A 69872-nucleotide genomic window follows, 5' to 3' on the forward strand; every position below is an offset into this window, starting at 1 on the left:
TTTATTCCACACAACTACATCCCCATTTTCCCCTCCCCACCCCTCACTCCAGCCCTCAGCAGGCTTTGCCCCATGTCAGGGAATAGTCAGAACCTCAGTGTCAGAGCCTGGCTTATGAGACAGGAAGCGAATCTAGGCATAGGAAGGTGATTGGGTTTCCAAGGACACAAAAACGTCAGGGACTCTCATTCCAAATTCAAGTGTGTTCCTCAGTCCATTTGGCCAAATTCTTTCCCGGGCCCCCGCTAGATAAAATGCTATGGATAGTGCAGGGTCACAGACCCCAGCTGACTCACCAGGCCATAGAAATTTTGGTCTTCTCTCATTTTAAAACAAAGCAAACAATGCCACACACAGACAGTTAAATCACTTCTGCCCTTTCTCCTGCCTTTCCATGGCAAAGGAGCCACTAAGCTCTGGGTTATGTCCAGAAAGGTGCTTTCAAAACAAAATTCATATCGACACCCCTCAGAACCTGATGCTATCAGAAGCAAAACAGAAAACCCACCTCTGGTGGAGATAGCTGTTCCCCAAGGGCTCTACAGTGGGGGGGGGGGGGGAGCGCGAGCAGAGACAGCCGGCCTGTGAGCTCTGCCTTGGGCACTCTTCAGGGACACTCTGCACCCCGTGCCTGGGGACTTCAGCCTGCAAAAATTCTGCCCCTGGTATCCTTCCTCCGAAAGACCTACTCATCCTTCCCGCAGGGGAGAAAATGGTGTCGTTCTAACCCAGCCCCGGGAAGACAGATTTAGACAAGGGAGGAGCTGAGAAAGCGTGGCCAGGCCTGATTTAGACCAGGACTTCATTATCTTCTTTTCACAGACCAGGACAGATGGTATTCTCCTGCGTATCTACTGCCACGGACACACCCTGGATTATATGCTACTCCCAGGGCTCCAGCTGTGACCCACTTGTCTCTCTCAAAAAAAGAAAGCCTATCTGAACACAAGTGTTTGCGGGCGCAAGCCTACCTCTCTCATTTATTGACGTGTAAGTCACTGAATCCTTCACAGACGCCAGCAGCCTGGGTCTTCTTACTGAAAACTTGTTTACGACGCCCGTCCCGAGTGAGCCCCTCATCTCATTGACACAGGCGGATAACCCTAAACTTGAATGTGAAGCCTCCCCCTTGGAGACGTATCCTCTCCCGGGAGGCTTGGGGCAGGCAGGGTGCCCGCCTGCTTCCTCGTTCCCACCACACTCTGGAAAGTTGGGGCGCTCCGAACGCACTGGGGCAGGAGTGTGTGCGTACGTAGGGGGTTTGGGGAAAATCTGACACACAACCATCCTCTCACTGGCAGGGCCGCCAAGAGGGGGGCCACTCTGGCATTGTAGGGCCTGACAGGGACCAGCTGTAGGCAGGAAAGGGAACACCACAAGCCAGAGGAAGCTCGACCAGGAGGGGACTCTGTGCCGGTGACCAGTGGGGTAGGGCTGTGCCCTCGCCTGGCAGCCATTTTGTCAGGGTAGATCCTGTGAGGTGCCGTGGAGGGCAGCTGCTGATCTGGCTCTGTGACTTGTGGCCCTTGGACACGGTCTACACGGTGAGTCTAGGTTCACCTAAGCACACCTCTTAGTGCTCGCCCGACCTCCTGGAGTAACATACTGAGTTCCAGGGGCCGTCCAGCCACAGCGAGGCTGGGAAACTCACTGAGCAGCTTGGATGGGGTGCCCGCCTTCAGTGTGCCATCTTTGTCCTCTCTGTAGGCAAGACCCGTCCTGCTTCGGGGGTATTCTTGACTCAGAGGAGCTCTGGCAGGCAGGGGTGGGGAGGACTGTTTGCACAAACACGTGGTGTAAGACTCCAGACAAAACAAGATTTCTCCTCCAGTATCCAAGGCTCAAAGTCACCAAGAAAATTAGAGTTAAGTCACCTTCCACAAGAGACTTTCTTGGGCTGCCATCCATTCTTCCTGGATGGTGGCCTTTTCCCCAGGGCCTTGCTGTCTGGTTTAGGGTTTCGTGTGCCCCTCTGACAAGGCCCAGCACTGGGTTAGGGGTGAGTGGGAGGACAAGAGAAAGAGAGAGTCAGCGTTCCTTTCATTTCTCTTCGGGGTGCTGCGAGCTTGGGCAGTGGGATTTTCCAGGCTGCCGGTTCTTTAACCCTCACTGTCTAGTGAGGGAGAGAGCCACGGGCAGAGTTTAGATTAAAATCTGGAAGGATGGGTTCATCTATTAAGTTCCCAACCTGCCGTAGACCCAGGTCAACTCCAGGACGGCCAGAGTTCAAAGCTGCTTCCTTCCAACCTGGGTCACAAATGAACAGGTTCTGCTTTAGTGCAATTTCCCCCCAAAGGAAGCAGGGATCACATGTTCTGGCCCCAGGGCTGCGAGAACCTTCTGACCTCGAGGGCAAGGCAGACACTGAGCCTGACCTGCTGAGCAGCTCGTCACACTTTTCGGAACTGTGCCCCTTGGGTCCTTCCGGGGACAGGGTGCCTGCAGGCAAAGGGTGGGAGTTGAGGCTGTGGTTCCGCTGCGCGAGCTGCTGCACCTGCGACACTTCCACAGAGGAGCACAGGGGAAGGGAGGGTGGAGAGAGAATGCCATCAAAGACAAGAGCTAAGGGTCAGTGGTACTTAGGGGCTGCCGCAGACCTGCCCCAAAGACGGGGAGCTTCTGGTTCCCAACCAGAATTCACCCTTCGAAAACCACCTTCGCAAAGTGCTTCTTTAAGTGACACCACTTAATGGAAGGGTCCCTTGGCGTGACTGGCCCAGAGCCTGGAGCTCTCAGGTGGGCCCCCTCTGCCCTCCCCGTGATGTGAGCTACGTGGAGGAGAGGAGGGAGGCAGTGAACGCACATGCACACAGTGGAGTCTCACGACCCCAGGACAAGCGCAGCGGCACGTGGCAGAACGACAGGTGCCGTCACGGCAGTGGCTGCAGCCAGGGGCCAAGGGAAAAGTACAAAGTGCTGGAACACAGGGCCGGGGGCGGAGCCCTAAGGGATCTGAAAGACATTCAGCTTGCTGGTGTTCTTGAGCGTCTGGCGCCGATTGCAGAACCAGACGCGCACGACCTCCCGGTCGTAGTTGAGCTCCTTAGCAATCTCGGTGATCTCCTGGCCTGTGGGCAGCGGGTTCTTCTCGAAGTAGGCATTCAGAGCCTCTATGGCCTGGGGGGTGAAGGAGGTGCGGCGTTTGCGTTTCTTGGAGGGCTCACCTCCCACGAACTCCATCAGGTTCTGCTGCCCTTCCTGGTTCCGGAGTTCGGCTTCATTCAGCCACTTTTCCAGCACTGGCTTCAGCTTCTGGGCACTCTTGGGTGTGATATCCAGCTTCTCAAACCTGTGGGTGACCCAAGCCCGGGAAGGGACAGTGAGAATGCCTTACTCCCCACCCTGGGGTGTGAGTACTCTCCACGAGGGGTTGCCCCTCTGAGGACTGGTGGGACCGTACTAAATGGTCCCCTCACCGCCTCCATCGAGACCACCCTGGCTCAGCCAAGCCCAGACTCCGCAGACTATCCCGTAAGCCAGGTCACAAAAGGGAGACCATTCCCACAGCCTCAGTTCAGTGGCGCAACGATAACAGTGCAGCTGCTGTCTGAACAACTCTTCTAGAACGTTCACACCCAAATGAGTGAGGTCCTTTGAGGAGTTATCCTAAGAGGACTTCAGAGATGGCACATGGATGTCACAAGTGCCATCTCCTCCGATTTCGTCTCACAGTAGTGACACTGAGTCAGACCGCTCTTCCTGGCCGAGCCTGGATGCAACTACAGAACTGCCAGCATGACACCTGGTCTAGCGGTCACTCTTGTCTAATCTGGGAGCTGGCAGTCACCTTTCGGCCATCCCTGAGCCATGCACTCATTCCTGTTTGCAACGCTTTGCCCTCCTTCTATACTGGCATCAGAACCAGTGTGAACGCCGCACACAGAAAAATCAGCTACATGGCTTTATAGTCATGCCTTGGGAGGAGGGGGGATGGGAGCATAACAGTGGGGAGGGTGGGTTGAGGTGGACGGCTAAGTCAGAACGGAAGTTCCCACTTTTGTGACCAACGGCATAAGCTGTAGCCTTTCCCTGTAGGGTTCCTGAATGGATTAGGGTCTTAGGTTCCCCCCAACGAAAGACCACATACATGCTCAGGATTGAAGAACAAACTTGAGAGGGCCCTCAGACGGACTGGATCAGCCTCTGGCCACTCTAGGTGTTCCCGTCTACCCTTGGAACAACCTTCCTGGTCTGGAAGGAGGCAGGAGCAAGAGAGAATACGGAAAGGAGCCATGCACCTGGGTCCCAATGAGTGCTTAGTGCCATCAAATGCCTGAGCCGGCCTTGACCTTGTCCAGAACAGCCTTACTCACCGGCAGATGGCTGACTGGCTGTAGGCTGGGCCTTCCGTTGCAGTCAGAGCCTGGCCCACCTGAGTCTGTGTGAGGCCCAAGGACAGCCGCCGGATCTTAAAGTTCTTGGCAAACTCCCGGATCTCTTCCAAGTTGATTCCGTCCTCATCCAGACTTGGGGTATGCGGCTCTAGGTCAGAGGAAGGGACCAGGGGTGAGTGTGTAAGACGGATGATAGCCCTCCTTACCTAGCTTATTGGCCTGGCCTGGTGAAGCAGTGAGGGATGAAGACATTTGACAAAAGGCCCATATACCCTTAACACCTTCACCACCCCTGTTCCCAAAGCAAACAAAACTTGAGGAAAAGGGGCCTGGACTAACCTGTCTGGAAATAGGGGTCTCTTTGCTAGTTCTTCCAGCTCCAGTGGCTGACCCTCCCCCATTCTCCCCGCTCCTGGCCCCAAGCAGAGCTGAGCCACCCACATTCCTCAAATACTGGGTGAGAGACCAAATGAGAGACAGCCCATGGATTGGCTTCTTGAGGAAGTGGCCTCCACTGTCATCATGCCTAGAAGCCAGCTCAGCAGGAATGGGAATAAGAAAGCCAATGCCTGGTAGCGGGCCTTTGCCCTTCCCCTTTGGACGCTAGAAAGTTTATTAAGGAGAGCAGCATCTAAAGGGGCTGGGGAGTCCGAATACATGCCTCTCCTCTTCTCTACAACCTTTTTCAGGAGTCACTTACTGGATACCAACTGGCTGACAGTAGGGGTCTCAGAGCAGGTGATTGGAATGGGAGCAGAGGCAGATGGCTTGGCCGCCGGGGCTGGGCTGGTGATGACCACCGCTGGCTGCGGCACAGCTGGCGTGGGCTGGATGGGCTGGACCTGGGAGAAGAGAGCCAATGAGACGCTACTGCCCACCTGCCTGGCTCAGGGGGTGGGAGTCCCTGCACGGGCCACATGAAAATGGGCATGAAATCCTCACTCCCCCAGCACACTCCTACCCGTGCCCCATCACAAAGCAAGACTAGAAGCTACTTATTACACCCACCCAACGACAGTGACCTCTGAAGTAAGGACAGCAACATGCCCCACCAAGCTGGAGCCTCGCAGCCACCCGTGACACAGGCAGGTCAGAGGCTCGGAAAGGTTCAGTACAGTTGTTCAAAGCCCAACAGGTGTCCACCCTTGAGATAACTGCTCTCAAACCTTTTCCCTCAGAACAGAAACCTACACTTGATTCTAGAGGCTCCCAGGCCCCAAATGTCCATTAACAGGGAACTGGCAAATGACTCTGGGGACCTTTTTACAATGAGATTCTGTGCAGCTACTAAAAAGAATACAGTGGGGCGCCCGGGTGGTTTAGTCGGTTAAGTGTCCGTGATTTCAGCTCAGGTCATGATCTCACGGTCCGTGAGTTCGAGCCCCGCATCGGGCTCTGTGCTGACAGCTCAGGGCCTGCAGCCTGCTTCAGATTCTGTGTCTCCCTCTCTCTCTGCTCTTCTCTGCTCACGCACTGTCTCTCTTTCTCACGTATAATATTAAAAAAAAAAAAGTACGCAGTTAATCTCTTAATTAACCGACATGGAAGGAGCTCTGGGTCACAGTGCTAAGTGGAAGAAAAGATAAAGTGAAAACAATTTTTATAGAATAACTCCTATAAAAAAAACATATGAATTTCCAGGAAAAACAAAATCTTGAGACATATAAAGCAAGTTGTCTACATCAGCTATCTCTGGGGGTGGACTTGTAAGAGATTTTTGCTTTTTTCCATTACACATAATATTGGAATTTTTATAAAAAGTGTGTGTCAGGGCGCCTGAGTGGTTCAGTCAGTTAAGTGTCCGACTTCGGCTCAGGTCGTGATCTCAAGGCCCGTGAGTTCAAGCCCCACGTCGGGCTCTGTGCTGACAGCTCAGAGCCTGGAGCCTGCCTCGGATTGTGTCTTCCTCTCTCTGCCCCTTTCCTGCTTATGCTCTGTTTCTGAGCCTCTCAAAAATAAATACACATTAAAAAAAATTTAAGTGTGTATCATATTTATCATCAGGAGAAACTATAAATATATCAAATCAGTATTTTTGGTATGAATTTTTAAAGTAAAAACCCACAGCGTGGGGCTAGAACTCAAAACCCTGAGATCAAGAGTTGCATGCTCTACTTACTGACTGAACCAGCCAGGCACCCCAGGACGATTGTTTTTAAAAGCTTCCTGAGGGGCGCCTGGGTGGCTCAGTCGGTGGAGCGTTTGGCTCTTGGTTTGGGCTCAGGTCATGGTCTCGCAGTTTTGTGAGTTCGAGCCCCGCGGCCAGCTCCATGCTGGCAGTGTGGAGCCTGCTTGGGCTTCTCTCTCTCCCTCTCTCTCTCTTCCCCCTTCTCTCTGCCCCTCCCCCACGCGCACTGTCCCCGTCTCTCTCAAAATAAATAAATAAATGTTAAATAATAACAATAAAAAAACAACTTCCTGGAAAGTGCACATTTCTCTAGGATGGGTCCTATTCCCTGGATTCTACCCTTTGGTAGCTCTCAAGCCCAGTCCCTCTTCCTCCCCAGGGACTTAGCCTTAGTTCAGGGCTCCTGGTTTCTTGGTAGAACTGTTTCAGCTGCCTCCTAACAGGTGACAAGGACTCAAGTCTCGCCACAGTTCAGTTCTTGGCTCCACCTGGATAACAGGTAATTTAAAAAAAAATTTTTTTTTTTTTAACGTTTACTTATTTTTGAGACAGAGAGAGACAGAGCATGAACAGGGAGGGGCAGAGAGAGAGAGGGAGACACAGAATCTGAAAGGGGTTCCAGGCTCTGAGTGGTCAGCACAGAGCCTGACGCGGGGCTCGAACTCACGGACCGTGAGGTCATGACCTGAGCCGAAGTCGGACACTTAACCGACCGAGCCACCCAGACGCCCCGGTAATTTTTTTTTAATACGCATCTAATTAGCCACTTCCCTTCCATGACTCTCTGCTCCATAATAACAGTGATAAAATAAAAGCACCGTTTTTTTCCAGTGCTCCCTGTGTACCAGAGTGTTACCTGTCTTACGCGTGATATATCCATTAACGTTCATAACCTTCTGAGGTTGGTACTCTGATAATCTCCATTTTACAGATGAGGCTAGGAGGTTATTCACAAAGCCTGGAAGCGGCATGCTGCATTTGAGAGCCAAGGCCTCAACCTTGCCAGAGAACTTGCTAGAAATGCAAATTCTGGAGCGCCACTCCAGAACTTCTGAACAAGAAACTCCAAGGGTGGGGGGACGTGTGTGCATCGGGACTCTGCATTCCAGCTGTCCTTCAGGTGCTTCTGACACACAACTCTGGGAACCCCTGCTCTGACACCTTCTAATTCCTGCAATTACAGTAAAGGGGGGGACCCACTCTCCCGCCCATCTCATCCCTTTAGATTAGTGCCGCCTCCCTTCTCTACGAAGCTTTGCTGAATTCCCCAGTCGGTCCAGAACTCCCTTCTCGGGGTCCCTACAGCAGCTTGTCACGTCCCTGTCATAGTCTTTGTCACTCTGGCTTGCAACTGTCTCCAGCAGTGGGCCACCTAAGGCTAGGTAAGGCATCTTACTCGTCCCTAGATCTACAGCACCTGGAGTATACTAGGCACTCAAAAACTGCTCCTGGAATGAACAAATAAAGGAATAATCAAAGCCACAGTGCAAGTGAAGGGGTGAGGCGGAGGGGATGCCGAGTCACCTCCCTGGGCTTTCCTGGCAATCAGTTCACCCTGGAGCCGATCAAGGCTCAGTTTGCTTTGACTACCTCCCTGGCCCTTTCAGCATGGCACTGGCCTCTGAGGGCACATACACTTGTTTTGGGGGTGGGGGGTGGGGGGTGGGGGGGGAGTGCTCTGTCCCTGAACAGAGTATGTGGGGCCTTCTACTCTGGGATTTCCCCTCACTTTAGGGAGGTACTCTGTGTGCCAGGGGCTTCAGAAAATAGTCTTGTCCTGCCCTGCAGTCTTGAGGGAGGCACCCCCCCACCCCTGCCCTCATCCCAGCCCGGCCCTTGTACCTCACTCTTAGCAGGGGACTCAGGCGTGCTTGCCTTCCGGACAGCCACGGGCGGAGGCAGGGGGCTGCTGGCCAGGGTCGCGATCACCTGGCCCTGGGCATTCAACAACAGCTGGGGTGTCACAGCCTGGACCTGCAGGCTTTGGGCTGGTGCTGGGGCTGCCACACTAGCCGAGTTCACTACCCACGGAAGTGCTCCAATAACCTGGAGGAAACAAGGCAGGGACCCCAGGTGTGAGGCCAGTGTCCAGTTCTACCCCCAACCCAAATCCCCACGTGGGCAGGGGAAGGGACCGCAAATCGTTGAACCCTTCCGGACCTCAGTTCCCTCATCGATAAAGCTGTTTCCTTTATTCTATCCCCGGAGCTGAGGCGCAGGAAGAATAGGTCTGCATGTGATTCACACAGCCCTGGATGTGAAGCCCTGCCCTGCCCTGCCACATTTTATTGGGTGGCTTACTTTCTCTGAACCTCGGCCTTCTCCCCCCGGAAAAATGGGAATGAAAATCTCCACCTAACAGACCTGTACTCAAAATGAGGTGAGATAATGTGAGAGAGCACCTAACACAGAGCCTGGTCACAAAGTGGGTGCTCCACGAAGGAAAACCCCAGAGTAGAGTGAGCACCTATAGGCTGGGGTGGAGGTGAGGCCCCTGCCGGGGCTCAGCATCAGCAGAGAGCTGCCACACGAGAGATGAACGGCAGCGTGGCACCCTGTCCGAGTTTCTAGGACCCTCAGCCCAAGTCCCGCCCCCCCCCCCCTCCCCAGGCAGCCTCACCGCAGCCCTCAACCCTCAGCCCTGGCTTCGACCACTTGCCTGTCCCTGAGCGTTGGTGAGGATCTGACTGCTGATCCCTGGCATGCTGGGAATGGCGTTGGCAATGACCGGAGTGGTAGTGAGGGAGCCTAGGATCTGGGTCTGTCCCCCGAGGGAAGCAGCACTGATCTGTGGGTGGAGAAAGAGCCTTGCTCAGAGGCCACGGGGTGAAAAAGAGCCCAAGGCAGAGAGGAAAAGGCTGAGCGCTTTGGGGTGGGGAGATACGGATGCTGGGCAGGTGTGAATGTGGGCTGCAGGCCTATGTCCACCAGCTGAATAGCATCGAGGGCCAGGGGCTGCGGGGAAGGGGGAGGGGCACCACCACGGAAGAGTAACTCCAGCTAATCTTTCAGGCCAGGCCCAGGAGGACAGAAGGCCAGACTGGAGGGGCCGATGTGAATCTAGTCACATCCAACAGCTCCACTGCCCGAGCCGGGAGCCACACCGGACAGACACGGGCACGGGGCTGTGAGCCTCCAGCTCCACCTTAGTTACAGCTCACGAATTTGCAATCCCCAGACATCATCCCACCCTCCAAGGCCGGTCCAGTGGTTCAGGTTCTGGAGAATTTGCCCAGCCCTCTTGGCGGAGATTGTCTGCTCTTGTCTGGGATGGATGGGCTGGCAGATGCAAGGAGAAGGCCTCAGAGGGAGCCATCTCTGCGGATGTGTTGGAAAAGAGCCGTTTTCGGGGGGGCTGGTCCTCCACCTCCTTCCTCCCCTGTGGGAAGGGCCAGTTCCACCCTTGGCCCGAGATTCGGTCCATCCCTGGTCAGCCCTGGGTGAGGGCAGCAGCTTACAATTCCTGGACTCAGTGCGAAGCCTGCAGGCTGGACGGTGATCTGTGGGGGGGTGTCCACTGGCTTGGGGACGGGGGCAGTAGCGGTGGCAGCGGTGGGCTGCGGTAGAATGGCCGGCGTGGTCTGCAGCAGCGGCTGGGTCTGGAACAGCGTCTGGGGCTGGGCCGCTGGCCGGGGCTGCGTGGGCGAGGAGGCCTGTACCGGCGGGACAGCTTGTACGGGTGTCGGGAGAGCGGCGTTCAGCACGGCAGCTGCTACGGAGCAAGGCAGAGACAGAGGCGCTCAAATGCCTAGCCGCAGCCCAGAGCGGCTCCAATCCCAAGGGATCTGGCCCAAGAATGAGAGGGGGGTTGGGACAGCGGGGCAGAGGGGGCAGGCAGCCGTGATTCCCTTGATCCTTGCAGGGGCAGCGCATGGCAGCATCTCTCATCCCCCCCTCCCTCGGGCCTGCTGGAGACGCGTAGGTTCCAAAGCAGAAGCGGAATCTTCTTGCGGTGGTCCTTCTTAGGAGGCTGGTCGTGGGGCGAACTCTGGCGCGGTGGGGGGGGGAGGGGGGCAGTCTCGGTTGGCTGGAGTGAGAGAGGCCCGCTGGGCCGGCTCGGTGTCATGGCCTAGAGTCCCGAGGTGGTGCAGCAGCTCTGTGGCTGGGTGGCTGGGACACCGGATCCGGACTCCAGGGCTGTTGCCCCGGTGGGCCGCGTGTTCTGAGTCCAGCATGGCAAGCACACGTGCAGGGACAGTAGTGTAGGGTGGTGGGGGGCCTGGTGCAGTCCTGGGGAGAGTTGCCGTTACCTTGCAGACCGGCTAAAGGTGGCTTGAAAATTCCCCCCGTAGGAGAAGCAGCTGTCAGTCCTGGGAGGGCAGCCACGGTTGCTGTAGGAATTGTCCACACGGCCAGCCCCTGCTGACCAGCCACTTGACCTGCAATACTGATGGGGATAAGAAGAGGTTGAGTAACTGCCCCTGCTGGAACCATAACTCCTGTCAGAACTGTGGCTAAGTTTTCCTGAGTCAAGACCTGCAAAAGCAAACAAGATTTCAAAAAGAAAAGAAAAAATAAAAAATCAACATTGACAGCGCAAACACCAGGTCTCTCAGACCCAGTTGAGCACAAACAAAGCATTCTGAGGGCGGTGGGGAAAAGGCCGGTGAGGGTGGGGAAGAGACCAGCCCTAGCCGGAGGCCTGACCCCGAGGGGGTGCCTGGACCAGACTATCCTGCCTTCAGAGAAGCTGCCTGAACCGGAGACGGGGCCTGGCCCCACTCACGGGACAGCAGAGGGTGTGCGGCCTCCTCCACCACAGTCTGCTGCCTCCCAGGCCTTCCCTGGGCCCTGGCCCACACGACCAATGCTTTGTGGCCGTCAGGAAGCAGGGGGCGGGGGCTGGTGGAACCAGGAGATCAAGGGCCTACAGAGGCTTCTGGGAAGCTCTGACGGAGGATACCCCGCTGGATGCCTTGCAGATCTGTGCATGTAGCAAAAGGTCACAGGGAACTCAGCACAGCCGGGGACCCGGGAGGCAGCTTCTCGAGGCGCTGGGGCGGCCCCCTGGCTCTAAATGAGGACTCTGAACGATCCATTAACTCTTCCAGGCATCTCCTGGAGGGGCTAACAAGGCTATTCACTCATTTAGTCATTAGATAAACAGAGATGCCTGTGGCATGAAAGAGTTAACGTTATCTCCACAATCTTTGCTGGACCCAAGAATATTAGTTGGCAAAGACAGATCTAATCTTCCCAGTGGGCCTGATCTGGGGTAGGGGAGAGGCCAGGGGTGCCCAGGAAGGGATTCCCTCCTTCAAGCCACAGCCCCTTCCCTGTTCTGCCCCGAGAAATCCCCAGATCCCATGGCCACCCCACACTGGCTGTCCCATGCTTTGCTCCCGCCCAGGGCCCTCTGTTCAGCTCCCCGGGGGGCCCTTACCTGGGGGGCAGCTTGTACAGCCAGTGGCGTCAGGGTCTGCGATGCCTGAGGCTGGCTTGGGGCTTGGCTGAAGGTGGCAACCGCAGGGGCAGGGCTCGGAGGGATCCCCGGGAGAGACTTCACTTCATGTGGCATTGAGAGAAAGGACAAGGAGTGAGCCCGGTGTGAGTGGAGGGGTCACTGGAGTAGAACATCTGGTTGCAGTTTGGAGTGCTAAATTCTCAGGCCTACATTGTTTTTCTGCATAACCCAAGGCCAATCACCAGCCTTCCCTGGCCCAGGAGGCAGCTTCCCAAATGCTACCGGTAGTGAGAATGGAAGGATGGGGGACCCTGTGCCAGACCTGAAAGGTGGGCTACCCTCTTCCCACATCTAGTTGAAGAAGATGCAGGCCTATGCACAGTTGCCTATCAAGTCTCCCATTTCCTGGCTCCAGAGGACATGGTGACCTATCACATAATCAGGAAAGGGGCCCTAAGCAAACGTGAGTCAGGGAAGGAAGGAGCTAGAATTGATGGGAGCAACTTCCCTTGACTCATCCAGCAATTGAATCATTGTTACACCACCTGCAGGTGACTTTGTGGATGCAGGTGCTAGCTTGGGGAAGGGGCAAAGATTCCTGTCGGGTGAGGTCCTTGAAGTGACAGTCCCTGAAAACTGGACAGGTCTTTGCCACACTCCAGAACACAGGGGCATTCCAGGCCAGGCAGCTTTTCTCTGCCAGGGCCTGCGGTCCGAAGTCCAGCTGAGAAGCCTCACTGAGCTTCCAAAAGAACTTCTTTCCCGTGAAAGGGTGCTTTTCACCCAGCTGATAGCTTCCTCTTGCTACCTTGATTTAGTCCGGTATTGGAGAACCCCACCAGGAAACCTCTTCAAAGCCACACAACAATGAGGAGAAGGGTTATTATTTAATACACAGTAAAACTTGAAAAGGAATCTACATATTGGGTGATGGACGTTAGACCAGATTGGTGGCCTCTTAATATTGGCTGGGTGTAGATTTCCAGGCCCTAATCTAAGCCTACTTAATTGGATGTCTGGGAATGGAGGTCAGTAACCTCTCCTCTCTCTCTTTTTCCTTTTAAACCCACTTGTGATACATCATGCAGCCAGAGGAGGAACCACGGAATTAGACAGCCTTTCCACCTTGCATTCCCAGCCCACATTTTCATCTGGAAAGGCAGTAACCTAACTCAGGACTATAAAGTTCACAGTATATAATGAAAAAAAAAAAAAATCCAACTCTTTAAGGAATCAAAGAGAAAACAGGCAGCAACAAAAGTCTTCTAAAATACAAACAGAAAACAAAACGACAGGTTTATGTCCACTGTGGAGGGGAAATACAGTTCTAGCTACTGAAAAAAAAAATCAGAAACATCATGATACTCTGAACCCACAAAAACTTAAAAAATATTTTGCTTGACAAAATGTTATGAAATATAAAAAAAAAAGCAAAGTGGGAAAATGGGAATGTGATAAACATGAATGAGAAAAGCTTATCATCTAAAGAAACAAAATGTTCATTTTATTAGGATTTATTTTCAAAGTAGGACTAAGGGTCCAAGGGTTTGCATACATTTAGGGCTTTTATCACTTCCTGCTAGACTGCTTTTCAGAAAGACTGAACCAATTCACAGAACCATCAGTAATGTGCCCATTTCTCCACAGTGCCACCCAACCTAGGTTTTATCACTGTTTATTTATTTTTCTGGCTTAACAGCCATGTGGTACCTTGTAGCCAATTACTGGTCCTCTCATTGATAGATTTTGTACTTTTCCAGGTGATAACTTCCTCCTAGGTACACAACTGATTTCTTTTCGAAAGGAATTTGAGGGGCGCCTGAGTGGCTCAGCCGGTTAGGCGTCCAACTCTTGATTTAGGCTCATGTCATGATCTCACGGTATGTGGGTTTGAGCCCCACCTCCGGTTCTGCATTGATAGCACAGAGCCTGCTTGGGCTTCTCGCTCTCGCTCTTGCTCTCTTTCTGTCCCTCCCCCACTCTCCCTCAAAAAATTAATTAATTTTTTAAAAAAGGAGTTTGAGGGGCGCCTGGGTGGCTCGGTCGGTTGAGCGTCCGACTTCCGCTCAGGTCATGATCTCTCAGTTTGTGAGTTTGAGCCCCACATCGGGCTCTGTGCTGACAGCTCAGAGCCTGGAACCTGCTTCGGATTCTGTGTCTCCCCCTCTGTGCCCCTCCCTCACTCAGGCTCGGTCTCTCTCTGTCTCTCAATAATAAATAGACGTCAAAAAATTTTTTAATAAAAAAAATTTTAAAAATACACACATGGACAAGGACTGGGTAGTAATTTAGAGTGATATAAATCACTAGATGTTTCTCATCCTGAAAGTTTCCCATTACTTAGTTTCATTTTAAGAGGAAACTGTTTTTTTGTTTTTTTGGGTTTTTTTTACTTTTTTAATGTTGATTCATTTTTGAGAGAGAGACAGAGCATAAGTGGGGGAGGACAGAGAGAGGACGACACAGAATCTGAGGCAGCCTCCAGGCTCTGAGCTGTCAGCACAGAGCCCGACGCGGGGCTCGAACTCACGAGCAGTGAGATCATAACCCGAGCTGAAGTCGTATGCTTAACCGACTGAGCCACCCAGGCGCCCAAGAGGAAACTCTTCTTAGCCTCTGCTCTGCAATAGCATTATCAAGAAAGGTTCCATCAAGGCCACAGTCTAAGTTGGCGGCTTCTTGGGAGGTACCATCAAAATACCTCCCTTACCTACCCGATGATCACTACAATGCCTTTACAGAGAAAAGGACTTTCGTGAAGAGGCTTAAATGTACAAACCCCTGGAAGAAGATGCACAGTACCATAAACACTGATGCTAAGGTATAAAGAGTTGACTTAGCATCCATTTCCGAGAGCAGGTTTGAACAAGAAACAGAATTAAGGCACCAGACAAAATGAGATATGGAAGATCGTTAAAAGAATAAAAAGGGAAATTGCCGACCCTGTGGGTAAACCTGGGAAATCTCCTGAATTTTCTGGAAAAGAGCCCCATCCCCACCATGGAAAGGAGTGGGAAGATCGGTCAGACATAGAATCCTGGTCTTTGCTGCCTGCTCTCTGGGGCGCTGCCCTTTGGAGCACGTGACACCCCACCCTGGTCTCAACATGGAGCAGAGCATTTCCAGGCTAGGGGAAAATGGTCAAGCCTCTTGCCGTTCCTTTATTCAAAAGGAGAAAAAATAACCTAGGTCACTAGGGTGCCAACTGAATCTGCGTGCTGATTTGCAGGCAGAGTGAGGGATGTGAGGTCTCACAGTTTTCTTATTAAGGAGTTGCTATTTCCCTAAAGCCTGTCTGTTCTCATTTGCTCTCTTCTTGGCTCCTCTTCTTAGCCCACCCCCACCAGACCAGATCTCCAATCCGGGGAAGGGAAGATATGCAGAAGGCTAGGGGAGATGAATCGTGGAGTTCTGGGGGGTACTAACTGGGGATCCCCAGGTTTCCAGCAAAAGACATCTACTCTGAAAGGTGTCAATGAGGGAAGTCCATGAAAGGGTGCCCCACAACCAGACAGCCATGCCTGGCACCTCAGTCCCAGCCTCTAGAACAGCCCTGGCTGTCTCGCAGCTATACTACAGGGTAATTAGGAGAGATGGTGTGGGTGGATCGTCCCTATCCATTCCCCTTACAGGGGAATCAAGTTCTTGCCCAAAAGTCGTCTTTGGAGACAGCATGAATAAGACACCAGGCTTGACTCACGCCAGCCCAGCTAGGAGTAAGGAGCTGGGATTCTGCAAGGTCCTACCTAACCTACATCTTTAGTGTGGGGTAGGTAACATGCCCTCCTATCCCCAGCCGCTGGAACCTCCCAGATTCACCACAGAAGGTACTGGGTTAGAAAGGCTGTCGGGATCCTGAAGGTCTAGTCCTTTCTGCACTCGGCCTTTCTGGGTTGTACGTACAGCCCTCTCGGAGGTTAATTCGATCCCCTCAACTGAGCCCAGCTGCTCTCCTCCCACCTCACCCGGACTCATCCCAGTTTACATGTGGAAGTGAATGAAACCAGAACTAAAGTTCCAGGGACATGGAGGGCAGGACGGCCCTAGCAGCTGAGCAGAAGTACAGCTGTGGCCAGAGGTCGTCCAGTGGACCGGAAGACAAGACCCCGAGGCCACCCTGGCCCTAGGGACTCACGCTGGCTCTCCAAGGAGCCAGAAAGAGGGACTCGGGTGGACCAATGCCAAATGGGAGCAATGGCCTCGTACCAGTTGCCTCTGCAGAGGAGTCTGGGTTGTCTGGCCCAGCTTCACCAGCGGGTTCACTGGCTTCAGCCGGGCCTCTGCTCTGGGAGCCCTCGGCAGCGACACCCTCCAGTCCTTTGCCCTCCTCCTCAGCAGAGATTTGGGCATCCACTCCAACTTCCAGCACGCGGATGGTCTCGTGGCCTGACATCACGATGACCTGAAAACAGAGGACAGGGGACATTGCTGGTGGGGAGTGGCCAGTAGGCTTCTGGCTGGGGGAGAGAGGAGAGGGCACTTGGAGATGCAGACCGCTTGCCTGAGGGCTGTGTGCTGTGACAATTCCACAGCCTGGGGCAGGCTGCAGCTCCCCATCCCAGGAAAGAAACTGGGGCCTGGTGACACGGGAAGGGCTTGACACACGCTAGTAAAAGCCCCACAGAGCCAAACCACTTGGAGATATTTCTATTTGCTCCCCGTCCTGGACTCAGTTCAGGGAGTGGTTAAGTGGCCTATCCCACAGCCCTGCAAGGGCGTCCTCTTAGCTGCTAGGATACTGGAGGCCCCTAACTAACACAGCATCCAGCCTTAGGCTGGGCCAAGAAGCAGATCCCTCTTCACTTCTCTTGAAACCTTACAGGAGTTTCCTCAAAGACAAAGGGATGGACATGAATGCTCCACAATGCTGAGTAACTTTTTAGGCTCATGATTCCAAAACTCTGGGGTACAGGCCAAGGTTTCCAGGCAAGCTAACTTCCTGAAATGCAGGTCAGGAATACTGTAGAAGCAGCCACTGGCCCCACCTCCCAGGACTGGAGCCCCACCTCCCAAGACTAAAGCCCCACCTCTCTGGACTGGAGCCCCACCTCCCAAGACTGCAGCCCCACCTCTCCGACTGGAGCCCCACCTCCCAAGACTAAAGCCCCACCTCTCTGGACTGGAGCCCCACCTCTCCGACTGGAGCCCCACCTCCCAAGACTGAAGCCCCACCTCTCCGGACTGGAGCCCCACCTCCCCGGACTGGCGCCTTGCACCCTGTGGAGCGGTGGGGCCAGCCCTGCCATCTGCAGGCATGCTCCGACCTCGAGGGGGCCTTCCATGTCCTCAGAACACTTGGTCTTCTTCCCCTGCTCAAACAGCCAGCCCCTCAGCTCTTCACCTCCAGCACTGGCATGCTTTGAATTAGACCAATCAAGAATCAGGGACACGCTGTATGTTCAAAATCTGTGTCGAGCCTCCCCTGCACTTGGCCTGTACCCGAAGGCACTCCCACAACACAGTCCTCAAAATTGAACCCAGCCAGAGATTGCTGGAAAAAGTGGCAATGTGACCTCTCAGGGGAGTATGAGTGAAATACACCTCCAAAAGCAGTTCCTTTTCAGATTTAAATTTGATATGAGGGACTTCAGTCCAATTACCTTTTAAGAAATGTTAACCTTTTTTTTTTTCCTTTAAAAAATTATGTAATGAATGTTCACTGCAAAAAAATTATAAAATATATTTAGGAAAAAATAGAGTTGGGGCGCCTGGGTGGCGCAGTCGGTTAAGCGTCCGACTTCAGCCAGGTCACGATCTTGCGGTGCGTGAGTTCGAGCCCCGCGTCAGGCTCTGGGCTGATGGCTCAGAGCCTGGAGCCTGTTTCCGATTCTGTGTCTCCCTCTCTCTCTGCCCCTCCCCCGTTCATGCTCTGTCTCTCTCTGTCCCAAAAAAAATAAATAAACGTTAAAAAAAAAAAATAGAGTAAATTACCTGATGTCCAAATCTTTTCTTTATGTAAACTTATACATATTTGTATATATATTTAAACTTTTTATTATTTTTTTAAGTAGACTCTACCCCCAACGTGGGGCTTGAACTCATGACCCTGATATCAAGTGTCACATGCTCTACTAAGTCAGCTAGGCATCCCATACAATTTTTTATATTTTAATTTCACTTCTTTTTTTAAGTTTATTTATTTTGAGACAGAGAGAGAGCATGAATAGGGTAGGGGCTGAGAGAGAGAGGGAGAGAGAGAAACCGAAGCAGGCTCTGCACTGTCAACACAGAGCCCAACAAGGGGCTTGATCTCATGAACTTCGAGATCATGACCTGAGCCAGAACCAAGAGTCAACTGTTGAACCGACTAAGCCACTCAGGTGCCCCTAAGCTGTGACTTTAGTGAAATTAAGGGGTGCCTGGGTGGCTCAGTCGGTTAAGTATCTGACTCTTGATTTCAGGTCAGGTCATGATCTCGTGGTTTGTGAGTTCGAGCCCCAAGTCAGGGTCTGTGCTGATGGTGTGGAGCCTGCTTGGGATTCATTCTTTCTCTCTCTCTCTCTCTCTCTCTCTCTCTCTGCCCCTCCCTTGCTTGGGCATGCATGCACATGCACCTCTGTTCTCTCTCTCTCTCTAAAAATAAATAAAATAAACTTAAAATAAATAAATAAATAATAAAATCACAGCTTAAATCCCTGATCTCAGCCCCTGAGAAATCCTAGCTGGTAACTACATCTGGATGGGTGAAGTCGGCATGAATTTTGGTTAAGAAACAGATACTGATAGGCTCTGTGGAGGGTTCCTCCTGGCCACGCCCCAGGGTCCATCACCCTCACTCCCCCACCTCGTCCTGCCCCAGAACATACCTGCTCATTGACGGTCAGTGATGACTCTGGGCCGGCTCCAGGATCCATGGTCACTTAGGGTGGGGTGGGGGCCGGCCCACACCTAGCACAGCCTGTGGGATGACATGGGACGGGAAAAGCAAAGGCTGATGTGACACAGTAATACAATTTCTATACCATCTTGGAGAGTCAGGAGTAGAATGGTAGGATGGGAGAAAAATCTAAGTTCTCCCAAGTATCTGTACAAGTAAAGGAAACAGGATTCAAAGGACCTGAAAACGGAAGTGTCTTGCTTCCTACAGCACCCCAAGAGATCCTACACTCAGGAAGAACCAGGGTGACAAGAGGAAAGAGAGAGCCAGGCATCCGTCTCTGGGCGTTCCCCAGTCTGCAGGGAGAGAGCAGACCCAGCAGAACCCAAGCTGACTTTGACCCAGACATTCAGAGCCTCCAGAGCCTCAGACACAGGAAAGGAGCACTCTGGCCATCAGAGGGCTTCTCAGGGGAGGAGTCGGAGCAGACTTCCTGGAAGAGATGGTAAAGCCCCGAATAAATTGAAACAGTAGTCCCAAACCTGAATGTGCGTGATCACCACTTGGAGCGCTTATTAAAAATGCAGACCCCAGGTTCCCCTGAGAGTCTGATTCAGCCGACGGGTCCCACAGAAGCAGCTCTTAAGTGATTCTGTGGCAGTGGCCTAAGGACCATCCTGGCCTTTAACACGGGAGCCAGGACAACATCCCAGATGGTAGAGCAGCCTGCCAAATGCAGGGAGAGGGAGTGGGAGGAGCCCTCGTGAAGAACAGATTCACAGACCATAGAGTCGTAAGAAGTAAAGGTATAAAGCGGACAAATAGGTTTCGATACTTATACAGAAAAGAAGGCAATTAACATTGACGTTGAGCGCCTATAGGGCTAAGTATTTCTATAACACTTACTCAAGCTCATTACTCATGCCCGCTGGGGGATGGGAGAATTACCACCACCACGGTCCAGATGAGGGACCTAAGCTCAGAGAAATGCGCTAGCTTCCCCCTCTTTCGCCTTCCTCCTCCTCTTTCAACCCTGGGTTGGCTGACAGGTTCTCCTTCTTCGGTTATTTTATGGATTGAGGTAAAATCCACGTAACATAAAATTCACCATTTTAACCATTTTAAATAAGCGCAAAACTCCGCGGAATTGAATGCATTTATAATGTTGTGCAACCACCGCCACTGTTTAGTTCCAGAACATTTTCATCATCCCCAAAGGGAACCCCATACCCATTAGCAATTCCTCCCTTTCTCTGCCACCACCGGCCCCTGGCAGCCGCCAGTCGGCCTTTTCTCTATGGATAGGTCTATTCTCCATATTTCATAAAAACGGATGCATACAGTAAATGGCCTTTGTGTCTGGCTTCTTTTAGCAAAAACGTTGTCAAGGCACGTGTCAGGACTTTGATCCTTTTTATAGCTATGGAATAACGGATAATATCGGGTGGGCTTTCTCTCTGGGGAGGGCTGAGAAAGAGGCAAACTGAGGTTCCATTTCCAAGATGGAAAGCTCATCACGCTCAGCTGTGACTCGACCAGCCCTCCACAGGTGTGTGCCAATCCACCACCTCCCCACACAAGCGGTTCAAGAAAAAACCCTGTATGGGGCGCCTGGGTGGCTCAGTCGGTTAAGCATCTGTCTTGGGCTCAGGTCATGATCTCACGGTTCGTGGGTTCGAGCCCCATGTTGGGCTCTGTGCTGACAGCTCGGAGCCCAGAGCCTGTTTCAGACTCTGTGACTGACTCCCTCTCTCTCTGCCTCTCCCCCACTCACGCTCTGTCTCCCTCTGTCTCAAAAATAAACATGAAAAAAAAAATAGGGTGCCTGGGTGACTCAGTCGGTTAAGCGTCCAACTTCGGCTCATGTCATGATCTCTCAGTCCGTGAGTTCGAGCCCCGCATCGGGCTCTGTGCTGACAGCTCAGAGCCTGGAGCCTGTTTCAGATTCTGTGTCTCCCTCTCTCTGCCCCTCCCCTGCTCATGCTCTGTCTCTCCCTGTCTCAAAAATAAATAAAACGTTAAAAAAATTTTTTTTAATAAAAATAAAAAATAAAAAAAATAAAAAACGCTGTAAGTGCAACACTTAGACAATGACTGAGGAACGGAAGATTTTCATGTAATCCCTGTTACAGCATGGTAAAATACCTCAAAGCAGAGAATGAAGAAAACTATCGAACCTTTTCAAAGAAACCGGCATCTTCTCCAGAAGAAAACTGTTTGGAATCTCAGAACTTTTTTTTTTTTTTTTTTTGAAGGTTACTTATTTATTTATTAATCTCTACACCCAACACAGGGCTTGAACGCATGACCTCAAGACCAAGAGTCACGCGCACTACTGACGGAGCCCGCCAGGTGGCCCTGGAACTTTTGGGACCATTTTAAACACACAGATGGTAAAGCTGAAGGAAGGAAGCATTTGGAAAATACCTTCAAGAATTATCAGCGCATGTGAATCTAATGACTTGATACTGTGTCGTGCAATGGTCCTCAAAAGCGATTTGGCGAATGAGAATTCCCAAACGAGGATCTGGGGGATGAAACTAGCAGAACGTATAGATCAAAGAATGATTTGTGTTAGTTACCCTTGTCTGAAAAAGAGGCGGAGAAGCCTGTAGTCAGTTGCTTTACGAGGTGCAGTCAGCTGCATCTGAGAACAAGACTCAGCCTTGCTCAGCTGATAGACCACCATGGGTTAGAGGACCAATTGCTACACTGCAACAGAAATGAAGAACTGGGGCACCTGGGTGGCTCAGCCGGTTAAGCTTCTGACTCTTGATTTCTGCTTGGGTCATGACCTCACGGTTCACGAGTTTGAGCCCAGCATTGGTCTCTGCACTGGCAGTGCAGAGCCTGCTTGGGATTTTCTCTCTCTCTCTCTGCCCCTACGCTGCTTGTTCTCTTTCTCTCAACATAAATAAATAAACTTAATTTTTTAAAAAAGCATCTGACTCTTGATCTCTGCTCAGGTCACGATCTCACAGTTCATGAGTTCAAGCCCCAAGTCCGGCTCTGTGCTGACAGTGGGATGCCTGCTTAGGATTCTCTCTCTCTCTCTCTCTCTCTCTCTCTCTCTCTCTCTCTCTCTCTCTCTCTGCCCCTCCCCTGCTTGTGCTCTCTGTGTCTCTCTTTCTCTCAAAATAAATAAACTTTAAAAAAAAAATGAAGAACTTACAGGTGTTTAATTCATATGTTTTTTCTAGACTATCTTTGAAAATGATAAAATAATTAAAAGATACACATTTTTTTGATACACACTTTAAAGGGAAGATATAAGCCATTAGGGCTTAGAGAACAGTATTCTGATGAACATCAATTTAGGGCACCCTGTTATATAAATATAAACTAAATTATACAATGAAAATTTATGTTTTTGGATAAATTTGCCAAAGAAAACTTGACATTTAAAGAAATGTGGAAAAAAAGTAATCATGATTAAAAAAATCATTTGGACAATTCTGGAATTCCGTTTTAATATATTGTTTTTTCACTGTGGTAAAAAATTTTATTTTAAGAGGTGCCCTGCTGGCTCAATTGGTGGAGCATGCGACTTTTAATCTCAGCGTTGTGAGTTCAAGTCCCATGCTGGGTGTAGAGACTACTTAAAAATAAAATCTTACGAAAGTATTTGTTTTAAATGTTTTTTTTTTTTTTTAAGGTCCAACCTGGTGAACATCTAAACCTAAACTGCTCTAAAAATGCCTGCCTTTCTCCTAATTTTATGACCCTTGTTTCCATTCATTTACCACATATTTCCATCTGGATGGTCTAGTAGGTAATTAAACTCGTAGGTCTTGAAAAAAAAATCCATTGTATGGATATACCACATTTTGTCTCTCCATTCCTCGGCTGATGTTTGGGTTGTTTCTCCCTTTTGACCATGTGAATAGTGCTTCAATGAATTTTTGTGTACAAGTTTTTGTTTGAATATTTGTTTTCAGTTCTTTGGTATATATGCCTAAGAGTGTTGTTGCTGGCTCACCTAAGAGGCTTTAGGGTCTTCACCCTTTGGTAGAATGTTCCCTGGCCAAAGAGGCAAGGAGAACCATAAGGTTCCCTTTCTCCATTTCCTTCTCTAACCACCTACAGTAGGGATGAAAGTGAGGGCAAGAAATTCAAGACACCTAGCAATTTGAAAAAAGAGGAAATAAGGCCTCCCTTTTTAGGTACAAGGGGGTACAGGAGGGGCAGAGGAATTTGCTGGAAGAGGTAGTAGGCATCTTCCAACCTCACTGGGACTCTAGCCTCATTCCTGGGTGATGTCCTCCTCCAGATTTTGTACATGGGAGCCTTCTATGAGTTTTGCCAAGAACTTGACAATTTACCACCACTTCTGGATGGGAATGGGATGAGCCATGAAATTTGTTACATAAAGAAGTCTGGGGCACTTGGGTGGCTCAGTCGGTTAAGCGTCCGACTCTTGACCTCAGCTTAGGTCATGATCTCATGGTTCATGGGTTTGAGCCTCGAGTTGGGCTCTACACTGACAGTGCAGAGGCTGCTGGGGATTCTCGCTCTTCCCTCCAAAATAAATAAATAAACTTAAAAGAATGTCAATTAGCAAGCCATTTGCAAATTCAAATAAAAGGCAGACACCAAACTGAGAAGAAAGGTATGCAAGGTAAATCTGGGTCCATTATAGCTTGATATGTACATTTCATGGAGGAAGAATTTCCTAATCCCAAAGGCCTTTAGGTGGGAGGCATTGGTAGCCAGTCATTGTGGGGCAAGGGGCATCTGCTCAAGAGGGGCTCAAAGTCTGCTCATAGTCTTGTTGTGGTCACTGGCTCCTTTCGGCCAACCATGGCCACCCACGGGGAGTTGTTAGGTAACTATCCACTTTTGTGGCCGTGTTATTAGGGAGATTCAAGTAGTAGAGAAGGCTCAGGTGATTCTAAGATCCCTTCTGCCCTTGAGATTCTATGAGCTTATGTGGGGTGGGCCTGGTTTCTCAATGTCTAGTCCTTTGTGTCAAGGGCAAAGTCAGTCCTGGCTCAGAGCCTCTGGCCACACACAGGCCCACTCTAACCCACCAACCAGGCTTCAGCACTCCAGAAACACAGGCAGAACAGAGACAAAGGCCTCCCTCATTTCAGACCCTAGAACACACTTGGCTTTAGTCTTGGCCTTACATGACTCCTTAGCCTTGGCTCTACAGGACGCCTATCAGAGATATGCATGGGGCACAAACACATCGCTGAGAAGTAGACACTCAGCATTTTGACTCTGAGCTGTGTCCTGTGTGTTCCCCTAGTTCAGCATCTGTGCAGACTTACTCCTGGACCTAGCCCCACCCCCTTGCCAGGAACCTTCCACATTCCTCAAGCCTTAGGCTGTGGCTTGGTCTCACTGACCAGACCGCCATCTTTAGTTTGCTTTTTGACCAGTTCCCTAATGACTGGGGTACATACATTTGAATGGCCTCCTTTGAGCTCATGATGCCATGCAGGGTCCACAGCCTGACAGCCAGGGAGGAGAGATGATCCACAGTCTGTTTTAAGAGAAGGGACTCCTGTGATCACTTTGGCAGTAGAACACTACACACACAGATCACGGCAGAGCTGCTCTGGGTAAAGCTGGGATGGGAGCCAGCGCCCACCCAGAGCCTCCTCCTTTGTCTTCTTTCTCCAGTGAGTGGCGTGAAAAACACCTGAATCGAACCTGGCAAAGCACCACGGCTGCTTACCAGATGGCTCATTTATCCCTCACTTTCCTGTGCTAACATCTAAAAACACAGGTAGCCTCGGGGAGAGAATGAACTGTGTGTGCTCAAGCATTTGCTCACAATCCGAAAATCCAGAGCTCCAGGACCATCAAGGAGTTCCCGGGGAGGGGAATGAGTTAGGGGACCGGGTTCTATGTATCACTCTCCTTTGGCAACTGCTCTGGGCTCGCTTAGGGCAACATTCTAAGACACCGGGGAGGAGCGTTAGGAAATCTCAGACAAATCCGAACCCCCTAGAGTAGCCGGAGATCCTATTGGGAAAAATTCTGAAATGTTTCATCCCTTATTTATTCAACAAATATTTCAGTGGCTACTATGTGCTGGGTGTTGGGGCTACAACGAGGGAAAAAAGCATTTGCCAGCTTTGTTGAGAAGCCTTCAGTCTGACGTGGGAGTCAAGGAAATAAAAAGATAACTACGTTACAGTATGTTTAAATGTCATGGTGGATAAATAGAAGGTAGTAGAGGGTCCACAGAAGGGATACCTAATACAATCTGGTGTGGTCCCTTTCCCCTTGTTCCACGAGAGCGTGTGTTTCAGACACGAAATTTTACGTATGAAGATGGGGTGCCTGGGTGGCTCAGTCTGCTGAGTGGCCGACTCTTGATATCGGCTCAGGTCATGATCTTGTGGTCACAGGATCAAGCCCCACGTCGAGGACCCCCTCCAACCCCCCACCCCCCCCCTCCACTGGGCATGGAGCCTGCTTAAGATTCTCTCCCTCAGCCCCCTCCCCCACTAGTGCTCTCTCTCTCTCTCTCTCTCTCTCAAAAATAAACTTGAAAAAAAAATCTTACACCATATAGAGGAAAATGGAAGTTATTATATGGGGTTCAGACTTTTAACTCAGACGCATTTCTGTGTTTTGTTGTTGTTGCTGTCATTGTTGTTTTAGAGAGAGAGAGAGTGTGTGCGTGCATGTGAATCTTAAGCAGGCTCCACGCTGAGTAGGGAGGCTGACATGGGGTTTGATCCCATGACCCTCAGATCGTTGTCTGAGCTGAAATCAAGAGTCAGATGCCTCACCAAGTGAGCCACCCAGGCGCCCCTTCATTTCTGTGGGTTTAATCCCTCCCTTAACACTTAATGTGGTTGAGGTTTTCAAGGTGTAAAATGCCTTCTCATTATCCAGTCATTCGGAGGGGCAGGATACGCTGCGTGAAGTTACTGGACTCTGAGGAATGGTCGATTAAGCTGAAATTAGTTTTCTGTATTCAATGGAAAGAAAGTCACATTTGTTGTGACACAGGGCGCCTGGGTGGCTCAGTTGGTTAAGCATCCAACTCTTGATTTCGGCTCACGTCGTGATCTCACGGTTCATGGGATCGAGCCTTGAGTCCAGCCCCGTGCTGACAGCACAGAGCTTGGGATTCTCTCTCTCCTTCTCCCTCTGACCCTCTCCCACTCACTCTCTCTATCTCTCTCTCTCTCAAAATAAGCAAATAAACTTAAAAAAAATGTTTTTGACATAATTTCCTCAGGCTAGGTTGTTTGTGGGCATTCTACACTGCTTTTATGTTTCAGCTGTATACCCACTTACCTCTTGCAAAGCTGCCATCCAAAAAGGCCACAATGACAGGAAGCAGGGGATTGGCAGATTAGCCAAGACTGGTAACTGGGGCCGAGCTGAATGGTCCCATGAACTCCTCACTTCCTCCCCAGGCGCGCTCACTCGGCCACACAAGGACCAAATCTCAATCTCTGGCCGGGACCTCCTCAGGGAACTTCAGCCTCATATATCCAAATGCCTACTGATTGTTCATATCCTCTCATATTCCACCTGTTCAAAACCAAACTCTAGATTTCCACCTCAAACCTGTTCCACCTGCATGCAGCCTTCCCCATGCCAGCCAATGGGCAACTACCTCGTTCCACAGATGCTCAGGCCAAAAACCTTGCCATCATCCTTGCCTTCTCTCTTACTGGTCACATTCACTCCTTCACCGAATCCCATTGGCTCTCCCTTCCAATATGGGTTGGGTTCACAATCTCAGCCTTGATATTTACTAGCTGTGGGCCTCAGGACAAATGGTTTAACTTTTGTGCCTCAGTTTCTTCATCTGAAAAAAAAATGAGAGAAACAGCACCTACTTCATAGGGTTATAGTGAGGACTGAATAAATTAACGCGTGTAATTAACGCCTGGCACATAGTAAGGGCTCAGAAAATGGTAGTTATTATAAAAATTTACATAATCTCATGCCACTTTAGTGTAGCAGTTGAGAGCCTAGATTCACCTCTCAGTTTTAAGAGTTCTTCACTGTGATGGGGCGCCCGGGTGGCTCAGTCGGTTAAGCGTCAAATTTCGGTTTTGGCTCAGGTCATGATCTCATGGCTTCAGGGGTTTGAGCCCCGCATCGGGCTCTGCGCTGACAGTGTGGAGCCTGTTTAGGATTCTCTCTCTTCCTCTCGCTCTCTGCCCCTCCCCCACTTGCACTGTCTCTGTCTCTCTCAAAACAAATTTTTAAAAAAATTATAAAAGATTTCTTCACTGTGAGAACCTTGGACAAGGACCTAACCTCTCTGTGCCTCAGTTACCATATTTGAAACAGGGCTAGGGTTGTAGTAAATTGCAAAAGGGTTCAATATATATTAACTATTATTATTCAATTCTGATGCCAGCCCCCGCCAGGCCATAGAGCAAATACACACCGAAGCCTGACCAATTGTGTGACCTTCCACAGAGGGGCAGGTTACTTCTCTGTTTTCTCAGGTATAAATAATAAGAGACCTCACCTTGCACTTACTGTGTAAAACACTAAGAACAGTTAGCTATTATTGCTCTCACTTTTACAGATAGAAAGTTGAGGGTTAAAGAGAAGTAAGCATATAGGCTTTGGGAGGAAACCTAGACTCAAATCCCAGCTTGGCCGTGAAATAGCTGTGTGATCTTGGACAACTGACTTACTCTCTCTGAAACTCAAGTTCCTTATCTTTAACATGGTGATTAAATGGAAAGACCTTATGGGGGTTGTTATAACGGTGATATGAGATCATGTAAGTAAAATGCTTAGCATGGTGCTCTTATTACGATTCTCGGTTTTATCGACAGGGAAATGGAGGTAGAGAAAAGTCCGGTGATTTGCCCAAGGGCACAGGAAAGTCCATGGAAGGTTCGAAATTGAAGTCAGTGTCCACCTGCCCCAGATCCCTATCCTCCTAACACAATACCAAGCCTCCTCTCCGGAAATGGAAAGGGCCTGTTCTGGCCCCAAAGGATTAGGACACATTGGAAAATGGAAGCTCTCAGTTCTCCTCCAGAGCCACGCCCCGTCCTCCCCCACCCCCAATGTCATGAGCAGAGATAAATGGCTTGGCAAGCCATTGGTAAACCAGCTAGGTATACACATGGGCCAGAAGAAAGGGAAGAGTAAAAAGATAGGAAAGTAGTGAATGACTTTAATTCCCCTTTTCCAAATTACCATTTATAATCTTAGACATATATAAGCGAACGGTAAACCTAGTTTATAAGGACACATTTAGATTTAGTTTCTCCTCCTGTACCCTTTCCTTTGTGCCCAAACATGATTCATCCTAGGCAGGGTGAAAGGAGGGGGCAAATGAAATGTGAAAAATTAAAAGTAGTTATATTCCCCCACCAGACTGTAAGCTCCAAGACCTGTCCACTTATTAACATACCCCAGTGCCTAGTACAATACCTCATACATGACAGGGGGTCAATGACTATAAGCCAAAAACATAAACTAAGAAATCAGGTCATATCATTTGGCTTCCTCATATTTCCTTCTCCCTCAAAACACAGATCCTATTTCAAATTTTTTTTGCCCCCATTTGCAGTACTAAGACTAGTTAAAAATTATTTCAAAGAAGTAGCAACAGGGGCACCTGCGTGGCTCAGTCGGTTAAGCAGCAGCCTTCGCCTCAGGTCATGACCTTGCGGTTCATGGGTTTGAGCCCCACATCAGGCTCTCTGCTGTCTCGCTTCAGATCCTCTGTCCCCCTTTCTCTCTGCCCCTTCCCCGCTTGTTCTCTCTCTCTCTTTCAAAAATAAATAAAAATTAAAAAAATAAGAGAGAGAAGTAGCAATAAGTTCTGGAGAACCCTGACCACACCAACTCTTTCCTACTGTGGCAATCCAGTTTCCCTCCCATTCCCTCTGTGGCCTCACTGACCCACCTTTTGACACAGAAAGAGCTTGGGGCTTAAAGGCAGAAGACCCAGGTTGAGTACTGCTTCTCCTCAAGTAATCTCTCTAAGCCTCAGTTTTCTTATCTGTAAAATGGGGCTAAATTACAGTACCCACCTCATGGGTCATTGTAAGGATTAAACTGACAACACTTAGGTAAGGCATTTAGAACAGGGCCTGGCACACAGCCAACACTATGTAACTGTGACTATTATTTTTATTTTTCATCGAAGTAAAGCACGATATAAAAATGTTTTCAATTGCAAAGTGTTAAAAAATGTAAAAGATTACTATTATGATTTTATAGCCAGCAAACTGAAATGAAAACTCCATGACAAGGTCAATTCTGTCTGTACTGTTCAGAACTTGGCACATACTGGGTATTTTTGTTGGACCAATAAACAAAATGAAGTTCTATGGCACATATGCAAAACAACAACAACAAACCAGGTCACAGAAATATCACCCTGAGCACCAGGACTTCAATCAAAAGGGAATATATGGAATTATTCCTCATTAGGCCCTGCTCGTCGATGTTGGCTGCCTTAAAATACCAAGATAAGGAGAGGAGGGATAGATGTCTATGAACAACTGAAGATCAACCTCTACTTTTGGAACAAGGAATCGGGAAAACTAGATGAGGCTCAAATCTTTGCAAAGAACTTCTTTTCGTTTGCCCAGAAAGGCTTCCTGACAGTGTTTTATTTCTCCTTGCCCTGCAGCCAAAGCTATTCTGTGGTTTCAGGCTTCCAATTATAGCTGAGTGGGGGATCCCAACGCTAAAGTGGGGATTAGAAGACACCCTGGGGCTCCCTTGGCCTGGCCAGGTGAGAATGGCCAGGAAGCACCTAACGGGCCCATTATTATGACTATTTATTAATAATAATATTGTTATTAAATATTTATGAAGCGCTCATGCTCTGCTCGATGGTGACCCTCCCACATTCCCCCACCCTTCCAGCAACGCCTGGGTTCCTAACCCTGAGTCCCACCAGTGTACTGCGGCTGGGGAGAATTATGACAGGTCGCCTAGGCCGCCTCAGTTGACCTTAACCGCCAGGAACCCAGGCGTCCAGGTTCTCCTGCGGGGCAAGAATCGGCTTCTGGTCGCCACCGGGTCTGTGTACGTAACGTCCGCTCTGGTCCGTACCCCACCAGGGCTCCAGGGGCAGAAACGGGGAGGGGCCAGGTCCAAGCACCCCACGGGGTCCACCTGGCGGCCGCCCCCTCCCCTCCCCGGGTCCCCGCCGGCCCGCGGGCGGACCAGGGCGCGGCCCCGGGGTCTCCGGCCCCAGGCGGGCGGCCGCGCGCTGTCCCACTCCCGGAGCTCCCCGCCGCCCCGGCCCGGCATCCCGGCACCCCGGCCCCGCGGCATTTTTTTCTCTTTATCATAAATATATAAATTATGCTAATTACGGGCATTGCATATTAACCAAACCCGAAACCTCCCCTGCCCGGCCCCCTCCCCGTCCGTGCAAACCCCTCCCCGCCCCGGACCCCGCTACTTACCGGAGCCCGAGCCCGAGCCGCCTCCGCCCCGGGTGCCCGGCGGCCACCGATTACAGATTCATCTCACAGCCCGGGCCAGGGGGCCGGGGCCGGGGCCGGGGCCAGGCGGCCGCCGCCCGCAGACAAAGAAGCCAGTGCGGCTTGGCTGGGCTCGGCTCGGCCCGGGAGCCGGTCGGGACCCGCCGCCGCCCCCGGGCCCCCAGGCCGGGCTGGGCAGAGCCGAAGGGGACTCCGCGGGCTGCGCTGGGCGGAGGGGGGGCGGCCGGGAAGCGGGGTGGGGGAGCTGGGGGGGGGCGGGCAGGTATATATATTTTTCTTCTTTTACCCCTTCCACGGCCCCCCCTCTCCCTCCCCCCCCTTTTTTTCCCTCCTTCTGCTACTTGGATTTTTTTAGCTGCTGCGTCATGAGCATAATTTATGCAAAGAGCTTTGCCGCATGCTGCACCGCGCGCGCCAGCCGCCGGGGGCGGCGGGCTGGGCGGGTGGTGGAGGAAGGGAGGGGATCTGGGGAGCGGGGAACGAGGGGGTGGGGGTGGGGAGGGCAGCACCCTTAGCCCCTGGCCACGCCAGGAGGCCCCAAGGGCTCCCTTCCTGGACTGGAATGGAGGGTCCGTGGGGCGGGTCACGCAGCCCCCTCGGAGGTGCTGCTCGAGGTGCTTTCATTTTGGAAGGTGCGAGAGAGGGAGCACGGGAGTCTGAAGTGGAGACCCTGTGCCACGGTCCCTTCAGCCTGGGGTTGGGGCGGTGACTCCCCGTCGCCGCCGCCTTTCCACTCTAGGTTAGTCAGCTGTGCCCCTCCTCGTCCGGAAAGTCAAGTTCAGGTCCATTCCCAAGCCCCAGGCCGGAACCCCACCGCGACAGAGGAGGGGGAACTCGTGGGCGCTCAGCCAGCTCCATTTCAGGGAGGGAACCCAGGTCCCGAATGCACCCTCCACCCTCACCCCAGTGGCGGTTGGTTGTGGGCTGTCTTGTCTAAAGACGACTTCCCTGTCTTCTTGTCCAAGTGGACAAGAAATGTAAAAAAAAAAAAAAAAAAAAAAAAGACAAAGTTCGGTAAAATGGAGACAAACAACGTTGTGCCTTGCTGGTGATGGTGGTGTGGAGGATTTGGTTTCCTAGGAGCTTTTGAAGGTAGGGGAAGGGATGGGAAAAGGCAGAGTTGGGGGCTGAGGGAAAGCAGGTTGGAGAAGTAGTTGCAAGTGGAAGAGGAAGGAGTTGGAAGTCCCAAGGGGGAAGAGAAGGAATGAGGGGAGAATAATTTAGGGAGGCTCTAAATTCAGCGAATATGGATCCCTCAATGTAGGCGGCCTGCTGTTGGCCTGGATTGCACACCTACTGCCCGCCCCACCCCCACCCCCAATTTGGTGGATTTCGGGGAGAGCGGGAGATAGAGGAGTGACAGGTAGCAAGGGGAGAATCTGGAGTCCTCAGCCCTCCCCCGACCGTTCTTTAAGCCCCTTAGGGGAAGACCCTGCAGGGGAGGGGTAGAGAAGGGAAGCCGCACCAGTGGCTCCACAGGCTTTTCCAGAATGTCACCGGGAGCCTGCTCGCACCCAGAGGTCCTGCTCACAGAAGCTTCCCCCTTGAGGCCTGACGTCATCATCTGCTGGGCCAGCAGGGCTCAGGTGCTATCCGTTTGCTGTTTCCGTGTGGGGGTGAGGAGTTCCTGCTGGTGGATTAGGAGTCAGATCGTTTAGGTTTTAGTCCCAACTCTTCTGCTTGCAGTCCAGGCGAGTAGTTGAACTTCTTCATTACTTAGAAAATGAAGGTAATATCTATAGGCACTACTGCCTAGGGTTAAGAAGTTTAATAGTGGGGCTGTGTGTGAAAAAACTTCAAAAACTGTAAGCTCTATACAGATGTATCATTACCTGTACAATAGTCTTATATCCACTTTAATGGCCTTGTGAAACTCTGATACATATCATGGTATTCTATCTCTTGGGAGTTCAAAAAAATTTTTTTTAAGTTTATTTATTTTTGAGAGAGAGAGAGAGAGACAGAGTAGAGGAGGGGCAGAGACAGGGAGAGAGGGAATCCCAGGCAGGCTCTGCACTGTCAGTGTGGAGCCGGATGTGGGGCTTGAACGCACAAACCGCGAGATCATGACCTGAGCTGAAACCAGGAGTGGGATGTTTAACCAACTGAGACACCCAAGTGCCCCTCTTGGGAGTTTTGTTTGGTCTGTAGTCTCTGTGGTCTTTCCCCTCTGACTGTAAATTCCTTAAGAGCACAGGCTGTGACTTACTCATTTTTGTATTTCCCATCACTCTGTGAAGAAGGGGCATGTTCTTACTCTTGAACGTTATCACACGAAGGCAGAAACTCTTAGTCTATGTGACTTGGTTTGGTACCAGACACAGATCAAATGTTTTGAATGTAAATATGAAGGATGATAGTTTGAAGAAAGAAATGGACGTGATGGAAGGGGTTGGGGGGAGACATACATCAAAATGTTAATTGTGGTTTTCTCTGGAAAAAGGAAACCTCTAATTTGTATTGTGTATGATTCTGCATTGCTTAAATTTTTGATGATGAGCATATATTACTTCTTTGTTTGTTTAATTTTTTTTAATTCAGGTTTGACATGTGCACCCAGTAAAGTACCTAAGTCTTAAATGTACAACTTGAAGTTTTACATAATTATCATCACCATCCCAAACGAGATATAGAGCATTTCCAGGACACCTGGCTGGCTCAGTCAGTAGAACATGCAATTCTTGATTTCAGGGTTTTGAGTTCAAGCCCCACGTTGGGCATGGAGCCTACTTTAAAAAAAAAAAAAAAGAGCATTTCCAACACCCAGGAAGACTCAACTGTTACCACTATTCTGAATTCTATCACCATAGATTAGCTTTGCTGGTTCTTGAACTTCATATAAATGGAATCAAGACAGTATGTGCTCTTGGGTCTGCCTTCTGTCACTGAACATATGTTCCTGAGATTCATCCATGTTGTTGTGCCTAGCAGTATTGTTTGCTCTTTTTTTGTTGCTGTATATATATTCCATTGCATAATTATGCCACAATATATCCATTCTACTACGGATGGGCATTCGGGTTATTCTTGTTTTTGTCCCTTATGGATAAAGCTGCTATGAACAGGGCGCCTGGGTGGCTCAGTTTGGTTAGGCATCCGACTCCTGATTTTGGCTCAGGTCATGATCTTGCAGTTTGGGAGTTTGAGCCCCACATCAGGTTCTGCACTGACAGTGCAGACAGAGCCTGCTTGGGATTCACTCTCTCTCTCCCTCTCTCTCTGCCCCTCCCCTGCTCATGCTCTTTCTCTCTCTCAAAATAAATAAATAAATCAATAAATCAATAAAAAGAAGGAAAACAACGTGATGTGAAAGAGAATAACACCGGGGGGGGGCAGGGCAGGGGAGACCTTTCTGAAGAAGTGAAATGTAAGACAAACTTTAAAAGACAGGATAGGCAGGAGGCAGAAGGAACAGCAGAGGCAGAGGCCGGGCAGAGGCCATCTGGCAGGAAAGAACTTGGCATTCGAGACACTGAAAGAGGATCAACATGTGCTGCTGGAGCACAGCAGTGAAAATTGCACAAAATGGGGCTGGGAAGATTGGCAGGGCCCACATCAGGAAGGCCTGGCCATATATACCTCTAATCTTTCAGTTTAATTGCGTCTTTCTTCCTTTGTAAACTCCACTCGAGGTTTATCTCCTGCAAAAAGCTTTCTTGAATAATACCATGTTGTTCTAATTAGTATTATTTTAGCTACATCATTGTTGCAATAACTTCATTATCTAATTTGTAGTTTATAGGCCATTCGTTCTTTTTCTGGAGAACATATTGGTTTCCCCACCAGATGTGGGGCAGGGCCTTCTGTTTCCTTTTTTGTCTGGTCTCCACCAAGCACTGAGCACATCAGGGGGATAGCAAGAGTCTGTTGACGGCTCCCTTGGCTTGGTACTCCAGTCCTAGAAAGCTCTGGGAATCGAAGCAGATAGTCCCTGGTGCCCTATCTTCCCTGGCTTGAGAACTCACCCAGTTTCAGGTTTTCAGAATTGTGGTAGAACAACCAAATTTCCCCAGGATCCATGCCTGTTTTCCCAAACACCTTCCTCGTGTCCATAGTTAATCTTGCCCCTCCCCCCCCTCTCATCACCAGATTAAAGGCATCACTGCTGTTGCTAAGGGAATGAGGTTTGGGCAGGTGGGAGTGAGTTGGAGGATGATACAGCAGGGAGTCAGGTTGGTCAGCAGGAAAAAAAACCCTCAATTGGGAGGAGACAAAAGACAGCAATGCATTTCCAAGTGCTTCTCCACCAGTTTTTCCCCTCTGTGTGCTACCTGTTTGTTCTCTCTGAAAGCTTTTAGAATTTTTTTAAAAAAACGTCTCTGGAATCTTAGATTTTGCCATGTTATGGCCTGTCGCGGTTGGCCAGTTTTCACGAAACCAGGAAGCTGCCGTCCATCTTGACTGGTCATGTGGAAGCCCTTGGGAAGAGAATAGGTGGGAGAGGGGAAGGTCGCTGAGTACTGTTAACAATGCAGGGATATTTTAAGGTGAGAAGCCAGAGGTATTTTGCTGTCGTTGTTTGCTTGTTTTCTGAGAAGCCAGAGTTTTTGAAAACTTGTATGTGACAGAGTGTGGCTTGCAAACTCCAGTTTTTACAGACCTCCCACCCTGAAATGCATGTATTTTATTCTATTTACTGTAATCTTAGCAATGATGTAGGACTGTATTACTAAGCTTCTGTCACTCTGACGGATCACCCTACCAGCTCAAAGGGTAAATATGTTTTTTTTCCCATAATTTTTGTACAGTAACAAGGTGAGGAACATTTTAGCTCATAAATTATTTACCAAACCTCACAGGCATAATAGGCTGTGTGCATATTCATCAGGCCATCATCCATTATTCATAAGAAGTTCACTTCAACTGTTAGAAGAAAATGAGGTTGTTGATTGAAATGCAGAAGAAATGTGGTCTTTTGTTCTCCTCCCCCCCCTTCTCCCATCTGAGTAAGTCTAGAAGTTTCCATCAAAAAAATGATATTGTAGGAAACAAATTTATTTCTGACATGCAGATGTGTAGATAAGAGGGAAAGAAAGCCTGGAGTAGGAAATAAATTGGCAGAATCAACCACCATTCATTTAACTTGGCTAAAGGCCCCCGATTCCTGCTTGCACAGAGATTGTGCCCAGGAAGTGGCCAGAGGGGGGTATCCTTCCTTGCAATTAAAGAGCAGCTTCAGTAAATCTGATAGAGTTAATACTTAGATTAACTAAGATACAGGCTGATTTCTATAGCTCCAGAAGTATTTATCGTTTATCTTCTTATTTGACCTTCACACCAAATCTGTGAGGTAGGAATAATATTCAAGATGAGGAAAACTGAGGCTCAGAGAGGTCAAGTGACTTGTCTAAGGCCAAATAGCTGGTAAGGAGCAGACCAGGAGTAGAGCCTAAATTTTCTTTTGTGTTTCATGTTCTTCATATTCTGTCTTCCTAAGTCCTCTGGGTGATAACAACCACCAGTCCCAAGATAGAGGCATTTTACAATGTTTTCCGCAAACCATTGATTTGATTATGCCCCCCCCTTTTAAAATATTTTTATTATTTCTGTGAACTACAGAAGCAATATAGGTTTGAAAGCATAGAATAATACAAAGTTCTATAGAACAGAGAATAACGAATGTCTCTGGGACATGGACAGGCAGCCAACCCCCATTGCCACAGGAACAAGTAGGAGACATTATAATCCAATCAGATGCATAGATTTGTGTTCAGATGTGACCATGGTCACTTACTAGCTGTGTAACCTTGGACAGGTCTTTAAGCCATAGCTTCCCATTTGTAAAATGGGAATAACATTCACTCCTAGGGTTTTTTTAAGTGTTAAAGGAGATAATGTATATAAATCCAAGTGTCAGCATTTTCCTCCTCCCCCCCCCCCATATCCTTCCATTTTAAGGGTCACCTGTCTCTCTCTAGAGTATTTGGGGAAGTGGAATGAAAGGCAAGGTTTGTCTCATGCCTGTCTCCCAAGTCTTCTGCTTGACCTTCTGTTCCATTCGGTCCTGGGCCCTTCACCTGGCTGCTGGCCATGGTCTAAAACTCCTGGTGTGGTTCCTCTGGATGAAATGCAACCATATTCACAGTGGAGCAGAGCTGTAAGTTCTCCTCAACATGACTGTACAAAGTGTTCTTTGCCGAAGGGTTGGGGGAAGACTAAAGAGAATTGCAATGAATAAGGGAAAACACTAAAAATTTGCCTTTGGGCGGGTACCTGGGTAGCTCAGTTGGTTGAGTATATGACTCTTGACTTCAGCTCAGGTCATGATCTCATGGTTTATGGGATCGAGTCCTGTGTTGGGCTCTGTGCTGATGGTGCAGAGCCTGCTTAGAATTCTCTCTCCCTCTCTCTGTGCCCCTCCCCGACTCCTGCTCTCTCTTGCGCGCTCTCTCTCTCTCAAAATAAAAATAAACTTTTTAAAAATTTTTGCTTTCGGGTGCCTGGGTGGCTCAGTCGGTTGAATGTCCAACTCTTGATTTTGGCTCAGGTCATGATCCCAGAGTCTTGGGATTGAGCCCCACATCAGGCTCTGAGCTGAGCGTGGAGCCTTCTTAAGGTTCTCTCTCTCTCCCTCTGCCCCTGTCCCCCACTCACACTCTCTCTAAAATAAAATAAAATAAAATAAAATAAAATAAAATAAAATAAAATAAAAGTTTGCCTTTAACTTTCCCTATAATCCAAGTGAAAAATAGCTAAGAAATTCAATCTTTATTTTTTTTTTTTAATTTTTTTTTCAACGTTTATTTATTTTTGGGACAGAGAGAGAGACAGAGCATGAACGGGGGAGGGCCAGAGAGAGAGGGAGACACAGAATGGGAAACAGGCTCCAGGCTCTGAGCCATCAGCCCAGAGCCCGACGCGGGGCTCGAACTCACGGACCGCGAGATCGTGACCTGGCTGAAGTCGGACGCTTAACCGACTGCGCCACCCAGGCGCCCCAGAAATTCAATCTTTAATAAAGGGTCTGTACCTTTCATGGATGTACCCCAGATACTAACCTGGCTCCCTGTCCTCAGGTCTGCTTCCCTCCCTAGAAACTCTTTCAAACCTGCACTTCTGGGGCACCTGGGTGGCTCAGTTGGGTAAGCATCCGGCTCTTGGTTTCGGTTCAGGTCGTGATCTCGCGGTTTTCATGAGTTCGAGCCCCGCTTCGCATCGGGCTCTGTGCTGACAGTACAGAGTTGCTTGGGATTCTTGGTCTCCCTCTCTCTCTGCCCCTCCCCCACTCAAGTTGTCTCTGTCTCTCTCAAAATATATAAAGTTAAAAAAAATTTTTTTTTTTTTAAAAACCTCCACTTCTTTCTGGGAAGCCCCGGGGCCTTCCTCCCTCACGTTCCTCAGCTACTGCCAGCAAATTTCCCTAAATCTGACAAATCCAGTCTGGAAGAGGTGAGTGTTGTGGGGAGGAGGGTGCATGGTGCTATGAGATGGACCAGGGGAAAGGCGCCACAGAGCATGTGTCCCAGTGAGCTCTGGCACACAGAGTTCACCCAGCAGAACTGTCTAGGGGCCGCTGGCACCCGAGTCCAGAACCCTTCCAGTCTCTTGGCCAGACTGAGATGCAGATGAGGCTTTATTCTTCTGACTGTCCTTTGGGAAGTAAGTAACCTTCGTGACACATACCCGTACCTCGAAGAATAAAATGAGATCTCAACCCCCAAACAGGCGAATGTGTGTTAGTATCACTGCATTACTTTGCACTTTTAATAAGCACGGAATGATTCTGGTGCAGGTGGTTTGGGATTTCATACTGAGAAAAATTGGTCAAAACCCCCAAAGAAGAGCCGCTGCCCCGCCACGGTGGAATTAGCCCTTTGCATTATTATGCAGAGCGGTGTTAGTGCCTCTCCTACAAAGGCTTGCCTGGAATAAGAAAGGAGGGTCCATTTCTGAGTCATATATCTTGTAATCCTTGTTCCCTTAGTTACACAAAAACCAGCCAAAGCTTTGAAAAGGCTGCTTCAAAGAGCCTGATTGGATTCTTCCACAAACCACTACCCTCCTTCTTTGGGCTGGGAAATAGGAGGTGGTTTTGTTCTTCCAGTTACATAAGTCAAGAGCACAACACATAGTAGGTGTTCAATTAAGGTACATAAAAAGGGGCGCCTGGGTGGCTCAGTCAGTTAAGCGTCCACCTCTTGACTTAGGCCCAGGTCATGATCTCACAGCTCTTGGGTTTAAGCCCCGTGTTGGGCTCTGCACTCACAGTGCAGAGCCTGGTTGGGATTCCCTCTCTCTGCCTCTCCCCGACTCATGCTTGCTCTCTTGCTCTCTCTCAAAATAAATAAACTTTTAAAAAAAGTTAAAAAAAAAAAAAGGTACATAAAAAAGCTCTACTCGGCCTGATTAATTGGAAGCAGGGACCCAGCAGGAAGAGGCAAGGCCATTCTCTGAACCCTCAGACCACAGCTTACCCATCTGTACTCTAGCATTTGCTAACTTCTGCCCTAATTTTGCTCCACACCCAGCTCGGAGCCCGATGTGAGGCTTGATCTTACGACCTTGAGATCATGACCTCAGCCAAAATCAAGAGTCCAATGCTTAACCAACTGAGCCACTCAGGCACCCCTAACATACCTTTACTGAGGTATAATGACACACAATAAACTAGACATGTAAGATGTACAATTTGATAAATTTTGACACACATATACACCCATGAAAACCATGATCACAATCAAGATAATTAACATATCCATTACCTGCCAAAATTTTCCTGGAATCCATCTTTCCTTCCTGTCCCTCCCCCTCCCCCAGGCAACCACTGATCTGCTTTTTGTCACCGTAGATTAACTTGTATTTTCCAAAATGTTATATAAACAGAATCCTACAGTATGCATTTTTTAGTTTTTATTTTTCTTTGGTCTGGTTCCTTTCACTCAGCATAATTGAGATTATCCAGTTTGTGTGCATCCAGAGTTCCTTTTTTTTTTTTATGTTAAAAAAACTTTTTTCATGTTTATTTTGAGATGGAGGTTGAGTGGGGGAGGGGCAGAGAGAGGGAGACCCAGAATCCGAAGCAGGCTCCAGGCTCCGAGCTGTCAGCGCAGAGCCCGACGCGGGGCTCGAACTCACGGACTGTGAGTTCCTGACCTGAGCCCGAAGTTGGACGCTTAACCGACTGAGCCACCCGGGCACTTCTATAGTTCATTCCTTTTTACTGTATAGCAATACTACAATTTGTTTACCCATTGGCCTGTTGACAGTCATTTGTGTTGTTTCCAACTGGGGGCTGTTACAAATAAAGCTGTTATAAATATCCTTGTTAAGTCTGTGTGTGCCCATACGCCTTCATTTCTCTTGGGTTAACAGGATTGGAATAGCTGGATCATATGGTATGAACTTTAAAAAAAATTGTTTTGTTTATTGTTTATTTATTTCAAGTTTTTGTTTAAATGCCAGTTTGTCAACATATAGCGCAGTATTAGTTTCAGGAGTAGCATCTAGTGATTCATCACCTACACACAATACCTAGTGCTCATCACAAGTGCCCTCCTTAATACCCATCACCCGTTTAACCCATCCCCCCCCCACCCAGCAACCCTCAGTTTGTTCTAATTAAGAGTTTGTTTTATGGGTTTGCCTCTCTTTTTCTCTCCCTATGTTCATCTGTTCTTTTTCTTAAATTCCATATATGAGTGAAATGACAGGGTATTTGTCTTTCTCCGACTGACTTATTTCGCTTAGCATGATACATTCTAGCTCTATCCACATCATTGCAAATGGCAAGATTTCATTCTTTTTTATGGCTGAATAATATTCCATTGTATGTATATGTGTGTGTGTGTATATATGTGTGTGTGTATGTATATATATTTAATTTAATATATACATGTGTATATATACATATATACACACACACATATATATACACACATATATACACACACACACACACATATACATACAATGGTAACAATTTCTTTATCCATTCATCAGTTGACCGACATTTGGGATCTTTTCATAATTTGGCTACTGTTGATAGATGCTGCTATAAACAATCAGTTTTTGTATCCTTTGGGTAAATACTTAGTAGTGCGATTGCTGGATTGTAGGGTAGTTCTATGTGTATGTTTAACTTTTAAAGATCCTGCCATACTGTTTCCAAAGTGGTTGGACCATTTTATACTCTTACTAGCAGCATATGAGAGTTCTAATAGCTATACATTCTAACACTTGAAATAGGCTTTTTATATTAGCCATTTTATTGTATTTATTTAAAAAAATTTTTTTAAGTTTAGCCATTTTCATAGGTGTGCCAACATTGCTTTAATTTTTTGACTTGGTAAGCATTCATATGGTTCAAAAAATTTTATTTATTTATTATTTGTTTATTTTGAGAGAGAGAGAGAGAGAGAGAGAGAGCAGAGAGGGGCAGAGAGGGACAGAGAAAGAGAATCCCGAGCAGGCTCTGCACAGTCAGCATGGAGCCCAATGTGGGGCTCAAACCCATGAACTGTGAAATCATGACCTGAGCCGAAATCAAGAGTTAGACACTTAACTAACTGAGCCACCCAGGTGCCCCAATTTTTAAAAATTTTAGAGGTTATACAGTGAAAAGTCTCACTTTTCCTTCTGTTTCCCCATGCCAACCAGTAGCCACTTTTTGTAGGTAGCTTGTATGTTCTTTCAGAATTTCTTTACTCAAATACTAGAGTATTCTTGGTTTTCCTGCCCTTTTACCAAAGGCATCATGCTAACCACACTGTGATGAAGCTTTCTTTTTCTTTCTTTCTTCTTTCTTTCTTTCTTTTTTTTTAATTTAAAAATATTTTGGAGAGTTTTCTCATTCTTTGTTACAGCCACGGAATATTTAGCTGTATGGCTGTACTAGGATTTGTTTTACTGCTTCCCTATTATTGGACATATGGGTTATTCCTAATCTTTTGCTATTACAATGCTACGGTGAACACTTTATACACAGTGTTTCTCATGAGTGCAAATATTATCTGTAGGAATCATTCCTAGAAATGGGGATGGTATGTGTATTGATAGATAGATATCGTGTATCAATAGATATTGCCAAATTAACCCAGTAGGAGTTATACCAATTTACATTCCCACCAGCAAGAGAGTGTAGTCAGAGAAAGACAAATACTGTTATGATTTCACTCATGTGGGATTTAAGAAACAAAACAAACAAGCAAAATGAAAAAATAAGGGAGAGCAAGACAAATCAAGGAGCAGACTTAATTATGGAGAACTAATGGTTACCACAGGGGAGGGGGGCTGGGTGAAATAGGCGATGGGGATTAAGGACTTGTGCACTTGTGGTGAGCACCTAGGGTCATAGGGAAGGCTTGAATCACTGTATCATACACCTGAGACTAATATTACACTGTATGTTAAGTGAAATTAAAATAACAGCTTAGGAAAATAAAAACAAAAAAATAAATTAGAGTGTCTGTTTGGTCACGGCCCTGCAAATAGAGTGAAGTTAGCAAATGTTTGGATTTTACCAATCTGATAATGGTGTCTGCACGGTTTTCGTTTGCCTTTTTCTTATTAAATAGAATGAAGTTGAGAGGTGCCTGGGTGGCTCAGTCAGGCGTCTCTTGGTTTTAGCTCAGGTCATGATCTCAGGGGTCATGGGTTCGAGCCCACATCAGGGTCTGTGCTGACAAGCGTGGAGCCTGCTTGGGGTCCTCCCTCTCCCTTCCTCTCTCTGTCCCTCCCCCACACTCACTGTCTCAAAATAAATAAACTTACACAAAAAAAGTGAAACTGAACATCATCTCATATGTTTAAAAACCATTTATTTATATTTACTTTTCTCTGAACTGTCTGTAAATGTCATTTGCTACTTTTTCTAGTGGCTTACTGATCTCCGTGAGTTCTAGGACAGGGAGCTTAGCCGCTTGTGATACAAACTGCAAATATCTTTTCTCCAATTTGTCATTTGTCTTTTCACTTTTTGTAGTTTTCATCCCTCACAGTATTTCTCTTAACTAATCCTGGACGTTAATCCTGAGTATTAGCCTGCTTGTTTCTGCCTTGTAAAGAGTTCTGGAACGCCCTCCCCCCACCCCTGACTTCTTTCTACCCCACCACTATTTCCGCGGGCAGTCTGCTATCATCACTCACTTAAATTACTACATTGGTATTCTGACTGCTCTCCCAGACACACTTCGACTCTTGTCCCTTTCTAATCTAGTCTACATTTTGGAGGCAGAAAGCTATTTCTAAAATTAAAACAGGATCATGTCACTTTTCTCTGAAAGCTCTTCAGTGGCTAACTGGTGCCCTTAGATAGAATCCAATGTCTTAAGATAGGATCCTCTGTGAGCTCCAAGGTCCCTTGAGTGGTCTGGTTCCTGTTGACCTCTTCAGCATCACGTCTTACCAGTTCTCACCTCCCATTCCACGTTCCCGCCATACTGAACTGTTTTCATGTCCTCCCTCTCTGTAAGCTCTCTCACTTCCCAGGCCTTTGCATAAGCTGTTCCTTTGAGGAATTCCCTTCACTTCCTTAACTTCCGCTCACCCTTCAATCTCAAACATCACTGCCAGCAGGAAGCCCTACTTGACCCCAGTAGAGATTAGGTACCTAGTCTATGTGCTCTCCTAACACCCCATACTGTCCTTATGTCAGCGCTAGTCACACTGCATTATGATTATCTGTTTACTTCTCTGTCACTCCCATTAGTTAGACTAAGTTCTGGGAAGGTAGGGACTAAGCCTGCTTCTCCACTATTGTGTCCCTAGTGCCTATCACAGGGCCTGGCGCATAATAGGTGCTCCATAAATAGTTGTTAAATTAATTCAAGAAAGGATGTATGATAAATGACCAAATGAACATTTCATCTTGGTTGGGGGACCCTGGAGAATGAAGAAGACAGAAAACCTCTTGACTCTTGTCTAAGAAAGTAGCCACTTTCTCCTTAGGCCCACCTGCCAGAGAAGCTGTGCTTGTACCCTTCCACTTCTCTTGGGAATCTCATTTGGCTCTGCCCTAGCTTGCTCTATGCGCAGGTCCCAGAGTGGTAAGCAAAATACCTAACATCTTGTAGAGGCAGCACTGACCAATCTGAGGGCAGCTTGCCTTCGCTGGAGGTAGGGCCTGGAGGCTTCCTGGGTGTCATAGTTTACCTTTTCATCACTGGACCATGGAGAGATCCTGGGCAGGAGATGGATTCCAGTGGGGGTCAGAGCAGACAGGTGTGCTTGGGGAGACAACTTAGGACAATGGCTGTTTACCATCCAGTAGAAGTATCTGTGTGTGTGTGTTTTAATGTTTATTCATTTTTGAGAGACAGAGAGAGAGTACAAGTGGGGGAGGATCACAGAGAGAGGGAGACATAGAACCCGAAGCAGGCTCTAGGCTCTTAGCTATCAGCACAGAGTCCGATGCAGGGCTTGAACCCATGATCCATGAAATCATGACCTAAGCCAAAGCCGGATGCTCAACTGACTGAGCCAGCCAGGCTCCCCTGTGGTTTTGTTTGTTTGTTTGTTTTTGTTTTTTAAAGTAGGCTTCATGCCCAGCACAGAGCCCAACATGGGGCTTGAACTCATGACCCTGAGACTGAACCTGAGCTGAGATCAAGAGTCGGACGCTTACCTGACTGGGCCACCCAGGCGCCCCAGTGTTTGAGTTTTTAACACTGGTAGGGCCTGACCAAAATGTACAACCTGATTATCAGTTCTGCCCACTTCCCCTCTGTCTTCTCAGGCTTCCCTTTGTTCACGTCCTTCCCTAAAACAGTCTAGAGCTGGAGGTGACACAAGGATTGTGTGACCTTTTTGGCAGATGATAAAACTGAGACTCTTGAGAGGCGATGGAATTTAAAACAATGTAAACAGGTTAAACAGTGTAAATAAATTAAAAACGACGTTGGACGGTCACACAAACCTGAGTAGGACTACTGGCTTTGCAGCTGTGTAACTTAGTTCAACTACTTAACCTGAGATACTGTTTCCTGACCTGCAGCTTTCTTCAGTCTGCTAAAGGCCTTCAATGGATTACACCTGTAAGGTCACCGGTGCAGGATCTGATTAAGAAATAGTAGGGAAGGGCGCCTGGATGGCTCAGTTGGTTAAGTGTCCATCTCTCGGTCTCGGCTCAGGTCATGATCTCGGGTTTCAAGAGTTCGAGGCCCGCGTCAGGCTCCAGGCTGGCAGCGTGGAGCCTGCTTGGGATTCTGTCTCTCTTCCTCTTTTTCTGCCCCTCCCCCCACTCATGCTATCTCTTTCTCAAAATAAATAAACTTTAAAAAAATTAAAAATAAGTAAGTCGTGGCGAATAAGTGGGAGCTGAGTAGAAGAGGACTAAAGTCAGCAGGTGACAGAGTGAGAACAGAACTAGTGTCTTGATTTAGGGACCACCTCTTATACTCTCATTGACAGACTGCTACAGTCAACACACTTTTAGGGTCTCTGAGAGCCCACAGAGAGAAATAAGGGAAGTTCCCTTTCCTAGGTTCAGTTCTGTATTTTCTGACACCTTGAACGTGAGTAGGGGTTGGGATAGATTAGTGACTTCTCCAGTTTCAGGCTCTGGGGTGGAATCAGGTTAGGATCTGATTTGGAAAAGTTAGGGCACAGGGAAGGTGTGATCCGACCTTCAAGGATTTATTCACTCCTTGACTTCCCAATTACTGATCGCAAACTTCAGCCTAAAAAAAGGTGCAAGGCTCTGGAGATAAAAGTCTACTAAAAAAGGTGTTTTTCAAACTGTGGGTCCTGACTTGTTAACGGGATGGGAAATTGCGACCAGATTTGAAAAAAATAAATAGAATATAAAATACTACAGTGCAGTTGTACATACAAGGATAAGTACGAGGTCAAAAAATTTTGTTGTAAACATGTGTGTGTGCTGAGTCATGATTTAAAGCATGTTATTGTGGATTTGTGGCCAAAAATTTTGCAAGCCCCTGCATAGGAAGGTGAGCTTCAAGAGTGCAAGGGCCTTGTTTTCTTTTAGAACAGTGCCTGGCATTTGTTAAGCGTTTCACAAAGAGGCTGAAGGAGTGACACCACGCTGCCTTCAAGATTAGAGGCAGACATACAGGAAAAGGTAAATATAGGCTTTTCGATACTAGTCTTAATCTGAACATTAAAAATGTCTTGCTCAGTTCCATCTCTGTACTTGCACATTGTTGGCATATTTTAAAATGAAAGATGGAAGGAAAACCTTAATTGCTGTCCTGAAGGATGGCATCTTTGCTCACCAGGAAAATGAGGTTAGAGGCCAAACACCGATATGGAGAAAATACAGACAAAGCACCATACAGGTCACCTGTAATAAGTGCCGAAGTTAAGGGCAGGGCCACAAGCACTCCTTGGGGACCGCGGGCGTGCCAGTTTTAGTGCTAGCTGCTGTGGGGGACGCACGGCAGAGCCTGCATGCCCTGCCTTTTAGTAACAAAGAAAGGACACAGAAGTAAATACTGACAGCCTGTCGGTGGAACAGACAAGGCAGCGAAGACTGGACTGAGAGTCTACCACAGAAAAGGCTAGATGACGGCTGGACTGGCAAAATACATCTTGACCCAGCAGAAGCTTAAGCTGGGTTTCCTAAGAGGGAAACTGCGCGATAGGCCAAGGTTTGGGGAGCACATTTCAGGCCGGTAGAGAAGTAAGTAGCAATCTATGCCCTTTATGGAAAGGCTGTTAAGGTGAGGTGACCTTGAGTTGCTGCGCGTAGGTGGAAAAAAGTTCCGGGGAACAGTTTCATGGTCCTGCCTCCGAGCGCCCAAAAGAGAAAAAAAAAAAAAAAAATCCTGTTTTGAGACAATACCTGTATTTGGTTTTCTTCGCGTCTTGGGACGCGGGTGGGGGTTGGAAGACAAGACACAAGGGGCGGAGCCAACGCGCGCAATGGGCGGGACCACGCGAGCCCTCCCTCTAGCTACTGGAGGCCGGGCAAAGGGGCGGAGTTTCCGGTAGCAGCGGCACTCAGGCGTCGGGTGACGCTAGGCGGACGAGTCGTCACGTGACACGGAAGTGACTACGAACAGGAAGAGGACGAAAAAAATAACCGTCCGCGACGCCGAGCCGAACCGGACCAGCAGCCACCATGAACAGCAAAGGCAAGGACAGGGGGCGGCTGGGGCCGTCGCGGGGAACAGCGCTAGCCTGGAGCGAGCGGGCCCGGACCCCAGGGTCGCCAAACGCCAAGCTTGGGGCGAGCTGAGCCTCGCTCCTGGGCCGGCTGCAGTTCCGGGGGCTGCGCCAGAAGCCTTCGTCATCCCCGAACTACGGCTGCTCGCTCCTTCCCGGCCCTTTCCCCCTTAAACTCTGTGGCGCAGTTTGGAGCTGCGGGCTCGGGTGGAGGGGTTGGGGGGTGGGGGGAAAGGCTTGTCATGATAGGCATGTGCAGGAGCAAATGGGGAGCTAGAGCAGGGATTTGGGCAGGCCAATGGAGAGCCAGCGGAGGCGGGGCGCCGCGCTCCGGAACCAGAGGCTGGCGCCCGGGCTTAACTAGTGAGGTGCCGGCGCTGGTGGGCGGGCCAGGGGGCCAGAAAGGTCTCTTTCGCCTTTCCCTCCGATGGAGGCCTGGACTTCTCCCGGCTCCTGTGATTGCCCTAGTGTTTATCAGAATACGATCCTTTGTTGTTCCTCAGGACATTTACCTTCTCTCGGGTCTGAAGGTTCACTTCCACCACTCACTTTATTTGGAAGTCGACCTTGAGTAGGAAATCGATGGGGTAAATAATTGTAGCCACTGTGACTCAACGAGGTCTTGGCCAGTTACAACCAGGCCTATGAAGACCACCTAGAGCAGAGGCAGGATAGACCGTTGGTACATTGGCAGGCACGGGTGCCCAGACCTGCCCTGCATTGTGAAAGAAACTTGGGCCCAGCTAGACTTTCCCTTACACCAGTGTATGCTAACGGGAAGAGCGCCTTCCTGTCGATTTAGAATCCAGCATCTTCGGGTATAGGCCGGGAAGAGGGTGCAAAGAGAATGCTTATTTTCCTGGTTCCGGAAATCAGGCCCTCCAGAGCAGTCTGTTCCCACATCTCCTGCTTGTTGCCGCTAGGTTAGCTACCCAGTATGCTCTGCCCCATTTTGGTGGTTCTGTGTGATAGGCAACATGCATTTTCCCCCACCCCTTGTCTTCCAGGTCAATATCCGACACAGCCAACCTACCCTGTGCAGCCTCCTGGGAATCCAGTGTACCCTCAGACCTTGCATCTTCCTCAGGCTCCACCCTACACTGATGCCCCGCCTGCCTACTCAGAGGTGCTCCCAGTTTACTCGACTTGAACTGAATACTCTTCGGATCACATTTTCAGCCCTGAGCTAAGCCTGACTTCACATATTTATTTACTCCCCACACACAGGAGAGAGTGCTGCCATGAATAATCTGAAACCCTGTATACTTCAGCAGTTTCTTTTGGGGTTGAGAATGCATTATCTGATTATATCTTTTGGCACAGGCTGAGGTTAAGAAGATGAGTGTGTGTTCCTTGAGTCTAACATTAGCTATGGCAGGAAGCGATCCAGGAGAATATTGAGTGGCAATGGAAAGGCAGCCTGTGTAACTTAGAGTGTAATCTACCTAAGGAGAATTAAGAGCTCTAAAATTGGAATGTCATGAAGTAACATGTGGCCTTCTCTTCTGCCTCTTGTAGCTCTATCGTCCGAGCTTTGTGCACCCAGGGGCTGCCACAGTCCCCACCATGTCGGCTGCGTTTCCTGGAGCCTCCCTGTATCTTCCCATGGCCCAGTCTGTGGCTGTTGGACCTTTAGGTTCCACAATCCCTATGGCTTATTATCCAGTTGGTCCCATCTATCCACCTGGTTCAGCAGTGCTGGTGGAAGGAGGGTACGATGCAGGTGCCAGATTTGGAGCTGGGGCTGCTGCTGGCAACATTCCTGTGAGTATGACCTTATCAGAAAAACTCAGCTCTTGTGTCTTCTAACTTTCTGAAAAGATTACATATTCATCCTTTCGCCACGCCTGGGCAGTAGCTGTGGTACTGGTGTGAGCACTGATATCCAGGAGTCAGGTGTGAGGGGGCAGGAGAACTGTGGCAAGTCAGTAGCATCAGGTACATTCCCTGGGGTCTCCGTTAACCAGATTCCTTTGTTTTCCTGTCTTAGGAGTGCTGTCTGCTGCTCTTTCTGCTCCATTCTGGTACCGGGCTAGTAATACTCCTTATTCATTCCATAAGCATTTACTTTGAATTTGCCATAATCCCTATTAAGTAGCATTTGGAAAGATACTAGAGATTTTAGTTATGTTTCCTGCTTCGCTCCCCCTTGCATAAGAATTAGAGCCCAAATGGCTCTTGCTGGGGCCAGCCACTCAAAACCATATACTAGAAATGAGGTGGGAATGCCTTTGGATGAGTGGTAGGCTCTTTCCTGTTTGCATCTTTGGGTTCACAGAAAATCCAGACCTGCTTTACAATCCAAATTGGTGGCAGAACTAGCTCTAAGATGTGATTGGTCAGCATACTGCCGTCTTCTTAACGGATCCCGTTTTCACCTGTGCCCACTTCCCTCCTCTCAGCCGCCCTATGCCCAGTCAACCTTTGTGTTTTCCTTTCAGCCTCCACCCCCTGGATGCCCTCCCAATGCTGCTCAGCTTGCAGTCATGCAGGGAGCCAATGTCCTCGTAACTCAGCGGAAGGGAAACTTCTTCATGGGTGGCTCAGATGGTGGCTACACCATCTGGTGAAGAACCAAGGCCACCTCTGTGCCGAGAAAGACATCACATACCTTCAGCACTTCTCACAATGTAACTGCTTTAGTCATATTAACCTGAAGTTGCAGTTTAGACACATGTTGTTGGGGTGTCTTTCTGGTGCCCAAACTTTCAGGCACTTTTCAAACTTAATAAGGAACCATGTAATGGTAGCAGTACCTCCTTAAAGCATTTCGAGGTAGGGGAGGCATCCATTCATAAAATGAATGTGGGTGAAGCAGCCCTAAGGATCTTCCTTGAATTCCTCTGGAGTAATACTGTACCATACTGGTCTTTGCTCTTAGTAATAAAACATCAAATTAGGTTTGGAGGGAACTTTGATCTTCCTAAGAATTAAAGTTGCCAAATTATTCTGATTGGTCTTTAATCTCCTTTAAGTCTTTGATTTCTATTACTTGTTATAAATGAAACGCATTAGTTGTCTGCCTTTCCCTTTCCATCCTTTGCCCCACGTCCCACCCTCAACCCTAGTTTTCCAGTTCCTTCCCGCCAATCTCCATTGAATCAATGGTGCAGGACAGAAAGCCAGTCAGACTAACTTCCTTCTCTCCTTGCACTTCTCCCCACTTGCCATCTTTTAACTAGTCTTTCACAAGGATCCTCTGAAACCCCTTCTGTGCCCCAAGCACGGACCCCATCACTTCTGTTTTTTGCGTCTCCTCAGGCAAAAGTGGAGGGTGCCTCTCGGACCTTCCTCGTAGGCTGTCTCTTCATCCGTGAACTAAACCCAAATTTGCTTCGGTGCCAGAAAACCTGAGAGCTGTATTTGAACAAAGGGTATCAATGCAAACTGTACTGTAAACAAGTTTGTTTAAAATGTCGGGGCAGGGAGGGGGATGCATTTCAAAAGCCTGATGACGTTAGAGCCAAATTAGGGGACGTTTTCCCATCCAAAAATTGGTCACCATTTATCGTCAGAGTATCTGATGTAGGCACTCACGGCTCCCAAGAACTCCTAAGCTGGGTTAATGGGGTCATATTAGGAATCCCTCACTACAAAATGACTTGAGTCCAGTGAAATCTCATTAGGGTTAAGAATATTTCAGGGATCCTTAATATTTTGATTTTTGTTTTCTGAAATTGGATTTTATTTTATTTTATCTTATAATTTCAGTTCATCTAAATTTTGTGTTCTGTACATGTGATGTTTGACTGTACCATTGACTGTTATGGAAGTTCAGCGTTGTATGTCTCTCTCTACACTGTGGTGCACTTAACTTGTGGATTTTTTATACTAAAAATGTAGAATAAAGACTATTTTGAAGATTTGAATAAAGTGATGAAGTTGCATTACACCTCACTTCAAGGATTCTTTACTCAGCTTGTTTTTAGGTTTCTTCTCTATATATCTTATATTCCACCTAAAATTCAAATAGGTACTGTTGTCATTCTGTTGGGTTTTGTTTTGTTTTTTAACGAAGCCTTTGAAATAAATGCAGGAGTGTAAGGCCAAGATTTGACCATTTTCATGAGTCCCGTTCTAGATGTTTTCCTTTTCTTTATTTCCTAAGCTCTTTCAGATTTTTAGAAGTCTGTTATGCCAGAGGTATTCAGAACATAAACTTAAGGGGACGCCTGGGTGGCTTAGTCAGTTAAGCATCCCACTCTTGGTTTTGGCTCAGGTCATGATCTCATGGTTCTGGAGACTGAGCCCCAAGTCAGGAGCCTCGCTGACAGCAAGAAGCCTGCTTGGGATTCTCTTTCCTCACTCCCTCTCTCTCTGTTCCTCCCCTTCTTGCTCGCTTTCAAAACAGGCTTGAGCTCACCTGATGTAGAACTCGAACTCATGAACTATGAGATCATGACCTGAGCCAAAGGCAGATGCTTAATGCCTGAGCCACCCAGGCGCCCCTGAGAAAAATGTTTTAGTATAACAGTTTTTGTTAAGTTCGGGGTGACCTTTCGATTTCACCGAAGTTCTGTGTGGAGAAATACTGAAAGCAGATTATCAAGACTGATTCCTCAACTCCTGGGTCTTAACCGTGGGAGGAACAGAGTTTGGATGATGGAAGCAATACAATTTATAGACTTCAAAGGAGATTTAGCTTAATTCCAACTAAACAGTACCTGGGGAGCCAGGATTCCTACTGAAACACTGTTATCTTTTAAACACCTCTAATTTTGGGGACTAAGATCCAAGAAGCTTCTCTGGGCTTGATTCAAAGGACATTGGTGGGTAAAGTGGTAGGGAGGTAGTTCCTGGTGCCCTCCCTGTATACATAGAATGGGTCTGGGAAATTCTGGCCCTTTCCAGGATGGAAGGTAAACCAACTCATCACCCCAGGGATGTTTCTAATGACACTCCTCTGGGACAAGCTTCCCACCACCATTTTTGTTTCAATCTCGTGAGATGGTTCTGGAACTTCTGAAACTTCCCTGGGGTTCTTACTGCTTGGGAGAGAACATATGCAAAAGAGTTAAATAAGCAAAAAAAAAAAAAAAAAAAAAAAAGCCTGGGGGTACCTGGGTGGCTGGGTTAAGCGTCAGACTTCGGCTCAGGTCACAATCTCGCAGTTCATGGGTTTAATTAAGTAAGCCCTGCATGGGGCTCTCTGCTGTCAGCACGGAGCCCATTTCGGATCCCCTGTCTCCCTTTCTCTCTGCCCATCCCCACTCTCTCTCTCTCAAAAATAAATAAACATTAAAAAAATTTAAGTCTGGATAAGTCAAAATATAAAGGTAGTTATTTCTTGCACACGAGAATTGGATTTCTATTATCAATAAACATTTTTAATTGTGAAAAAAATAGTAGCATCAGTGTAAGGTTGTTGGGGAATATGGAAAGGAAGAAGGCTCAGGAGATGGAGCACATTCATCAGGAGGTGAGGTCTCCATAGTCTGTCCCTCCTGGTCTGGCCTTTTACCGTGGTATCCAGCACCTGGCAAGAACTAGTATGACTAGACACTATCTCTGCTCAGGCTGTCAACTAGTTGACCAGGTAAGGGATAGGGGAGCAGCCAGCGACTCTTAACCGTCCTTCCCTTCGACCTTGAAAACACTGAAGATGATTGGGCACATACTCATGTTGTCTGGTACAGCACCACCTTCTTGGGCAGCCACAGAAACCCACCATATTAGAAAGGCCTGGCTAACGACAGCATGAGCAGTTTCCTCTGTGTCCCTGGTGTCAGTGACGCTGGCATTCATTTGGGCCTGTGTCCTAGAAAGAGCTCAGGTTTGCCTATATCGATCAGTGCTTCTCACTGGTTTCAGATAAAACTTGCGCCTAATAAATTAAATAGTGTGTTAACACCGGAGCCTGGATAAGCTCCTTGGGGCCCGGGAGTCATTAGATGAAATATTCCTCCTTCTCCCTGCCCTTGGCTGAGTCACTCTCCATTTGGAGGATGGCGCTGGGCTCGCCTTCTGCAGGTTCGTAGGTGACGTAGCTGCCTTTGTTCTTGTACAGGTAAAAGAAGATCAAGATCACGACCGAGAGCAGGGTGAGGAAGACCACGGTGATAACAACTTGGAAAGGAGAGGGAAAATGCAGACATGTTTCAGGACTGAGGATGTCTCAGCAATTCATGGGGCCCCCCGAATTCGGCGATTCCCTCACTATTTATAAGCACCGTCACTATTTCTAAGAACCAGGGTTCTAATTAACCGGTGGCCACTTGCAAATCCATATTCCCCAAGTCCAACTTCCATGGTGCATGACCCCCGGAGTACCTTGGTACTTAAGCTAAGGACACAAGGCTTTTGATTTCTGACAAAACAACTCCCTCTCAACCGGTTCCTGATGATTAGGATAGAAACAGGAAGGAGGGAAACAGGAAATACCTTATCCCAAGAGGAAGGCATTTTAAAACCCACAGCCTCCTGCAGGGATTTCTCTGATCCCTCCCATCCTCTTCCTCACCCACTTGACAAACCACACACATCCTCATCTCTCCCCGCATAGCGCAGTGTAGCTCCCGTACGCCCTTACATCTGTTTGTGGCCGCTTCCCACATTTACCGGCAGTGTCTCTGGCACAAAGCCTCTAAGAGTCTTTTACAGCCTTGCGTGTGTGCGTGTGTAAGATAACCTATGTGCCCAAACGAGCCCATTACTGGATTTGGTCTCCAATCTGTGGTGCTTTCCTGCATAGGGAAAATCCTAGTTCAGCCACTGGGTTCCCCATCTGTGGAGTGAGATAGCCATGGAATTCAAGAGGTCTCTTGGATTTGGCTCAGGGCGTTTGTTACCTGCTATGAGTGCTGTGCTGGCCTCGGCTTTGGGGGACAGGGCTTCAGTGGCCTGCAGGATTGGGGTGGTCATCGGCTCTTCTGGAAAATTTAGAAAAGTGAAAAGGGAAATGGGGTAAATTCTTCTGTCCTAAAACATACATCCGTCCTTCAAATTTTACCACCCCACCTCTTCCCTAATAAAGAAGTTATCATTCAGCTCCTGTAGTAAATCCGTATAGAAAAACCTGGAGAATAGAAGAGAAAATAAACTACCATCCAAAGACCATGAACAAGTTGATGGGTTTCTCTCTGCCTAATATAGTGGTTAAGAGTATGGGCTCTAGAGCCTAAATGATGAGGTTCGAATCTGAGCTCTGTCCTTTACTGGCTGTTACCTTCAGAAAATTACCTACCCCCCCCCCCCCCCGCATGTGTCAGCTTCCTCACCTGCAAAATGGAGATAAAAGTATCTACTTTATAGGCTTGTTGTGCCAGGTAGTAAGTAACTCAATAAAGGTAAGCTATTGTAGGGCACGTGGGTGGCTTAGTTAAGGGTTCAACTTTGGCTCAGGTCATGATCTCACAGTTCATGAGTTCGAGCCCCGCATCGGGCTCTGTGCTGACAGCTCGGAGCCTGGAGCCTGCTTCGGATTCTGTGTCTCCCTCACTCTCTGCCCCTCCCACACTTGTGCTCTGTCTGTCTGTCTCTCTCAAAAATAAATGAGTGTTAATACATGGTCTTACAAACTCTTTGTAAACATTATTTTAAAATAATGAAACGAATGCTCCTCTCTTATTAAAACCCTTTCCTACACTTCCAGAGTAGGCCCTGTAATTTAAAAGGTTCCGAAACAAGGCCTCTCCTACCCTAAAATACATCTCCTACCTCCTCCTGCTATTGTTCTATCCGTCCTTTAGAGCCTGAAAGTCCCGCCACTAAGGTCATTACCTAGGATGGGAACACTCAGAACTACAGGTCTCCAGAAGTCCCTTTTAAGTGTTTATGCGGGCAGTCAGGGAGACGGAGCCCATTTAGTTCTTGCCCCAGTTAGCATTTTCATGTAGGGATCTGAAGAGGCACCAGGTTCAGTTAACTGCAGGACAGAGGTATCCTGGGGAAAACAGGGGGCATTATTCAATATTCACTCAATAAATAATAGCAGCACTCATTAACTGCCTACCCTTTGCCAGGCACTGTGCCAGGCACACTGGAGATGTAATGGTGAGCAAAATGGTGTCCCTTCCCGGAGCCTACCCTCCACCATGCCACGGTTCACAGTTAATGACCACGATACATGAAACAAAGGAAATCGCCGGGCACTCGGGAAAGCATGTGACTTGGGCTTGATCTAGTCTTCCAGCCGGCGCAGCCTCCACAGGAAGTAAGATTTGAGGTGGGAGCCGAAGCAGGGGTAGGTGTTTACAGGGGAAGAGGGACAAGAGGTGGGGCACATTCTAGGCAGAGAAAAGAGCCCGGGTCAAAGCTCTGAGACAAGAGCCAGTGAGGCTGGACCACAGGGCAAGAGCGTGACTCCTGTCTAACGCCTGACACCTGCAGGTTTCCATTTAGGGCAAGTGAAATGAAGTCACCAGTGGTGGGCCTGGGAGCCTGGGAGCAGTGTTGAAAGGGGCCAATGGTGGTGAGGGGTCTTTTTTTTACACAGGCCAAGAAGAGGCCTGATGAACCTGGTCTTGCAACAAAGCAGAGGTGAGCCGCCTACAGCACCCGCCCTCCCCACGCCAGGCCAAACCCTTCTCCACTATTCTCCACTCTTTCTTTAGGAATGGATAGCTCAGCCACTCCATGGCCTTGGGCAAATGGTTACATCCCTCCCATTCACTCAAGTGCTCTAGTGTTGCTGATGGGGGGTGACATTAACCAACTTTGCAGGGTGAGGGTGAAGCCTGAAAGAGCTCTGAAGCATCACAGAGTGCTTACTACTCAATATATTATTTAAGGTGACTTTGTTTATGTGCTCAGTGATTAAAAGCTGCTCTCGGTTGGAACCCTGCACCGACAAATTACTAGGTGACCCTTAAGTAAGTTACTAAATCTCTCTGAGCTTCAGTTTCTTGATTTCCAAAATGGGATCATGGGGGGCAGCTGGTGAGATGGCTCCAGACGATCCTTGCCACCTGGTATTTACACCTTTGTGTAAGCCCCTCTCCCTGTGCGTGGGCTGGACCCAGCGACTTCTAACAAACAGAATACAGCAAAAGCGATGGGATGTCATTTCTGATAGATGCCCTGAACTTACCCTCCTGGTCAGACTCTGACTGCTGCCTCTTAACACATACACTTTCCTCCCCCAAACGTCCCAGGGCTGGCTGCACTCCTTTGCACTCCACCTTCTAGAATTCTGTACAGATGCTCTTAGTTTTGACTTTTTCTTTCTTTCTTTCTTTCTTTCTTTCTTTCTTTCTTTCTTTCTTTTTCTTTCTTCCTTTCTTCTTCTTTCTCCTTCCTTCCTTCCTTTTTCTTCTCTCTCACTCTCTTTCTCTCTTTCTTTTAAGTAGGTTTCACGCCCAGTGTGGAGCCCAATGTGGGGCTTGAACCCATGACCCTGAGATCAAGGCCTGAGCTGAGATCGAGTTGGACCCTTAACTGACTGAGCCACCCAAGCATCCCAGTTTTGCCTTTCCTAAACATGAGAAAACATAAGACATACAAAAAGCCCTGAGAAGAACAGTTTTTGTACAGAATCTTAAGTATAAAAATTAAGAGGATTCGCTCAATCCACCAACAGCAATTTACTTTGCACCTACTGGGTACCTGAGGCAGAGTCATAGATGCTGGGAAAGGTGACAGTGATGAGGTCAACCAGGGACCGGACCATGGAGCTCAATCTCAGTGAGGGTTCAGTGTACAGATACATATGACTCCCTGGAAAGAGTCTGGGGCGGAAGATGATTCCTATTTGGGCAATTCTGCAAACGATCCCGATTATGACAGCTGCTATTTCCTAAGTCCCTGCTTTGTGCTGGGTGCTTTATATACATGCTTATTAATCCTTACAACATCAATCACTTCCAAGTAGGTGTTTTTATTTGCTAATGTGGACCTGGAGGCCCTGGGGGAGTTAAGTGACATGAGTCACGTCACACATGAAGGAAAAGTGCATGGAGCCAAGCTCTGAATCCAGGACTACCCGCTCCAAAGCCCGAGCAAGGTATTTACACTAACGCTTCCTACTACCCTCCTTTCCTCTTTTTTCCAATAGTGAAGGAGAGGAGGAGATCATGAAAGGTAACCATGAGGCAGCACAAGAAACTTTCCAGAAAGTTCAAGGGTTTAAAAGATACGGATAAAGGCGGAGGAAGAACCAGCTGGCCACAATCAACGACACACTGTGGTGCCACAAAGAGTGCATCCTTAAGGGCAACTGGTAAGCGGGGAGTGAAGTCAGCGTGATGTGGGAGCCACGTTGCTTCATATGCAACCTCCCTGACTTTAATGTTGGATGTGATCAGAGGCAAGCTGGCTACAACTAAAGGGTACATTTCAGCAATAGACCTTCACAGACAGAAGATTCAACAGAAGTGCCTTCCTTGGATGCCGTTCTTGGTCGGTTTCCATTTATGCAAAGCCATCTGGTGAGGCAGGAAGTACGAATGAAGGAGGTACAAAGAAATTTACCTCTCTATGAAGACAATGGATTAATGAAGAAGGCAGACCCAACATCAGATTTTTACTTCTGATGCAAATGGTCTCTTTTGGAAGTGAAGGCTCTTGGGAATCTACTTCTAAAAGGAGGAAGCACACCTCTCAGGAACAAAGGCTCATCCATTTTGTTGCACGTGTCGGAATTTCCTTGGTTTTAGGGCTGAATAATGGGACACAGGAAATTCTGACACATGTTACAAAATGGATTCCACTTATAGGAGGTACCTAGAACAGTCAAGTTCATAGGGACGGGAAGTAGAATGGTGGTTGTCAGGAGCTGGGCAGAGGAGGGATGGGGAGTTGTTGTTTAGTGGGTACAAGAGTGTCAGTCTGAGAAGACGAGAAATTTCTGGAGATGGATGGTGGTGATGGTTGCACAACAATGTGAATATACTTAATATACACAATATTGTAAATGTTATGTATAATTTTATGATAGTTAAAAAAAACCTTTTCTTTATACAGTTTACATTCTGAGAAGGGAAAGATGGACAATAAACTAAGTAAGTTAAAGATATACTGTATTAGATGATGATTGGTGCTATGTAGAAAAAAAGAGCAGGAAGGGGGTTGGGGCATGGCCTGTGGATAGGGGTAGACGGAGAGTCTTTCTGATGAAGTGACTGGAGTAAAGACCTATGGAAGGCGAGGAAGGCAGCCAGGCAGAGATCTGGGCAGAGGGAACAGCAGGTGTGAGGTGAGGGTATCCACAATATTGGAAAGCACTGGGGCTGTAGAACGCTTGGCATGCGTTAAGGCATGGCATGGAGGTCATGGTGGAGGGGAGGGTGCCAGCAAGAGGAGATGGAATTAAAGGGGCTGTATATTTTGGCTTTTTCAGTGACTGAAATGAGAACCTTTTAGAGGTTTTTGAGCAGGGACTGGATTTATATCTCAAAGCAGTGCTTTTCAGCCTCTGTGGTGCATAAGAATCTCCTGAAGATCTTGTTAAAATGCAGATTCTGATTTGGTGGGTCTGGGGACGGCAGGGGGGTGGGGTGGGGCTGAAATTCCTAAGACCACACTTCTCCTTCTTCTTCTTTCCTTTTCCTTCTCCTTCTTCTTTTTTAATGTTTATTCGTTTTTGAGAGAGAGCGCTCAAGGGGAGGGGCAGAGAGAGAGGGGGAGACAGTGGATCTGAAGCGGGTTCTGCACTGACAACAGAGAGCCTGACTCCCGGGGGCTCGAATTCGTGACATGAACTGAGCTCATGAACACGATTACATGACCTGAGCCAAAGTCTGTCGCTTAACCAACCGAGCCAGCCAGGCGTCCCCAAAGACCACACTTTTGAAACGATGAGACCACCATGTTGTGAAGAAGCCCGATGTAGCCCACAGGAGGATGAGAGGCTCCACGTGGGGAAACTGAGGCACCCCACGCTCAGCTGACAGCTAGCAGCAGCTGCTAGATGTGTGAGGGAGCCTGTTTTGGACCTTCCAGCCTGGCAGACCTTCCAGCCAACTGAAGCTGCGGGAATGGGCACAGACGAAACCAGCAGAAGTGTGCCAGCAGTCCCACAGAATTGTAAGAAATAATAAAATTGTTCTTATTGTAAGCCACTGGTTGTTGAGGTTTGTGATGCAGCAATGGGTAACTGAAACAGAAGCTGATTTTTTTTTTAGAGCCCCAATGTGGGGCTTGTACCCACAACCCTGAGATCAAGGCTTGAGCTGAGATCAAGGCTTGAGCTGAGATCAAGAGCCAGACCCTTAACCAACTGAATCCCGACCCTGCAGGTGCCCCCAAACAGAAACTGATTTTAAAGGATCCCTTTGACTGCCGTGTGGACAAGGGGCTGTGGGAAGATAGGACAGGGGTAGAAGCAGGTTGTTGTACCCTCCCCAAGGCCACAGCTGCATCCACCCAAAAGGGGTGACTTTTTCTACTGGCTTGAAAGCACTGACTGGGTCTAGCGGCAGCCCAGTGAGAAAGTGGTGGGATTCTGGCAAGGTTTTGGGACTGAGTAACTGGAGGGATGGAGGGCATGGTGTCACCCGAGATGGGAAGCCTGCAGGAGGAACAGATGTGGAAGGGAAGATCAGAATTCAATTCTGGACACGACTGCTTATTAGACATCCAAGTGTAGATGTTAAGACTGGAATTTTGGGAAGAGGTCTGGACTGGAGGTTTAAAAAGTCAGCATATTGAAGCCCATGAGAGTGTGTGAGATCACCAAGGGAACAAGTACCAATATGCAGGCCCAAGGGCTGAGCCCACAAAGGAAAGAGCAAAGGAGACTGAGGAGTAACAGCCAAACAGATCAGGTACTAGCATTACTGGGTTTGACCACGCAGGGCTCACATGTTGTCATGACCCAGACAACACAAGCTGTGGTGAAATCCGGCGTCAAAGGCCCTGGTTTACAGTGGATTCAAGGAAAAAAAAAAAAAAAAAAAAAAATGGAAGAGGAGGAACTGGGAGCAGAATATAGATAAACTTTTTCCTGTAAATATGAGCAGAGCAATGGGGCTGTAGTGGGAGGGGGATGGGAGTTCAGGGTTTTTGTTTATTTTTTTAAGGATGGGAGAAATGACAGCATGTTTATTTATGGATAGGAATAACTCAGAGAGGGAACAGCTGGTGATACGTGAGGGAGGAGAGTGGCTCCAACCACGTCCTTGACGGGGACGGGACCCAGTGCACAGAGAGACTGGCTGGCTGCGGGAGGAGCAGAGATCTGGCGTCACTGACACGCACAGGGGCACGGGGGCAGGTGGCAGGTGCGCGGGGGCGGTGGGAGCCTCTGGCAGCTCTTTCTGAGAAGTTTAATTTGCTCAAGAAAATAGAACGCAAGGTCATCAACTGAGAGTGAGGATGGGGACTGGAGTTTAAGGAGAGTTGAAAGGTGCGGTAGGAGCAAATAGCCTCTTATCACAGAGCGTGGGTAAGACTGTTTCCAACGTCCTGCGGAGCAGTACAGGCTGGCTCTAAGGCCTAAGTGGAGAAGTGACTGGCCATCGAGGAACGAAGTGATGCACGTGTAACCACAGGGCCTTCCGCTGGGATCTGACCTCGGTTCTTTCTGAATTGATACTATTATGTCAAACCACGCCGGTTCTAAATTTAAGGTCCCTCTGTAATTCAAAATAAAGATCTTATGTTGTAAGATAGGTATAAGAAAGTTCAATATCATTTTTCCCTTCTGATAGTAACTCTGCCTTTTTTGCTTGCCTTGTAAGACACTGCACGGTAAATCCTTTGCAAGATCTTTAGGATCTTTTTTTGGTGATCCGCGTTACTGGTGCCTTCTACACGAGCTTAGTGTGGAAGGGCTCAGTGCCCTTTGGGTAAAGGCAGACTCCTGCAGGCCCAGGGAAGGTTCCACAAATTTGTGCAAGTCTCCAAGCAAGAGGGGCAACCAGTAAACTGATGAACAGAGAGATTTCAACTGACTGCAGAAATGGGCCAAATTGAACAAGATGAGAATTCGACAAGAGTCCTCGGTCTTAGGTTCAGCAAACCAACTACTCACGAAGAAAGAAGGGGGGCGCCATGGCTTAGCAGTAGCATATATAAAGACTTAGAGTGAGATCAGTGGAAAGCAACTGGTACTAGAAGGACATACCCCAAAATGGCAACAAGAGTGATAGCTAGGTGGGGGAATTTTCGATGATTTGTAATTTCTTCTACATGCTTTCCTTTATCTTCTCAATCTCTTACGGTGATAACTACAGTTGACCCTTGAACAACACAGCTTTCAACTGCGTGGATCTACTTTTCAGGAGGATTACCCCCCCCAAAATACAATATAGTACTGTAAATGTATTTTCTCTTCCTCATGATTTTCCTAATAACATTTTCTTTCGTCTAGCTTACTTTACTGTAAGAATACAGTGTATAGTATGCATAACATACAGAATATATGTTCTGTGTGTGTGTGTGTGTGTGTGTGTGTATATATATATACACACATATATACATATGTTATATGTATATACAATGGACTGTTATTGGTAAGGCTTTTGGTCAACAGTAGGCTATTAGTAATTAAGTTTGGGGGGGGAGTCAAAAGTTATACATGGATTTTTGACTGTGTGGAGGTTGGTGTCCGTAACCCCCATGTTGTTCAAAGGTCACCTGTTCTTCTACAATCTTAAAAAAAGTTAGGGCGCCTGGGTGGCTCAGTTGGTTAAGCATCCGGCTTCAGCCCAGGTCATGATCTCACAGTTCATGAGTTCGAGCCCCGCACTGGGCTCTCTCTCTGCTGTCAGCAAGAGCCTACTTTGGATCCTCTGTCCCCCTCTGTCTCTCTTCCCCTTCCCTGTTCATGTATTTTTTTTCTCTCTCTCTCAAAAATAAAAAAAATAAATAAAAAAAAATTTTTTTTAACTTGCTGTCATCTTAGGCCTCCGTTAATATAAATATGGTCTCTAATAATGGAGGTAACAATGTGGACCTACTTTGTGCCACTCTTAGACTGCAGAGCTGCATCAGGGTGTGACAATTATGTGGTGAGCAGCCAAAATAATGAAAGGCTTGGAAACTGTATCAGATAAGGAAAGCCTGTAAGACAAAGTCCAGACAGAACCCTTAGGGAGAGCCCAGAATTTGAATGCTATCTTCAAATATGCCGACGGATGGCCTGTGCAAGAGGACCACTGGCGGAAACTAATGGGAGAGAGAGGTCTCCCCTCCGGGCAGGAAGAGCAAAACGGGTCACAAGCTTCATGGGGTACTGGAGAGAGAATTTTAGCACAGAACGGGCGGGTGAACTAGCTGACCCGCAGGAACTTTCTCAGCCTTAATTTTGGAATTTAAAAAAAAAATTTTTTTTTAATGTTTATTTTTGAAAGAGACAGAGCACAAGCAGGGGAGGGGCAGGGAGAGAGGGAGACACAGAATCCGAAGCAGGCTCCAGGCTCTGAGCTGTCAGCACAGAGCCCGACGCGGGGCTCGAACTCACAAACCTTGAGATCGTGACCTGAGCCGAAGTTGGGACACTTAACTGACTGAGCCACCCACCCAGGCGCCCCAATTTTGGAATTTTTATAAAGTGAAAGTGTTCCTTTAGAATTTTCTTCGAAATCAAATTTCTGAACTGGTGAAATCTCAGTGAAGTCTCTAGTTTAGTTATCAGGATTATACCGATGTTGATGTGTTGGTTTTCGCAACGTGCCATGGTCGTGTTAAGATACTGACATTAGGAAAACCGGCTGAAGAGTACATGGGAACTCTCTGTATTATTTTTGCAACTTTTCTACAAATCTAAATTCCTCCAAAATAAAATGTTTACTTTTTTTTTTTTTTAAATCAAATTTTGAACTCCACTCCACTAAAGGTCACGGGGTATCCTAGGTGCTAATGAGCTAGGGTCTTCAGGCTTCAAGTGTCACAACTGTAACCTATGGGGGTGCCTGGCTGGCTCAGTTGGTAGAGCCTGTGACTCTTAATCTCAGGGTTTTGAGAGAGATAGGGAGCAAGCGGGGGAGGAGCAGAGAGAGAGGGAGAGAGAATTCCAAGCAGGCTCCGGCCTATCACTGCAGAGCCCAAAGACGATGTGGGGCTCAACCTCACAAACCTCGCGATCATGACCTGAGCCCAAGTCCAAGAGTCAGAAGCTTAACCGACTGAGCCACCCAGGTGCCCCTTAACCTCAGGGTTGTGAGTTTAAGCCCCATGTGGGGCATGGAGCCTACATAAAATTAAAAAAACAAAACTGTAGTCTATATTTGCAATTTATAAAACATACATTATTTTCTCTCCACCCCACGGTGGTGATGTAAGCAGGGTTGGTGTTATCATTATGTACGAGCTCAGCAAACTGCATCAAGCAGCCCAGAGTTACTCGGCAGTTGGCTGAGTTGGGCTTCAAATCTATCTCCTTATTTCAAGGTTCTTTCCACCGCACAGTACCAGCTCTCCAGGTTCTGGAAACATCTCCGCTCTGCTCCCAGCTAACCATTTTGTTTACATGTCCACTGGGTTTGGTTCCCAGAGTTTTACTGCAGAACGGAAAGGGTGTTCACTATAGCACTGTTCGCAAGAGTTGACACGTATCTGAATGTCTATCAGCAGGGGGATGATTAAATAAATTACAGGCCATTCATTCTGGAAACACTATACAGTTGTTAAAAGGAATGTGGTTAGATCTGCTATTACTGACCCAGGATATACGGTTAGATGAAAGAAGCAAATTGCTAGGGCAGTAATGTGTAATATGATTACATGTTTGAAAAAAAGTAAATTAAAATGAAACTATAAACGTACACACACACACACATACACACATGTCTGCGTATACACAGAAAAGGTCTAGAAGGCTACTCCTTAAGTGGCATGGCACAGCTTTTTTAAAAAAAATAATTTTTAAAATTGTTTATTTATTTATTTGGAGAGAGAGAGACAGACAGACAGACAGACAGAGCGAGCACCAGCAGGGGAGGGGCAGAGAGGGAAGGGAGAGAGGAGAATCCCAAGCCGACTCTGTGCTGTTGCCGGGATGCGGGGCTCCATCCCACGAACCGTGAGATCACGACCTGAGCTGAAACCAAGAGGTGGACGCTTAACCAACTGAGCCACCCAGGCGTCTTGCATGTAGTAGCTTTTTAATGAAAAAATAAACAACAGGGGCACCTGGGTGGCTCAGGAGGTTAAGCGTCTGACTTTGGCTCAGGTCTTGATCTCAAGGTTTGTGGGTTCGAGCCCCGCATCGGGCTCTGTGCTGACAGCTCGGAGCCTGGAGCCTGCTTCGGATTCTGTGTCTTCCTCTCTCTCTGCCCCACCCCTGCTTGCACTCTGTCTCTCTCTGTCTCAAAAATGAATAAACATTAAAAAAAAAAATTAAAACAAAAGAAAAAGGAAACAACAACCAAGTAAACTTAAGTTCAGGAAGCCTGGCAAAAAAAGGGGGTAAATGGCTTATAGCTTTCCCACCATCATCTCCTGTTCCTACCCTGCTTCTCTCCTGTCTCCCTGTCCAAATAGAGGAATAATGATGTTACTCTCTTCCTTCCCTTCTCAGACATGGAAGGACTGTAACACCATTTTTCGTTCAGGCGGGAGGCTTAGGGTACAGGACCACAGTAAGATTTGAGGCTCCACCCAAATCCTAACCAACAGCAAATAAACTTCAAGATCTATTTTGCCTATTTACCCTTTTTTGGTTCTTGTTAACCCAGATACCTGTCGGTTTCTTTGTGACCCCTGTTTCCAGGCTAAATCTCTTATCACTGAGGCATCAGATCCTTTGCCGCTTCAGTCTGCCAACCTACTTATTTGCTCTAAGCTTGCCCAACAAAGGGCGGCTCCCCCAGTTCTCCTTTCTATGGGAACCCGCCCTGGAAGTCTGCTCCCTTTCTCCTTCCTTCTCTTTCATGTGCCTGGGCCAACGGGGTGGAGTGAGACTCTGAGAGCCATGTACGATGGCAGAAAAAACACAGGCTTTGGGGGGCGCCTGGGTGGCGCAGTCGGTTAAGCGTCCGACTTCAGCCAGGTCACGATCTCGCGGTCCGTGAGTTCGAGCCCCGCGTCAGGCTCTGGGCTGATGGCTCGGAGCCTGGAGCCTGTTTCCGATTCTGTGTCTCCCTCTCTCTCTGCCCCTCCCCCGTTCATGCTCTGTCTCTCTCTGTCCCTCTCTGTCCCCAAAATAAATAAATGTTGAAACAAACAAACAAACAAACAAAAAAACACAGGCTTTGGAGTAAACCAGACCTGGCACAAAATCCTGCCTCGGCCTTTATTAGGCACACGACCTTGGGAGAATTTAATCTCTGTACATTTCTTGATTGCCTCGAACGTCAGTTTTTGCTTCTCTAAAATGAGAATAAAACCTGGTCACAGGGCTGTGAGTAGGAATAAGCAAGATGAAAAAGGTGGGGGGGTCTGATTCAGAGTGAAGACAACCTAGGATGTGGCTGTGTAATTAGGTGGCAAAAGAGATGGGCTTGACCTGGCGAGGGGCAGGGGGAGACACAGCCCACAATGCCAGTTTCCACTCCACCCTGCTTTCAATAGGGCGGCCTGTGTGCTGGGCACAGCAGGCACAATGCCTAGGGTCTACAGTACTTTAGGGGCCCATCAAAGTGTTTTCTGAGGATTTTAATCGTAGCGATTTAAATTTCTTTTAAAATCAGAAGAAAAAAATGGAATGTTAGGTCAAGGAAACTGTCATATTGTTATATCAATCAATTATTAATTATAAATATAAAATAATGGTTTCATTATATCAATATTATGTTCTTCTTTATACCAACACGGTTGTAAAACAATTTTTCAATTAGCAATAGTCACACCTTCAACATCATAGCGTTGGCTGTGATACAGCCACTATGCAAGCTTAAAAAGTACAATTTTATGTAAATGTATTTTTTTTTTTAATTTTTTTTTTCAATGTTTTTATTTATTTTTGGGACAGAGAGAGACAGAGCATGAACGGGAGAGGAGCAGAGAGAGAGGGAGACACAGAATCGGAAACAGGCTCCAGGCTCTGAGCCATCAGCCCAGAGCCTGACGCGGGGCTCGAACTCCCGGACCGCGAGATCGTGACCTGGCTGAAGTCGGACGCTTAACCGACTGCGCCACCCAGGCGCCCCTGTAAATGTATTTTTTAATGGAGGAATGGGCTCACAAAGGCAAAAGTACCAAGGGCCTCTGAAAGCCATAACGTGTCCTCACTTTCAACACTCCCAAAGGATCTCCTTTAGGACATCTTTATAGATTAGGGAAAAGGGATGTGAGGCGGCATAGGTGGGGAGGCGGGGAAGCCACAAGCAAGACTCTCAATTATCCCATCCTTCAAAGTACAAGCCCTCCCCCTGTCTGTGATTTCCCTGTCCTTGTCAAGGAACTTCTGTTTGCTTGAACCCCATGAATGGGGGGCTGTATGATACATCCCAGAATACCACTTCATTCATGTCGCTCGTTGGGTCAAGAATACAAATATAAAACTCAACGACAACCACAAAACCAGCCAATTAAAAAACGGCCAAGGACTTGAATCGACATATCTGCAAAGGAGATATGCAAAAAAAAAAAAAAAAAAAAAAAGAAGGAAAGAAAAGAAGAGTGCCGTTGAGGATGCAGAGAAATTGGAACCTCTGTGCGTCGATGGCAAACAGTATGGCCGCTCCTCAAAAAATTAAACAGAATCTCCACATGATCCAGCAATTTCACTACTGGGAATGTACCCAAAAGAACTGAAAGCAGGTACTCGAGAAGTCATTCATATTCACAGCAGCCTTATTCACAGTAGCCAAAAGGTGAAAGCAATCTATTGATGGGTGAATGGATACACAAAATGATGTATCATATATGTATGTATAATGATGTATGCGTGCTATTATTCAGCCTTAAAAGGAGAGAAATTCTGACACATGGTGCAGCATGGATGAACCCTAGACATGTTAAGAGAGCCAGACAGAAAAGGACAAATATTGTATGATTCCACTTACATGAGGTACCTCGTCAAATTTCTACAGATAGAAAGTATATTGCGGGTCATTAGGCGCTGGAGGGCGGGGCAGTGGGGGGTTATTGCTTAATCAATACACAGTTTCAGTGTGGGAAGATGACAAAGTTCTGGAGATGGGCCGTCACGATGATTGCACAACAGTGTGAATGTTAATCAGTATTTAATACCACTGGGCTACCAAAACGTGGTTAAAATCGTAACATTTATAGTATCTGTATTTTACCACAAATTGAAAAAAGGAAAGAAAAGAATTTACCCAGGTCCTAATTCCTCAGTTAGCTGCCCAAGCATCACCTCTTTTCCCTCGGGGAGGTTTATTCTCACGGTCCTCTGCCCTCTCCTCCAGAACACCGTCCAGGACAAATGCAGTCTTGGTGGTTTCGCACAAGGCACGAACCTGATCCGGAACACCCACTGTGCCCTTCTTACTGTGTACAAACCTCATCGATTCTTTAAGTGTAAGTACTCCATCCCATTCCTCACTCACGAAGCCCCTGCTGACCAATCTGGACTTCTAGCCACTTCTCCCTTTCCTCATCTCTCACTGAACAACGAACATTGTGAATAGTGCGCATCACCAGTTACAGAGGACACTTAGACTTCCCTGGGGTTGTCACATGCCACATCAGTATAGTAGATAATGTCATCAGTATAGTAGATAATGTCGGTCCTAATGACGAATGAGGCTGTGTATATGAAAACAAAGGTGTATAGACCAACCAAGGTTTTGTTCCCCACCCCCCCACCCCCCGACCCTAAATGAGTACACAACGAAAACACAATCAGTGACTATCTGATGGTTTGTCTGGCTCAGCTTGGTTATGGAACAAAAGGCGGGAATCTGTTCTCAGAGTGAGGAGAGGTGGATCCCTGCCTGCAAGAAACAATGGGTTTTGATCCTGGAGCGTAGCATCAGAGGAGTGGAATTAAAAAGCAGGCAGGGGCACCTGGGTGGCTCAGCTGGTTGTGTCCGACTTCGGCTCAGGTGATGATCTCACGATCTGGGAGTTTAAGCCCCACATTGGGCTCTGGACTCTGGGCTGACAGCGCAGAGCCCGCTTGTCTCCCTCTCTCTGCTCCTCCCCCGCGCTCTCTCTCAAAAATAAACAAACATTTAAAAAAACAAAACAAAAACAGACAGAATTCCTTTCCAGGAAAATGTGGGTCTCTAACAAGCACTTGTTTGTTACCAATGTTACTGAATGCTTACTAGATATGAGACACTGTTGCTAGGTGTTTTACATGTGGTATCTCATAATAACCTCGCAAGATAGGCACTATTTCCCCCATTTTACAGATGAGAAAACTGGAGCTTTGAGGGTAGATCACTCACTCAAGGTCACAAAGTTTTAAGTGGCAGTGTCGGGGACCAGCGCAGGTCCCCATGATTTCAGATTCAAACCGCACCAAAGTAACCACTCTGGTTGCCCTCTGGGCCTTCCAGGCCCTTTGGAGGTGAGCACGGAGATCTGGGCTGAGGCCTCAGGGAATTCCAGGCCTGGGCTGGGGGTAGACGAATGTCTCTACCATTAGTATTAGGAAAGGCCTTCACCTACCTCCTGGAGAAGACGTGGTTAGCAGGCTAGTCATCGCAGCAAGTGGAGAGAGAGCAGATCTGTGGGAAGAGGGACAAAGACGGCATGAGGTGGATGGGCCCCTACCTGGCGCTGGAGAGCCTTTGGGGCCAGGTTTTCGTGGGTCCCTTCGCTCATGGGGCTAGTCCTAAACCCTTCTCTTTGGGTTTCCCTGAGCACATCTTCGGGCTGGAGGTACCAAGAGCAGAGCCGAGATCTCTGGTACTTGGCGGACGCTGCCTTTGAACGTGCCACCCCGAGATCCTTTCACTCGGCCACCAACCACATTTACCTAAGGGATCTCTCCCGGCCTGAGAAAGTTAGGCGAAGGTATGCAAATTAGCAGCGCACCCAGTTTCGACCGGCCACAGGCACGGGTGCTCTGCGCTTCGCGAGCCTGGCGGCTGCGCCCAGCCGTCCACTAGGGGTCAGGAGAGGGCCGGGAGGGCAGGACGCACCGGCTCCCGGGCCCGCGTGGGGGCAGGGCCGGGGCCTGGGGGCGGGGAGCCAGGCACCAGAACGTGGAGGTGAGGGGCCTCAGTCGCCTTCGGGCCCGTCCCCGACCAGCCGCCGTCGGGCCCTGGCCCGCTCCCCTCAGTCGTCCCTTCCCCGTCACGCTGCGCCGTCCGCGCACCCCCTGCCGCACCCCGCCCGCCGGCCACTAACGCCGAGCCCCTCTTGGCCCCGCGCGGACGTCGGGGCTGGCGCGGCGTGGACCCGGCGACTCGGCCTCGGCCCCGCCCCTCCAGCGTTACCGGCACCCGGCTCCCGGGGCAGCCCGCGGCGCGTGGGACCGGCCGTCCGGGGCGGGCGTTTCCGAGCGGCCGCGACGGGAGGCTCCGGCCGCTCTGGGCTGGCGTCGCTCCCGCGGCCGAGGCGACTGCCGTGTGCTCGCGGCCCCCGGGTGCGGCCGGGCCTCCCGCCCTCCCCAGGTGCCCTCCTCCGCGTGCTCACCTTCCCAGTCGGACGGGCTGCCGCGGAAAGGGCCCGGCGCCGCTCCGCGCGTCCTTTTGAACTCTCCGGGGGGCGGGAACGGCGGAGATTCGCCGAGGGCCGCCGAGGGACACCGAGCGGGAGGAAGCCGCGGACCGGGGCGCGGAGCTAGCTGCGGAGGCCGGCCGGGAGTGGGGGTGGGGGGGCCGGCCGACTGGGTGGGACAGGAAAAGAGGAGAGAAACCGCCCTCTGCAGGTTCCCTCTGCCCGCCCGGCCGCCGCTGCTCCCCCGGGAGGAAAGGCTGCTTTTCCTCGTCCGATTGTCACTTTCCTCTCCATCCGGAGCCGCTTCCTCCCTCGTCCCGAGGCTCCAGACGGCGTGGGATCGGAACTGGGATAACTGAGATCTGTCCGCTTTCCCCCGATCGACGGAATTTGAACTCCCAGCAAATGCGGAAAATCACGTTTACTTGCGTTTGCGTATCATTTACGTAAACAGGTCCGCGTCCAGAAAGCTTGGAGCTTCCCGCGGCCGGGAAGCCGGGAGGCTCGGAGGGGGAGGGAGGGAAGCGGGGCCCCATCCGGATCTTCCTCCTCTGACATTCTTCCGAGGCTGTATAGTATAGACAGAGGGTGAGAGCGTCACGGACTTTCGATACAAACGGTCCCAGCGCCGCGGCTTGTTAGCTGTATGACTTTTGGGCGAATTACTTAACATCTCTAAAATCTGTTCTCTCATCCCTGAAATGAAGCCATTTCACGGCCACACTTCTAGCACCTGGTAAGAATCTCAACCTGTTAATCAGTGCCACCCTTAAGCCATCTTGACTCACTTCTCTGTGGCAGGAAATGTTCTCATATTAATGAAGTCAATGACTAAGGATGTAATAGTATAAACACAGGCTCTGCCATCCGCCCTGCTGTGTGATCTTGGACAAGCGACCTTGGTTTCATTTCTCCATCTAGGGCAGCACCTCTTTCTTGGAGTTACTGGGGGTGGTGGAGGATGGAATGTTAATACACCTAAAGCATTAGAACATTACCTGGCACATAGTAAGTGCTCAATAAATGGTAGCCATTTTTATGTTGACTTCCTACTTAGAATTCAAGTGGTTTATTCTGCCTTCCATTCCAGTGATACAGACTTCCTTGCTTCCTTATTCCAGTGAGGAGGAGTTCTCTGGTTTTGGAAATCAGTATTTATATACACTGATGGACCGATCTTGTGCATGTTCATTTGGGGAACAAAGACTGACGGAGAAAGTCTCAGAGAATAGAGGCATAGTGTGAGAAAAAAAGCAAAGACACAAATAAGGGTAGTTGCTTTCATTCCTAAAGATATTATTTGGTTGGTAAA

The 69872-nt window shown here is 48.5% G+C and overlaps 3 protein-coding genes across 6 annotated transcripts; 1 reads left to right on the forward strand and 2 right to left on the reverse strand.

Moving 5' to 3' along the window:
* Window positions 1-2028: 2028 nt before the first annotated feature.
* Window positions 2029-30342, reverse strand: POU6F1 (POU class 6 homeobox 1). 3 transcript variants are annotated; one of them, XM_047066227.1, is made up of 13 exons: window positions 30062-30342; window positions 25947-26466; window positions 24092-24171; window positions 18673-18764; window positions 16073-16268; window positions 11846-11967; window positions 10713-10938; window positions 9921-10174; window positions 9122-9250; window positions 8305-8508; window positions 5035-5176; window positions 4314-4482; window positions 2029-3289 (listed from the first exon to the last, which is right to left on the reverse strand). In XM_047066227.1, exons 4-13 carry the CDS (start codon window positions 18718-18720, stop codon window positions 2944-2946), a joined length of 1836 nt encoding a protein of 611 aa, XP_046922183.1. In that variant the 5' UTR covers window positions 18721-18764; window positions 24092-24171; window positions 25947-26466; window positions 30062-30342; the 3' UTR covers window positions 2029-2943. The 3 variants fall into 3 exon arrangements, with proteins under 3 accessions (XP_046922183.1, XP_046922184.1, XP_046922185.1); XM_047066228.1 differs by lacking the exon at window positions 25947-26466; XM_047066229.1 differs by lacking the exons at window positions 24092-24171; window positions 25947-26466.
* A 15685-nt stretch (window positions 30343-46027) lies between these two features.
* Window positions 46028-50059, forward strand: DAZAP2 (DAZ associated protein 2). 2 transcript variants are annotated; one of them, XM_047065370.1, is made up of 4 exons: window positions 46028-46131; window positions 47170-47288; window positions 47681-47849; window positions 48604-50059. In XM_047065370.1, exons 1-4 carry the CDS (start codon window positions 46119-46121, stop codon window positions 48924-48926), a joined length of 624 nt encoding a protein of 207 aa, XP_046921326.1. In that variant the 5' UTR covers window positions 46028-46118; the 3' UTR covers window positions 48927-50059. The 2 variants fall into 2 exon arrangements, with proteins under 2 accessions (XP_046921326.1, XP_046921325.1); XM_047065369.1 differs by having other exon boundaries at window positions 47681-47926; window positions 48604-48882.
* Window positions 50060-51467: 1408 nt separating this feature from the next.
* On the reverse strand, window positions 51468-68835 carry SMAGP (small cell adhesion glycoprotein; the record flags this gene model as incomplete). The annotated part of the gene is made up of 4 exons (XM_047066355.1): window positions 51468-52228; window positions 52951-53031; window positions 67565-67623; window positions 68537-68835. Coding segments are annotated over 4 exons (618 nt in total), but the record flags the coding sequence as incomplete, so codon positions are not given.
* Window positions 68836-69872: the final 1037 nt, after the last annotated feature.

This window comes from Lynx rufus, unplaced genomic scaffold, assembly GCF_022079265.1.
Source record: "Lynx rufus isolate CCGP_SWC_20201006 ecotype Redwood Valley unplaced genomic scaffold, mLynRuf1.p SCAF_7, whole genome shotgun sequence".
Classification (NCBI taxonomy): domain Eukaryota; kingdom Metazoa; phylum Chordata; class Mammalia; order Carnivora; family Felidae; genus Lynx; species Lynx rufus.

What these genes read in the sequence shown, in the direction of transcription:
- POU6F1 (XM_047066229.1), bottom strand. Translation starts at nt 18,720, where the DNA reads ATGGATCCTGGAGCCGGCCCAGAGTCATCACTGACCGTCAATGAGCAG. An exon ending in CTCCTCTGCAGAGGCAACTG is followed by an intron (nt 11,968 to 16,072) that starts GTACGAGGCCAT and finishes TGCCACATGAAG; the next exon opens with TGAAGTCTCTCCCGGGGATC. An exon ending in CTGTACAAGCTGCCCCCCAG is followed by an intron (nt 10,939 to 11,845) that starts GTAAGGGCCCCC and finishes TTGCTTTTGCAG; the next exon opens with GTCTTGACTCAGGAAAACTT.
- DAZAP2 (XM_047065370.1), top strand. An exon ending in CCCCGCCTGCCTACTCAGAG is followed by an intron (nt 47,289 to 47,680) that starts GTGCTCCCAGTT and finishes TGCCTCTTGTAG; the next exon opens with CTCTATCGTCCGAGCTTTGT. An exon ending in TGGTCCCATCTATCCACCTG is followed by an intron (nt 47,850 to 48,603) that starts GTTCAGCAGTGC and finishes TTTTCCTTTCAG; the next exon opens with CCTCCACCCCCTGGATGCCC.